The sequence below is a fragment of the Microtus oregoni genome, unplaced genomic scaffold (assembly GCF_018167655.1).
Source record: "Microtus oregoni isolate MIOR12 unplaced genomic scaffold, Mior012 000003F_ref0000135, whole genome shotgun sequence".
NCBI classification, from domain to species: domain Eukaryota; kingdom Metazoa; phylum Chordata; class Mammalia; order Rodentia; family Cricetidae; genus Microtus; species Microtus oregoni.
Window position 1 is genome coordinate 32,172,653 of NW_024543062.1, and position 53,171 is coordinate 32,225,823.

Sequence of the window (53,171 nt, forward strand, 5' to 3'; positions counted from 1 at the left end):
TATAATGAAGAGCCCTGCACAGGGCCTGGGAACCCGAGCAGAAGCTATCTCTTAGTGCTAGGTATGGAGAGAGGACAAGGAGAAGCCACGATGAGCAAAACTGACACGGCTTTTTCACTGTGGCTTCCAGGGAGACAGGCAAACATCAAGCAGGGGTGGGGCTGGGTGCTCTGAAATGGTGGGGAAGGGGTACAGTGAACTGGGAAGGCTTGAAGAGACACGTGAGATAGAGTATGATGAGTCAGAAGCAGTTGCTGGGCCGGGCGGTGGTGGCGCACGCCTTTAATCCCAGCACTCGGGAGGCAGAGGCAGGCGGATCTCTGTGAGTTCGAGACCAGCCTGGTCTACAAGAGCTAGTTCCAGGACAGGCTCCAAAACCACAGAGAAACCCTGTCTCGAAAAACAAAAAACAAAAAAAAAAAAAAAAAAAAGAAGCAGTTGCTGATTAAAAGAAAATAAAAAAGTACCCAAGGCAGAAGGAAGACTAGCTGCAGACCACAGAGATAAAACTGGCCCTCCACCTATTCTTGTCAATAAAGTTTTATTGAAACACAGTCCATACATTTGTTTACATACCATAGCTGTTCTTATGACTTAACAGATCCACAAAACAGGGAAGATTTACTATCTGGTCCTTTTCAGAAGAAAGCTCTCTTGTGGGTAACGAGTTACCCTCTGGAAGTTCATTCTGTAATGCCTAAAGAGACTGCCACACCCTTCAGAAACTCCTCCACAGAGATCCGGAAAACAGCAGGATTAGTGCCATTTGTGGCCATGGGAAGGAGAAACAGTTGGTAGCTCTAAGAAGTGGTAAGACATGTAGGAAACTGACCCCATGGACCCCAGAAAAAGAAAGAAGTCAAGAATACAGAATGTCCATAAAGTTCTTGCCGCCTTCAAGAGCTCTCTTTCCTAATTATAAAGTAAACAGGGCTGAGGCTATAGCTCAGAGGTCTAGCGCACGCGAGGGCCACGGGCATATTCAATAATACCTAAACATAAAGGATGACAAAGGAACACGGCATCATCATGAGCATTTAAAACTTTCTATAAGAAGTAGAGAGTGGCAAAGGAGATGGTGCCCATCCCGCTTCTCAGGGACACCCATGTGAGCTCAGAGCACCCACACATTTAAGCTTTGCCAACCACACATGTCGGTGCCTTGCCATTCCCTTGAGGAGCAGGACATGCTTTGTGGACACATGATAAGGGCATGGAGCCAGTGCCTGCGTCTCACAAGTAGGGGCTCACTCTGTAGACCAGGCTGCTCTCAAACTCATAGGCTTCCTCCTGTCTCCCTTTACAGTGCTGGGATTAAAGGCATGCATCACCAGGCCTGGCCCTGTTTATTGACATAGAGCCTTGATCCCTGGCCCTGGCTGGCCTGGATCTCCACTCATAGTTCAGGCTGAACTTGAACTTACTGTAATCCTCCTGTCTCGGCCTGCAGAGTGCTAGAATTGCAAGTGTGTGCCACCACATTCAGCTCCTCAAATCTCCTATACAAATAATCATTGCTGTGCTCTGTGAGAGATTTTGAATCTTTCCAGGCTCCATTTCTGAAAAGCAGAACGTGGCTGGAGCATGGGCCCGCTGTCCCAGCTATGTGGGAAGTAGGGCCATGAGTTCAAGGATTGCCTACACCACAGAATGAGTTCAAAGCCAGTCTTGGGAATTTAGCAAGCCCCTGCCTCAACAAAAGTCTGGGAGGGAGAGTGCTTACCTCCTTGATAACAGGTACCTGTGCGCTTTGCCCTCAGGTAAGCTGAGACATAAGAAAAAACATTTTGGAAAGTTTACTCCAACAATGATGCATTAATTATGATGCTCAGGGCTTGACAAGATGGCCAAAGGCACTTGTCAACAAGCCTCACGACCTGAGTTCAATCCCCAAGACCCATATAGTAGGGGAAAAGGAGAAAACTGACTCTTTAAAGTTGCCCTTTAGCCAAGTGGTGATGGCACATGCCTTTAATCCTAGCACTCTGGAGGCAGAGGCAGGCGGATCTCTGTAAGTTCAAGGCCAGTCTGGTCTACAGAGCTAGTTCCCAGACAGCCAAAGCTACAGAAAAACCCTGTCTCGAACCCCCTCCCCAAAAAGGTTACCCTTTGACCTGTTCTCTCCCTCCCTCCCTCCCTCCCTCCCTCCCTCTCTCTTTCTCTCTCTCTCTCTCTCTCTCTCTCTCTCTCTCTCTCACACACACACACACACACACACACAGTAATGAAAATTAGTAAATCAAGAAGCTTCAAGCCAGTGAGGTTCAGGAGTCCTGCTGAGGGTACTCAAAAGACTCAAAAGGAAAACAGAGATCTGATTGGTTTGGAAGATTCTTAGTTTTTGATTATAACTGCATTGGCTACTTCTGATTGGCTGAGTGCGAGTTCAGTCTGTCTTTAGGTAGTTCCAAGAAGTGACTGAAACTTTGCTTATGTCTGTTTGCAAATCAAGCAGGCCTGTCTGTCTATAACCACCTAGCTGTACGCTCATGACCCTTCAGTCTGTCTCCTTCTAAATCTGCTTTAACAAGCAGAGATGTGATTTTTAGTGCCTGCTTTGTACTCCACCAAGGGACAGATCTTTCTGGTGTGGGACTTCTGTTTCCCCAAATGTTCTCTCATGTTGAGGTCCTTGAGGGTCCATTCCTAGAGTCACCAAACTGCTCACTGTGGATGCTGGTCTCGCAGGTGTCAGGTGCAGGAGGATGTGGTTTCACGGTCTCCACACAGAAAGCATGAACTGGACTCCACTTGGCAGCGTGTGCACCTCTAGAAAGCATGTCTTCTGCTCAGTGGGCCTTGATAGGGCTCAAAGGCTGCTGCCTTTGTCTCCCGCCACGTAAACTGGCTGGGGCGGAGCTGGATGGCAGGGCACTTTCCGGGACAGAACGGTCACGATTCCTTTCCATGTCGCTACATCACAGCCTAGATGTGAGTCCTGTTGCTACAGCTTATCTGTCTACTCTGGTGGGCTCAGCTGTGGACCTTAGCGTTGGCTTCCTCAGGCTGTTGAAAGATCCTGTCCCGATTCACCATGGAGTCTCAGGTCTGTCTGTCTGTCTGCCTGCCTTGTTTTATGTGTTTGCTTTACTTTAAACATTATTTTGTTTTATATATTTATTTTGTGTGTGTATATGTGCATATACATGTAGTAGGAAACCACTTGACCCAGACTCCCAAAAGAACCACACAGAAACTGTATTAATTAAGTCACTGCTTGGCCCATTAGCTCTAGCTTCTTATTGGCTAACTCTTACATCTTAATTTAACCCATTTCTATTAATCTGTGTATCGCCATGAGGCTGTGGCTTACCAGATAAAGTTCTGGTGGAGCTACATGGCTTCTCTCTGACTCCGCCTCCTTTCTCCCAGCATTCAGTTTAGCCCCCACCCCCACCCCGCGCCTAGCTCTACTCTACCCTATCAAGCCAAGCCAGTTTCTTTATTTGCCAGTGGTATTCACAGCATACAGAGGGGAATCCCACATCATACATATTCATGCCATGGTGTGTGTGTGAGAGAGAGAGAGAGAGAGACAGACAGACAGAAATCACCTTTCAGGAGTCTGTTCTACGAGGTAGATTCCAGTTCTTGAGCTCAGGTTATTGGGGTTTTGTTGATTGCCTTGGGTGGGCTACTCAGTCTAGGGGTTGTAACCCACCCTGCAATCAGTTATTCCAGGGTCACGGAGAGGCACTACCTGGAAGATATGGGCTAGGAAAGCGGAATGAGGCTAAGCGAGAATTCTTGTCAAAGCCTCCCTTTATTAGAGACGGGGTACAACTTTTATAGGGTAAAGAGTTGGGGGGTGGGCGCAGGGGCCTGGGCTCTTGCCACGTGGTTCATGTTGGTCACATGGTCCGAGTTGGTCACGTAGGCAGGAGGTTGTCTTCGGTCAGGTCACTGTAGGCCAAGAAGTCACTGAGTTGACACATCTAGATCCCTAGATAGTTTGGAATGTGGGGTGGGTTCCGCTAACAGATAGCTCTCATTAACAGCCAATTTGGGTGTGGGGTAGGCTCTGTCAATAGAACTATTCCTAACACAATTAAGGGTGTGGGGTTCTCTGCAGACTCCCCAGGGTGATGGTTCCTGTAATGATTTTAGGAGGAAATTGGCTCCTGACAGGGTTTGGTGGCAGGCAACTTTATAAATGGTCCTATTTTGTTTTTTTGAGATGAGCTATGGGACCCTGGTTGGCCTGCTATTCATTATATTATCCGGGCTGGGCTCAGCCTCTCAAGTGCTGGGATGACAGGCATGAACTACCATACCTGCCTCTTATCTTATTTTATTGGGCTGGGTCTTCTCATTTTGTAGCTCAGGCTGACCGCAAACCCTTGTTCTTATTGTCAGCTTTTGAGTGCTGGGGTTATAGGCTATAACACCTTGTCCTGCTGGCTTTCATTTTTAAACAATCTACGTGCGAGGCATTGTATGCTTTTCTCTATATGGTTCTCGAGCCTGGCCCTGTCAAACCGCAGGACAGACCCTGGAGCTTAATCCCCTCCTCTTCTTCCTGATCTGTCAGCCTGTCTACCCGTCACTCCTGATGTCACTGTCACTTCTGCCTGACTCTACAACCCACCTTGGAGTGACACGTTTACTTCAGGCATGAGGTCATGGTAATTGTTTACTGTCTGGCCTCACCATCCTATTGAGAAGAAAAGCATCCTATTGCCGAGGAGGAGGATCCTGAGGCCAAGCAGAGCTATAGAGGTGGAGGTCCACACGCACACATATACACATACACACACATGCACATACACACACAAACACATGTGCTCACACACACGCACGCATACACATACACATACACACATATACAAATACACACATATACACATACACGTACACATAAACACACTCACATGCACGTACACACATGCACACATACAAACACATGTACTCACATGCATACACACGCAGGCACACACACACTCACACAGCATGAAAGCTATTCTCTGCACCAGCCCCAGAGAGATGGGTACTTTGTGGTTCCCACCCCTCTGCCTCCCATTTTCTGCCTTGAATGGAATTGAGACCTGTCTTCCTTTTCAGCCTCCCAAGGCAGGGTTCTTTCTGACCAGCACTCTTTCTCCGAAGTCTCACCCAGAGGTCCCCTCACCTGTAAGTTCCCATACCTTCCTTGTATTTCCAAGAGTGCTATCAGGCCAAGCAGGTCACTGTCACACTGCCCACCCAACTTGAATCAGATTTGTCACCAAAACTGTCACAAACAAGGGGGTGTGGGGTGTCACGTGACCAGCCTGAGTAACCACATTCTCACTTCCTTCTTCCACACCCTGCCGTTGGGGGTTGTCCGATTGGGACTGCAAGTGTCTGGCAGTGTGGGCTGGGGCCTTGTCATTGAGGCAGAGTTGCTTCTGGGCCCCGAGGCAGCTGCCCCATGCTTTGCTGAGCAGGTAAGTACTGATTTGCAAAACTGGGGAGTGGCTGGTGGCCCAAGGGATAAGAAGCTTGCCTTTCCATTGCTAGCACACAGGGCAGAACCAGGAGCCCTTCTGAGTGGCACTGAGGCTCTGGACCGTGGTCTCCATAGAGACTGGATCTTCTCCAGCCTTAGCTGTGGGTCTCCCCTGATACTCGCTCTCTGGGTGCCAGGCTATGGCTGCTGCCTTATAGTCACTGAATGGAGGTTCAGAGAAGTCTGGGCCCTCTCCCTAGAAACGATCCTACCCCTCTTTTCATGAGTGGGAAACTTAAGGCCAGTGCTAAGACTGAGCCTAGAGGAGTCCAGAAAAGACAAGAGTGCGGTCTGTCTTGAGGTTGTTAAAGCATGAGAATATTCTTTGGAATTCTCTCTCCTCTCTCTTTCAAATTAGATGTGGTTTCCGTTGGTTCATTAGGCTGACCTGGAACTCTGTGCAGCCCAGGCTATCCTCTGGCCTTGGCCTAGTGCTGGGGTTGCGGGCATACACCGCCATACCAGCCTTCTTTGATTATTTTAAATTTTTATTTGCATATTACTTTGTGTGGGGGGGTGTGCCTATGAACTTGTGTGCACGAACAGCCCAGGAGTGTCATCGGCATGTGTGGAGGTCAGACAATAGCTTGAGGAAGTTGGTTCTCTCCTTGCCCTGTGGGTTCTGGGAATTGGACCCAGGTCAGTGGACGTTCCTAGCAGGCCCTTTTGCCCTTGGAGTCATCTAACCCACCCAGATCTTTTTTGCTTTTTTTTTTTTTTAAATCAGATTGAGAAAACAAAACTTGTTCATGGGAAATTGTTTTTAAATTAGTCTAAATTTTAAAAAATGTTATGTGTATGGGTATTTTGATTGCATGTATGTCTGCACATCATATGTTTACGGTGCCTTCATAGGCCAGAAGACAATGTTGGATCCCTTGGAAGCCTCTGTGTGGGTGCTGGAGATCAAACCGGGTGCTCTGGAAAAGCAGCTAGTGCTCTCTAATCCTGCTGAGCCATCTCTCCAGGCTCAGTGTTTTGAGACAATCTTGTCTAGTCCAGGCTGGCCTCAAATCTCCTACATAGCCACGGAGTATCTTAAATTCTGTACCTCCAGTTTCAAGTGCTGTGATTACAGGCATGTTCCTCTACCACACCCGGTTCCTTGATGCTGGAATCAAAACCAGAGCTTCAGGCAAGTTAGGCAAGTGTATTGCCCACTGGAGACTGGCAGGGGCTGAAGACCAAGCAGAGCCCAGCCCCCACACCTACAGATCTGTGTTGTGCTTTGCTGAATGATGTTGGGTTTGAGTCCAGGCCTTTTGTCAAGCTTGGCCAGTGCTTTACCACTGAGCATCCTCAGCCCTTCACCTCTAGATAGAAATTGGTTCCTTTGTCTGACAACGCGGTTTTTTGCTGGCCTCATTTTTACTTCTTTTCCTGGAACTAGGTTCTATCTACAAGGGTCTGACCTCTCGGTGGCCAAGGGTGAGGGAGGTAGCTCTTCTGGGTGCCTCTGGTGGTACCACACCCTGTGAGGATGTTCCTTCTCACCATATTGGCCAGCAGCCAGAGAACTGAAACTGAGGAAGAAAGGGACTGGGTCACCCTGCCAAGTTCTCCAGAAAATCTGGGTTGGATCCCTGTTGGGTCACCGGAGGGGCTTTGGTGCTTTGGGGTCACCTGAGTGTTCCGATGGATGGTGCTGCTGTTTATAGGTGGGGAAACCAGGCTCTGAGGGAGAGATGACAGCCACACGTGATGTCATGGTCAAGAAGGCCTATGGCTGCAGGACCCTGGACCTGTGGTGACCATATCTGTCAGTCCCCTTTGCTGCAGGAAGTGATGCACTGGACAGACAGATTGGCCGGCTAGGACATGTGCTGTTTGTGCCACTTGAGAAAGCCAGGGGAAGCTCTCTTTGAACTTGCGCTAAATCTCACAGCTAATCTGTAGCTGGCCAGTGCCCTGGGGTTCCAACAAGTCGTGCTTAGTTCCTGGGGTTAAGGAGCCCCCACGTTATCTAAAGTTATGCTTGTGGCCTTGCAAGGGCCCACAGGATATTAATTAGACACACAGGGTGTTTACTAGTAAAGAGTCACAGGAGCAGGAGTGAAGGCGCACGCCCTTAATTTCAGCATTTTCTGGAAGCAGAGGCAGGCAGACCTCTATGAGTTTGCAGCCTGGGCCACATAGTCTCAGAATGAATGAATGAATGAATGAATGATAGGGGCTGAGTGTCAAGGCACACAGCTATAATCTCAGTACTCAGGAGGCAGAGGCAGGAGACTCAGTAATTCAAGGTCATTTTTGGCTACAGAGTTGTAGGTCAGCCTGGGCTACATGAGACTGCTTCAGAACAAACAAAAAGTTTATAGGGTGGGAATGGGAATTACAAAAAAAAAGGGAGCGGGGTCCAAGCTAGGCAGTGGTGGCGCACACCTTTAGTCCCAGTTCTCAGGAGGCAGAGGCAGGCAGATCTCTGTGAGTTTGAGGCCAGCCTGGTCTACAAGAGCTAGTTCCAGGACAGGCTCCAAAGCTACAGAGAAACCTTGTTTTGAAAATTTTAAAAAAAAGAAAAGAAAAAAGAGCCCTTGATTGGTGGGATGTGCCAGTTTACAAATATACTGCGAAGAGACTGAGACCGCATGTCTGCAGTTCTGGGGTCTGGAATGGCCCTGTTTAGGGATGTCGTGCCTGTTGGTTCTGAGACCTCAGAGTCTCTTGCCCTCCGTAAGCTTGTGGGCTGGTGAGGTGGCACAGGGCAGATTATCACAGTGCCCATGAGCCAAGAGAGACCCCAGCTGTGCCCGCCCATTGCTGAACCCTGGGCATGTGTCACTGTCTCCACGTGGCTGCAGTGTTGAGCTTCTGGAGTTCATGGGTTAACTTGAGTGGAGTTTTAGGAGACAAACTTCAGGAAGGTTTACAAAATGGAAGATGCTGGACCAAACCTGAGATGATCTGGATGGCTCCAAGCAAAGATGGTTTGGGACTCGCTCTGCAGAGGCACTGCCTAGCTTCCAGGCCCTGCTCCTGGTCAGGGTGACTCTAGATGCCCGGAGGCCCTCAGAACAATGGTTCCCATCCTTTAATGGGCCAGGCGAGACCTAGAGCAGGGCCCAGCACACATGCAGGTCGTACTCAGTGTGCATGACTCACGAGCCTGGAGTCGATGAGATGGAGGCCGCATCTAGGTCCTGCTATAGTGACCGACTGTTGGGCTTCTCGGTTCTCTAAGGAAGCAGAGGCCAGTTCCAGGCTGCTCCCAAGCTGGGGATTTCCCAGGACCCAGCAATGGTTAACAGGGAGCCCCTTACCCTAAATGCAAAATTCAAAATTATGACAATGCATGGTTTCAGTCCCACCACTTAGGAGGAAGAGGTGGTTGGATCTCTGTGAGTTTAAGACCAGCCTGGTCTACATAGTGAGCTTCCAGACTAGCCAGGGCCACATGGTGGGACCCCGTTTGAAAATGATGATAATGATGATGTTAATTAAGCTGGCTTTTATTGAGCATTTACTGGGTTCTAAACATCCCACGGGGACACCCCATCCTCACTATCCTCAGCAGCCCCGTGAGCCGTGGAATCTCTTGCCTCTTCACACAACTGTCCTCACCCTTGACCTGATTTGTGACGCTTTGCCCTCATTGTGGTGTGAAAGTTCACCCTTCTGGGCCACACCTTTAATCCTGGCACTAGGGGAGGCAGGCAGATCTCTGTGAGTTTGAGGGCAGCCTGGTCTACAAGAGCTAGTTCCATGACAGGCTCCAAAGTTACCGAGAAACCTTGCCTCGAAAAACAAAAGAATAAAAAAAAACAAAAACAAAAAGGAAATTCTCCATTGTGGAGGACAGGACCCACACTTTAAGTTTTGAATCTTATCTACCCTGGGCTATTAAACACTGCAGGCTGGAGTTAGCAACATTGTTGCCAACTGCAGGCTAAGGTCAGCCTTTCCAACACTTTTCACGTGGGCCTGGCTACTCCGCAATGTTTTTCAGGTCAAGCGTGCTCACATGTTCATCTACCATGGATTTATAGGCCCTAAACCCCATGGTAAACTGAGGCGCGCCTACGTTGCAGATCTGATATCCATGGCTCAGAGAGGTGAATTGAATTGCCCAAGGTCACACAGCTTTGCCTGGGACAGACCTATGATGGACTGTTATCTGACTCTCCTATAAACCCCTCTTGGGACCTGGGGTACCTGTGCCTCAGTCTCCCCTGATTGTTGGTGTAGGCTTTGTCTTTCTTGGAGTCTGAAGCTCTAAGATGATGTTCAGGGACTCAAAATGGGAGGGTCCAAGCTTCTCAGAGGACTGAGGCCGCTCAAAGCCCACCCTTCATAAACTCCAGGGCCTAGGGAGGTAGCTACTGGTTTGGAAGTGAAGGACAGGAAATAGGCAGGCGAGTATCGAGACAAATTGGATGTGGCTTCACCTTAAAGTTCAGCCAAGCCCACTCTTGCTATCCCTCATCTGTGTCATGGGGGTCCTGGGAGCTGGGCTTCCCTGGAAGAAGACAGGGGAGTTCATCCAGAGAAGAGCCCACCGCAGTGGCAGCGTAATGGGGTTGATGAACGTCGCTTTCCCCGTAGAACATGCCTGGACCTCAGGAGACGTCACCAGTGATGCAGCTGGTGCTGGGCCCACCTATTTCGGACATGGCTTCCATCGGAGCTGTGGGATCCTATCCTTGCAGAGGGCAGATGTCCCAGGTCCTGGTGTTCCAGGACCAGGCCTGTAAGAGTACACAGATGGCAGGGACTGGCCTGGAGTGGCTGGTGGCCCTGCTTAGTAGAGACTGAGGGACTTCTGTGATGTCTGACTTGTGGGTCAAACTGGTTACTCTGGACAGGCCCAGGGACAGAGCTTCGGGCTCTCCCAAGGAGCCTCATCTTTTTCTGTGCTGAGCAAATGTTCTGCCACTGAGGGGCACCCTCAACCAGGAGGTACGACCCCAGCTCTTGTTTATTTACCTTTCCATCTGAGCTTGTGTTTTTCTGCCTCTACCAATCAAATGCTGGGGTTACAGCTACACATCAGCAGGCCTGCCCATATTTTAAAAAGAAATTATATTAATTTATGTATTTACTTCTTTATATGAGACAGTCTTGCTGTGTTGCCCAGGCTGGTGTTAGACTCTGGGCTCCAGAGATCCTTTGGAATAGCTGGGATGCCCAGAGCTTCCACCTGCTCACTCCCGCCCAGCACCTGCCCACAGCAGGGAAGGGCTCTTGTTCCCTGACTGCCCACAGCGCAGCCTTCTCATCTTCTTGGCCCCTTTGAGCCTGAGCCTCTGTGTCCCCACAGAAGGTTTCCCCTATTTCTTCCTTTCAGGAGCCAGCATCTGTGGCCTTCCATTGGACATCTTTGAACCAATGTCACTCGTTTTACATACAGTGGCAGCTGAGTGTCAGAGGCGGTGTCAGAGGCATATAGCTGCTGAAGGGGGAATGTGGGCCAGCCCTGCCTTCACCCCAGGTCGCCTCTGTGTGCCTGGGATTGTGGGTAGAAAGTAGCCTGGCTCCTTTCTGATTGGCCCTTACCTGCAGATAGGACCCCTGACTTTCAGTCCCTCTGGTACCCCATAAGCTGCCTTGCCCCCAGGAACTGAAGGGTTAACCTCCCACCCCCACTGTTTCAGGAAGTGGTTGAGTCTCTGCCTTCCAGGAACCAAGGGGAGGTAGTGGGTGTTAGGCTGTGTTGGTATCTGTGTCATGGTGATGACACGTACCTTGTACCTCGGCACCGGGGCTTCTTCCTGCATTGCTCTCCCCACAGAAAAGTGGCACCGAGGCAAGGCAGGCCGTGTCTTTTTCCTCTAAGAAGGAACCCTGCTCAGAGGCAAGCGTCTGTCTCAAAGTCACAGCGTCTAAGAGGCAGTGTTTGCACCGCCTCCCATCCGACACCATTGTCTGCTGTTCCTTTCTAAAGGACCTTCACAGTGCCTTTGAGGCGGGTCTTGCCATCCCTGTTGTCTAAGCAAGGTCACAAAGGGCAATGCTGAGAGAGACCAACCAAGGGGAGAGATGGCTCAGTGGTTAAGAACACTTGCTGCTTTTCCAGAGGACCTGAGTTCGGTTCCCAGCACCCATGTCTGGCATCTCACAACCACTTGTAACTTCAGCTCCAGAGGATCGGATGCCTCTAGTCCCTGCAGACACCTGCACTCAGGTGCACAGACCCCCACACAGATACATCATATGAATAATTTAAAATGCCAAGGGTTTTTTTAAAAACCCTTTTTAAAAGGTTTTGTTTTGTTTTTGATTTTCTTTTTGTCTTCTTTTGGTTTTTAGGACAGGGTTTCTCTGTGTAACAGCCCTGGCTATCCTGAAACTCACTCTGTAGACCAGGCTGACCTCAAACTCACAGAGATCCACCTGCCTTTGCCTCCCAAGTACTGGGATTAAAAGTATGTGCCACCACCGCCCAGCAGGGTTTGTTTTGTTTTGAGACTGTAATTACATCATTTCCTCTGTTGCTTTTCTCAAGCCAAATCCCCCCTCCCCCATGCCTCTCCTTGTTCTATTTCAAACTCATGGCCTCTTTTTTCATTAATTGTTGTTTCTGGATAAGGTTGCTTTGTGTGTCTTTTCAGAAACGACTACTGGGCGGTGGATAACCAGTCAGGGTGCTCTTTCCTGGGGACACAATTTCCATTCTCCTTCCTTAGTTGGCTCTAGTTCTTGCCTGGGGGCTGAGGTCCTCCCCTCCACTTTGGCATGTCTATTGATGTTGTCCTTTTTCAGTTCAAATAGGTCACTTTTTTAGTAAAAGACACAAAGACCTGAGGAGAGGCAAAAAATTGTGTGTGGGCAGGGAGGAGACAGATAGATAGATGGGAGGCGGGGGTGGGGGCAGGGGCGGGGGCAGGGAGGAGACAGATAGATGGGGCGGGGGCGGGGGTGAAGGAGAAGCATTAGGGACCAGCAAGCTGCTGTTCTCAGACCAGGGTGGGCTCTTCCACTCAGCCGCTGTTTTGTGAGGGCCACGCCCACTGGTCCATGTGTAACTTTTTCTTTTGAAGTTGTTATTATCTAAAATAGAAACAGTGTGCAGGTGAGAGGTCAGCTGTCAAGGCATCTGCTGGCAAGACTGGCAGCTGTTTGCATCCCTGAACCCATGAGGAGAGAACAGACCCCCATCTGCACACATGGCTTGTGTGTGCGCACAAATACACACACACACACACACACACACACACACACACGTGCGCGCATGCGCTCTGAGGCAGGGCAGGCAGATCTATGAGTTCAAGGCCAGGCTGGTCTACAGAGTGAGTTCCAGGACAGACAGGGATACACAGAGAAACACCATCTTGGGGGGAAAAAAGCAGAACAAAACAAAAACAAAACAACAAAGAAAGAGAATCCCAAACAAAACTACAAAAAAAGGAGATGAAAATCCATTCACTTGCTCTACCTCAATGGATTGTTTTGCCCGCAGATCAATTGTTTTCATTCTTTTTGTTTATTTACTTTTGTTTTTGGAGGCAGGGGTCTTGCTACTGACCTTGGCTGGCTTGGAATTTGCTATATAGGTCATGCTAGTCTTGACCCCACAGTGATCCACCTACCTCTGCCTGCAGAGTGCTGGGACAGAAGGAGCCACCGTGCCTGCTCATTTTTTATTTCCTATTTTCAGGTTTCGGGACTGAATCTGGAGACTCACACATGCTCTCAGCAGGTTCCCAGTGCTGACTTGGCTTTCACAGCCCCTCACCTTCCTCTTTTTTTTTTTTTTTCATGTTTAAAACAGGATCTGCCTCCTGGGTGTTGTGGTTACAGGCACGTGCCGCCATCCCCAGACCCTTTGGGCTTCTTCTTAATTTTGTTTTTATTTGTTTTGAAACAGAATCTCATTAAGCCACGCAGGCTGGCCTTGATCTCACTACGTAGATAGACCTACTTCAAATTTGCAGTCCCCCGCCTCAGTCTCTCAATACTGGGATTATAGTCTTGAGCCTAGTAGAAATAAAACATTTTAGGACTGGAGGGACAGCTCAGTGGCTAAGAGCACTGACTGCTCACCCAGAGAACCAGGGTTTGATTCCCAGCTCCCATGTGGCAGCCTATAGCTATATCTCCAGTTCCAGAGGATCCTGTGGCCTCCTCAGACACTGCACACATATGGTGGGTGCATAGACATGCAAGAAGGCAAAACATTCATACAAACAAAATGAAAATACATAGATTATATAATATGTTATATATATATATATAAATTAATATAATTATATATTAACCACTAAGCATTGTATAGCTCATAGCTATAATCTCAGCGCTCAGGAGGTTGAGGCAGGAGGAGAAAGAAAACAAAATTTAACCAAAAATGCCAGAGAGGTTAGTGACCCGTCTCTGATGGTTGGATGGCATTGCTTGTGTGGATGAGCACAGTGCTTGTCAATGCAGCCAGGTCCCACCTCAAGAGATGCCTGGCCGGGCGGTGGTGGCGCACGCCTTTAATCCCAGCACTCGGGAGGCAGAGGCAGGTGGATCTCTGTGAGTTCGAGGCCAGCCTGGTCTACAAGAGCTAGTTCCAGGACAGGCACCAAAGCTACAGAGAAACCCTGTCTCAAAAAACCAAAAAAAAAAAAAAAAAAAGAGATACCTGATGCCACAGTGCCTGCCCCAGACCAGACCAGCTTTGCCTGTGAGGTCTTCAGCAGGCACAGGGTGATGCCATCCCCGCCTCTCTGCCCCTGTCTCCCCAGGTACCATGCTTCCACGCTTCCTGCTGTTGCTGAGCCTCTTGGGCCCTAGCGACAGCCTCCAGTCGTGGGACATCCAGGAGCACGGAACCAAGGTAGCCTCAGGCCCTGTGCCTCTTCGGGAACGGAGACAAGCAACTGGAGATGATGATTTGGGGGAGTATTATTATTTCCTGGAAGGCACAGAACCCCCAGAAATGCTGATCAATGTCACCAGTGCGGTGGCTGCAAACCCTGAGTCTCCGACCGTGTTGGCCATGCTGGAGCAGAGAGTTTCTGTGGGGGCCGGAACCTCTGAGTCAACTACTGCCGAGGTTACCGCCACCGGCCCTGCTGGTCCAGACTCAGGAGGACTGGCTGTTGAAATAGTGAGTACAGAATCAGCCACAGAGTGGAGGCCAAGCACAGTGGAGATGACCATCCAACCAGCAGCCACGGAGGCAGAGACCTCACAGCCAGCACCCACGGAGGCAGAGACCTCACAGCCAGCACCCACGGAGGCAGAGACCTCACAGCCAGCACCCACGGAGGCAGAGACCTCACAGCCAGCACCCACGGAGGCAGAGACCTCACAGCCAGCACCCACGGAGGCAGAGACCTCACAGCCAGCACCCACGGAGGCAGAGACCTCACAGCCAGCACCCACGGAGGCAGAGACCTCACAGCCAGCACCCACGGAGGCAGAGACCTCACAGCCAGCACCCACGGAGGCAGAGACCTCACAGCCAGCACCCACGGAGGCAGAGACCTCGCAGCTTCCCGGGAGTCAGGTTGTAAAAAGTCTGTTCACAGAGGCCACAGCCACAGAAGCACCTTCTACAGAACCCACTGCCACAGAGACCATGCCCACGGAGTCCACTGCCAGGGAAACCATGTCCACTGACTCTACCATCTTCCTTGGCTCATCTGTGACTCGTAAGGACAATGACGTGGCAACTGGCCACTTGAATGACAATGGCTTGAAGAATGGGCTGTTTGTGACTCCTAGGAGCTCTCTGGCCACAATGACCCCAGGGATCTCGGACCTCATTCCCGTGAAGCAATGCCTGCTGGTCATCCTCATCTTAGCCTCTCTGGCCACCATCTTCCTGGTGTGCACGGTGGTGCTGGCAGTCCGCCTTTCCCGTAAGAACCACATGTACCCGGTGCGGAACTACTCCCCCACTGAGATGATCTGCATCTCATCCTTACTGCCTGAGGGGGGTGAAGGGGCCCCTGTCACAGCCAATGGGGACTTGCCCAAGGTCCAGGACCCGAAGACAGAGCCCAGTGAGGACCGCGATGGGGATGACCTCACCCTGCGCAGCTTCCTCCCTTAGCCTCCCTGGCTACCTGAGCAAGGCCCTTGCTGTACCTCCACCCACTGTTCGCCAAGGCCACAGAGCTGGGCTTCCTAGGTGGACTTTATCCATAGGGATCTTTAGGGAAGGGGCCTGGACCCACCCCAATCAGGGCCCAGAGCCTCCAAAGTCCTGCATCTTCTGCTTCATTCATGGAATCCAGTGGCCTCCAAGCCAAGGACCATGGTAGCAGCTGCTGCTCCTAGATGCCTCTCTCCGACCTGTCTGCTGCTTTTTCTGTTGCCCCAGCCACAATGCCTCCCAGTGCTGTTCATCTTCCTGCAGGTCACTGAAGTCCTGGCTGCACATCCCCAAGAAAGAATGAATTCCCTTACCCCACTCCCAAACCTTCCTCTCAGTTGCCATGGTTGCTGATAAGAAAGGATCTCTGGGAAGGCTGCCCTCTGGCCATGTCTGTTTCTCTACCCGCAGTGAGGGGCAGCTCTTGGCCTTCCCAGGCACCTGTCTGAGGATCCCAGGACCAGGCTTGGGTCTTGTGAACCCCTGAGCTTCTGTCTGGTGACAGTGGCCTCCCATGGTGGCACAGCACAGGCACTCAATAAATGTGTATGACAAATGGTGGCTGAGTCCTTTGTGGGCCCAGGCTGCCACCTCCAGGCAGGGTTCCTGAAGGGCTCTCAGGCCAATCTCTGTCTTCCTCTCAGACAATAGAGATTTTTAGTGCCTCCTTGGGTGACTGCAGGGGACAGCACAATGTAATTGCACATGTCTATGCTCCCAGCACTAGAGAGCTGAGGGGCTGGAGGTCAAGGGCATCCTTGACGTTGTAGCAAGCTTGAGAGCAGCCTGGGGTCCCTGAGACCCTGTCTCTGGCTGGCTGGCTCAGCAGGTAGGGGCGCTTGCAGCCACGCCTGGTGTCGTAAGCTTGACTGGGGCCTACATGGTGGAAGGAGAAAACTGCTCCCCAGAAATTGTCCTCGGACCTCCACACACAATAAACAAACAAAACTGAGCAAATAAACCAACCAGAGAGCTTCATTGAATACACCCTTACCAAGTTTGTCCACATGATCCTGCCCAGAAACCTCTCCCTCCACAGGGTGCCCATCCCCACTAAGGTCTTCTAGCGGATCCTCACGCACTGGCATAGCCCCTGCCATCCAAGACCCTTTCCAGGCTGTCCCTTACCTCCCACCCCTCCCCATGGGCTGTTGCCGAGAGCTTGGGATTAACCAATTTCTTTTCAAGGCTAAGATGGTGAGTATTTCGGCTGTGGGTATCACACCATCTCTACTGCAGCTCCCTACATCGGTTCTCTAAACCATGATGGTGTCGTGTGTGGTGATGATGATGTCACTGTGCTCTGTTATAGGGAGTTGGCTCAGTAGGGAAACCACGTGTCTTAATAACGTGAATTTAATCCCCAGAACCCCCCACCACACACACACAAAAACCAGGCTTGGTGATTCACACTCTGAACCCCAGGCTTGGGGCAGCAGAAACGGGTTGTTCTCTGATCAGCTAATCTGTCCCCCTTGAAAACTCCAGGCCAATAAGAGACAATCTCAAAAGGAAGATAGATAGCTCCAGAAGAACGACGGCTGAGACTGTCCTCTGGCCTCCATGTGCACATGCATACGTGTACACACACATACACTTACACACTCACATACACACACCTACACACATATACCTATACATACCTACACACTCACACCTGTACACACCTACACACATATACCTACACATACCTAACCTACACATATCTACACACTCACACACCTACACACACCTACACACTCACACACCTACACACCTACACACTCACACACCTACACACACCTACATACTCACACATACACATACCTACACACTCACACATACACACACCTACACACATATAAACCTACACTCACATATACACCTACACACACATATACACCTACACATATACCCCCCCACACACACACACAGCAAGCCAACTTGGGTTCTGTAAGTTTGAGCCCTAATTGCAGGGCAGGGTGACACAGGGTCACAAATTTGCTGACTTTCTGATCTTGGCACTAGAGCCTATGTTCTGAAACCCCCCAACTCTAGCAAGTCAGGAGGGCTGCCTGTACATGGGTCACATGAACGGTGGACATGCCCTGCCTCACTCCAACCCCACATGGACCCCTGAGCTCTCACTCTTGACCCACCCCCACGGCCTTTCTTCCCATCATTTCCATAGACAAAAGACAGCTGTTGGGAACACAGCACCAGGGAGGAGGGAAAACACTGTCAGGGACGAAGAGACCTTGACCCACCTGCTCAGGATGTGACCTGCATGCAAGAGGAGGCTGCATCTTGGGAGAGTGGAATAGGAAAGCCATTAGGAGAGCCACAGGGAAAACAGGAAGGAACATGGCAGGGGATGGGCCCCTCGGGGAGAGTAGGGACTGTGGAGAGATGGCCCAGTATCTGGAGGTGCTTCCCTCTGGGCCGCTAGAGGAGGTCAGCTGGTGGGCTGGGCCGGTTGGGGTTCATCTCCCCTGGGTCAAAAAGAGTAGGAAGGAGGATTCGCAGATCCAGCGACGACAGGACTTGAGCTACAGTTCCCTGGGGCCTTCCTGAGGATGCTGTGAAAACGCAGCTGTGGTTTTCTTGCTTGGAATGGGGTTCACCCTGGATGGGAGGAACAGCCACCAGGGGGCGCTGGTCACCTGCTTCTGAAGGGCGATGGTGCGATGAGGGGCTGGACAGCCTCGGGTTATGAGTGTGGATATATACTCTGGTATAGTTGCTGATCAGCTGATTCTCAAAACTTGATACCTGGCCCTTGGGCAAATTCCAGGTGTCCCTTGCACACACTGCCCTGCCCTGTCTCTGTATGCCCCTGATCATACAGAACCTGACTCAGCCAAGGCATCCAGTCGTGATCCACACACGTCTGCAGGATCTCCTGAACCCCTCAAACAGCCTTGCCATTTCACAGAGGAGGAAATGAAGGCTCAGAGACGTGAACTTCCAGCTCCCATTACACAGAGGATGTGGGACTGGAACCCAGGTCCTGCAGCCAGGCTCTTAGCTCTATAGATGATGTCTATAGTGTCACTTAGCTCTATAGTGATTCTATAGACATCAGTCTATTCTCCTCACCACAGTGGGGTTCTGGGGGAATCCTGTGCCCCAAAGTCTCACTCTGCTGACCTTTCTGTCATCTGGAAGTCCCCCTTGTCACCCCCTTGCTCCTTGGAGCAGAGGAAAGGTGACAGAGCAGAACTAGCCCCTCTCTGTAGATATCAGGATGATGCAGTGGGAGGCCCTGCCCGCCTAACCTTTGTCTCTATTGCCTCATTTAGGTCCTAAGGGGACTGCATAATAGGGGGCAGAAATCACAGTGCTGCTGCGGGGAAGGAAGGAGGGGGGCAGGACTGCAGCTTAGAAACCCAGAGCAAACAGGTTGCATTTTGTCAAAGAGCCAGGAGAGGCAGGAAGGGGTCAGGCAGGGAGGAGATTCGGGTCAGGCAGGAAGTGGTGGGCAGGTAGTTGGTAGGCTAAGTTTATGCCCAGTCTCTGCCTCCTCCCTGTGTCAGGTGCTGCCCTCTCCCACCCATCACATGGGTGTTTCTCTTGACAGCAGATCTGGGCAAGAGCTGCAAGAGCTCAGGCTTTTCCTGTCTGCACAAGTCACAAGGTGCCAGAGTGTGCGAGTGTGAGCACGGGTGTGTGTATGAGGGAAGAGAACAAGGCAAAGGGGGGCATCTAGAAGAGGAAGAGCTCTTGCAGGGGTAGGGGCGATTGAGGATGTGGGTGAAGGAGTGGTTGAGACACACCTTGGGATGCTGGAATTAGTGGCAACAGAAGGAAAAGCGAGCTAAGACCTCAGGGTTCTGACATGGGCAGCCATCCTGAAGAGGGGCTGTGGGTAAAGGGCTGGGATGAGGAAGGGAGGGGTCCCTAGTGGGGTTTTAGCTTTGTGGGGTGTGAAGGCCCTTCAGGTGCTTCCCAAGACAAACGCTGTTTGACATCATCAGCTATCAGGGGAAAGCTTAGGGAAACCCCATGAGGGCCACAGCACAGCAAGGCTGAAAGTGAAAAGGACAGCAACATGCAGCTGGTTGGGGAGAGGCCGAGGTGCAGCATAGCTGGTAGAGTTATTATTCATGGCAGCACTCAACTACTGATGAGGATGGGGAGGGGTTGGGGCACTTGCCATGGTTGATGGGGTCCCAGATGCTGCATCTGCTTTGGAGACCAGTTGAACAGATTCCCATATATTTCACCACAGTCACTGTGCACAAGAATGCAAACACATGCTGGTCTGAAGCCATTCACAGGCTGGTAGCTGCCTTGGTCCGACAGCCAGGTTCAGCTGGTGAAGGGTATGTCCATGCGGTGGAATAGCACTCAGCATAAACAAGAGCAGATACCAGCATGCCTACTCACTGAATGGCAGAAGCCAGGCACAGAGGGTGTGTGTAGAGTGTGGATTTGAAGGACATAGTGTCCAGGAAGGGGCCGTAGAGACAGCTTGGCGGTTAAGAGCACCAGCTGCTCTTCCAGAGAGTCTGCGTTTCTTTCCGGATACATGGGAGCTCACAACCACTTGCAATTCCAGCTCCATGGGATCCAATACCCTCTTCTGGTCTTCCTGAGCACTGCATGCATACACATATGCCTATACAGAAACATATTCATCCGCATGTGTAATCTAAAAAATCTAAAACGATTTTTAAAGTTCAGAAGGGCTAGGGAAAGGACTCTGTAAGTAAAGTATTTATCAACAACGCTCAAGGATCTGAGTTTAGATCCCTGAAACCCACATGTTCTATGGTGAGGTGGGCTGTAGAGACAAAAATTCATGGGATAATCTTTTTGTACACTGTTAGGATGTGTCGTTGCCTTCTGATTGGCTTAATAAAGAACTGAATGGCCAATAGCTACACAGGAAGAGGTTAGGTGGGACTTCCTGGAGAAGGAGGAACTCAGGGGGATGAATCTAGCCTGCGAGAGATGTCAGGAAGACAGGGAGGGACCCAGGAAAACAGAATGAACAGAAGGTAAAAAGCCATGTGGCAGTGAAAGACCCTCGACGAGGACCTTTTTTCAGGAGGAGACCTCCCCAACTCCAAGGAACAGGCCGAGACTGCACGGATGCAAATCGCAAGAAGTTTATTGAGTAGACACAGGTACCTGTGGGCGGCAAGATCTCTTGGAAGACTTGTGCGCCTGCCAACTGGAGGGCGGGCTTTTTATAGGGAAGAGCAAAAAGCAAGTTTACAGAAGCAAAAGCGTGGTTATCGGAATGAGGCGGGGGGCATGAATGGTTTCCTCTCTCAGCATGGATGTCTGGCAACAGTCATCCCGTTCCTATCTTATAGATATCCTGTTTTGCAGTCAACCTGCTTTGTTGATGTCCTATCTTATTGATATCCTGCCTTGCAGTCTTCCTATCTCATAGACATCCTGCTCTCTCAAGCACATGAGATGTTCTTAAGCAAACAGGACATTCCCCCGGGAGCATGCTAGCTGCAGGTTTTGAGGAGGGGGTCTGTAGGGTCTTTCAGCAGAATATAGATTAGTATAAACAGGTTAATTTGAGTTGCAAGAGCTAGTTGGGAACAAGCCTAAGCTAAAGGCCAAGCTCCCATAATTGAGGATAAGTCCCAACAAGTACTACAACAGAAGAATCTCCAACACTCATGGGCTCAGCTCTCTGACTGAAGCTGTTTCTGAGCTCTGGATGGATCTGGCCACTGTGCCAACCTCCTGTGCTTGTCCCCACTCTTCTTCTGGAAAATGCCATCTCCCCCATCCTCACTCTGGTGCTGGACGTGAAGATGAGCCTGGGTGCTCAGCAGACCCTCCACCTGCAGGGTGGCTGCCTCTGTGTCTGCTCATGTCAACCAAAGACCACTGTTTTCCTGTTTACCCTCAGGTGGATCACCCCAAGATTCACAGGTTCTCTTTTCTCCAGTTTAGGAAGGGGGCAGACATCGGCCTGAGACCGGCTGGGTGTTTGCAGCCTGGGTGGTCCCAAGGCTCAGGAGACATTGGGCATAGGATGCCCTCCCCCCCGACAAACAACCTCCGCAGATTCCCTACCCAGGGTGCATCCTTCTGGGGAGATTATTCTATCTCACATGTCTGTCACCGTGGGGAAGTCAAGTGGCAGGGACACAGAACTGCTGGTCACATCACATCCAGTCAAGAGCTGGGAGAGGGAGCGAGCACTCATGTGATCTTGCTCGGCTCACTTCTCCAGCCTTGTGCAGTTCAAAATCCCCTGCCCAAGGAGTGATGATGCCCACAAAGGAGGCTTCTCCCTGTTCGAGTCAATCCCCTGTCAAAGTGCCCACTTTGCCAACAAGCCAAACCTAAACACTGCCTCACTGAGACTTCCTTCCAGGCTGGAAATCAGAGACCTGGACTTAATCTCTCTGTGTCTCTGTCTCTCTCTCTTTCTCCCCCACCCCACCCCTTTCAAAGCATAATTTTTGTGTTGTTTTGGTTTTTGTTTTTGACCATATGTGGGCAGGACAGACATCAGGAAGCAGAGATGTGTGAAACTCTGAGTTCAAGGCCAGTCTGATCTACACAGCAAATTCCAGGACAGTCTGATGTACACAGCAAATTCCACGACAGTCTGATCTACACAGCAAATTCCAGGACAGTCTGATCTACACAGCAAATTCCAGGACAGTCTGATCTACACAGCAAATTCCACGACAGTCTGATCTACACAGCAAATTCCAGGACAGTCTGATGTACACAGCAAATTCCAGGACAGTCTGATGTACACAGCAAATTCCAGGACAGTCTGATCTACACAGCAAATTCCAGGACAGTCTGATCTACACAGCAAATTCCAAGACAACCAGAGCTACATAATGGAGATCCTGTCTCAAAAAATAAAAATACACAAAATAAACAAATAAAAATAAATAAAATAAAAGTACAAAAAGTTTTTTTTCTAAAAAAAACACACAATATTATATAAAGTATAAAAAACCTTTTCTGGGAGCTGGAGAGATGGCTCAGAGGTTAAGAGCACTGGCTGCTCTTCCAGAGGTCCTGAGTTCAATTCCCAGCAACCACATGGTGGCTCACAACCATCTGTAAATGAGATCTGGCGCCCTCTTCTGTCCCACAGGGATACATGCAGACAGAACACTGTATACATAATAAATAAATAAATAAACTAAAAAAAAAACACCTTTTTCTGAGTTTAATTAGCTCAGGATATTTTATTTTGAAAGAATTTAAAATCTTAGGTGGATGTGGGTTTATGTGTGTACAGGTGTCTGCAGAGGCCAGAGCATGTCAGATCCCCTGGGCTGGAGTGGTAGGGAATTGTGAGCAGCTTGACATAGGTGCCCGGCTCAAACTCCGTCCAGCTCCTAAAGATCTGAGATCAACCATGACCACAGACTAGCCCTCTGAGCAGTGACCGGGAACCCCCTAAATTTCTAAAGCGCTAAGTCAGGTTCTGGTCTGACTTCTCTTCAGCAGCAAGATTACTCTCCCAGAGAACTTTGAATTGGCAGCAAAGGTGGAAAAAAGTCAAGACTGTGGTGCCATCTGGCCAGTGGGGAAGTGGCCTGGGTGGGGGGAGAAGTGGGGCAGGGGAAGCAGAGAGGCCACCTTAGTCCACCTCTCTGGGCTAAACTGAAGAAGCCTTGGAGCAAGCCACCACGCTCTCAGCCCCGCACTTGCTCATCTGGGAGTTTGTGTTAGGGGCCGGAAGCAGGTCTGAGGGCCTGATGCTTGCACAGCAGGCAGTGGCTCAGAGTTCCCACCTGGCAGCAGGAGACTGCAGCTGTGTAGAGGGAAGGCCAGGAGGGGCGGTAAGGTGTGAGCCTCTGCCAGGAGGGGCGGTAAGGTGTGAGCCTCTGCCAGGAGGGGTGGTAAGGTGTGAACCTCTGCCTGGAGCGAAGCAGGAGCTGCTGAGGTTTCGGTGTGTTGAAAAGGACCCCGAGATCCATGTGTTTATAGAATTAAGAAGTGGAGCTTTCGGCTTTTGAGAGGTAATTGGAGTCCAATGAGGTCATGAGAGTGGAGTGCCATGGCAACCTCAGTGGTATGGCATTGTAAGAGGAAGATAAACTCTTCTACAGAGTTCTGGCTGTCCTGAAACTCACTACATAGACCAGGCTAGCTTCAAAATCAGAGTCTTCCTGCCTCTGCCTGCCCAGTGCTGGGATTAAAGGCGTGTACCAATGTGCCTGGCTTTTCCTTTGAGCTTTTCTTTTTTTTTAAAAAAAAAGAAATTATTTTATATGCATTAGCAAGAAGGTGTCAGATCCCCTGGAGTTATAGACAGTTGTTAACTTCCATGTGGGTGCTGGTAATTGAACCTGGTCCTTTGGAAGAACAGCCAGTGCTCTTAACCGCAGTCATTTCTCCAGCCTCCACTCTTTCGAGCTTTTAAGACCACCATCTGCTCATGTCACACGCAGTCCTCTGGTGTACAATATTAAAGATGTTTTAATTTGTTTATGTTGTCGAATATTTAATGATGCACAGATGTGCTGCATTCTTTTGTGTTGCAATTGTTTAACTCTGTGAAGCTGTGATACTTTGCCTGTCTAAAATGCCCGCTTGGTCTAATAAAGAGAGCTGAATGGCCAATAGGTAGGCAGGAGAAAGAGTAGGCTGGCTGGCAGGAGGAGAAATCTGGGAAGAGAAGGAGCAAAAGGGAAAGAAGGAGAACGAGGAGGACTCCAGGGGCCAGCCACCAAGCTACACAGCAAGCCATGGAGTAAGAAGTAAAGAAAGGCCCTGTGGTGGTGATGCACACCTTTAATCCCAGTACTCAGGAGGCAGAGGCAGGTGGGTCTCTGAGTTCAAGACCAGCCTGGTCTACAAAGCAGTGAGTTTCAGTACAGTCAGGACTGTTTCACAGAGAAACCCTGTCTCGAAAAACAAAACAAACAAACAAACAAAAAAAAAAAACAAAAAAAAAGAAAGAAAGGAAGAAAGAAAGATATATAGACTAGAGACAAAAGGTGCATGGGATCTCTGTGAGTTTGAAGTCAGCCTTGTTTACAAGAGCTAGTTCCAGGACAGTCTCCAAAGCTACAGATAAACCCTGTTTCGAAAAACAAAAACAAACAAAAAGTAGATGGTATAATTTAAATTAAGAAAAACTAGCTAGAAATAAGCCGAGCTAAGGCCAGGCATTCATAAGAAAGAATAAGACTGCCGGGCGGTGGTGGCGCACGCCTTTAATCCCAGCACTTGGGAGGCAGAGGCAGGCGGATCTCTGTGAGTTCGAGACCAGCCTGGTCTACAAGAGCTAGTTCCAGGACAGGCTCCAAAACCACAGAGAAACCCTGTCTCGAAAAACCAAAAAAAAAAAAAAAAAAAGAAAGAAAGAGTGTGTGTGTGTGTGTGTATTTGAGAGCCGGGTGGTGGGCCCCTAAAAAGTAAAGAGCAAAAGCGACCAACTAAAAAATGACCAACTACAGTTCCCAGGCATAGATGGGGCATGGGGCATGTTTGTGGGCAGGAAGAGAGACTCAATTTTTCTGCCAAAGCACCTGGCACAGAGTGGGTGCCCGGGAAACATTTGAACGCCCTAGCCGCTGGAAGTGAGGTGAGGCGGCTCAGGTTCTCCCAGTAGAGTATTCCCCAAGCCTCTGCAAGTGATGTTCTGAAGAACAACATGGAACCCGGTTGTGGTGGTCCATGTCTGTCATCCCAGCACTCAGGAAGCTGAGGCTGGAGGATAGCTTCAAGTTTAAGGGTAACCTGGGCTGTATAGCAAACACTACACCAGCCTGAGCCACAGAATAACACCTGAACAACTGACTAGGGGCCAGTGAGCTGATTCCTGGGCAAAGGCACTTGACGCACAAGCCTGACAATTTAAGTTTGATCTCCCAGAAGCTCACAGGAGGGCAAGGCAAGAGTGACTCCACAGAGCTGCCCTCTGAACTTCACATGTATGCCATAGCATGTGTGTGCCATACACACACGTACACACGCATGCACACAATTTAAAAAGACGTAGGGGGAAATGTCCATGATATCTATGTTAAATGAAGTCTGGATCCATTTTCTTAAGATTTCTATGGTCAGAAAAAACTGCTAGTGTGAAGATGTTGGGGACCAGCCGCCCATGCAGTGGAAGCACCGTCCCTGGTACCCCTGCCCACACAGGAAGTTGTGGCAGCAGCAGCTCCCAGGGGATGTTTGGCCATCCTGTAGGTTTCTGGTTGTCACAGTAGGTGGGTATAACAGCCTTATAAGGGTGGATCTCAACAGGATACAATGTCCCCCTACAGGACCATCCCCAGTGTCCATGGTGCCTAAGGGAGGACTTGGCTCTGAGGCTCCTCACATAGCAGGAGACACCCACACCCCAGAGCTTCCTTCCCAGGGGTTTCTGGAAGTTCCGATTGACTTCTGGGTCCCCATGACTTGTTTGCAGAGCGGCCTCTTGGTGCCACCACCTCTGCTTGTGGCTATGGGCTGTAGAACCCCACATGTGACCAAGGTTAGTGGGAAATGAGAGTTACTCTAGGTTCAGAACCCCACTCGTGACCAAGGTTAGTGGGAGGTGAGAGCTACTGTGGGCTCAGAACCCCACGCACCAGTTGCTGGCTTGGTCACGCTTTCACTCCCTAGGGAGGCTCACTCTGGACACATGGTTGTCTGGCCTTGGCTCCAGCCTCTGTGTCCCGCAGAGACACAATTCAGATGATGTCCCCCAAGAGTTCAGCAGTCCCTGTGGGAACACTGAAGGCAAGGCTCATGAGTATGACTTGCTCACTTACCAATGGGAGTTTCGGGGCCCCACTCTACCCTTGTTAATTTTTCCATACACATACGGATCTCTGTATGACTGGCGTTTTTGGATTCCTTAGGTCTCAGTTTGAAGTCCGTCTGTCCAGGTAAGCCACTCTTGCTGTCAGAGTTCACCACCGCAGCCCCTTTCCCCATCCAGGCACTGCGGATGGGTGCTATGTGAGGCTTAGCTCACCCTCCCTGTCACTGTATATGGCACACAGTGGGGATTCAGAAAACACCCACGGATCAAGGAAATAGTAAGAGAAGCTTTGCAAAGGCTAAAGGCACGGCTGAAAATGGAAGCCTCCAAAGGTCTAAAGTCAGTAGCTGGTTTGAACCGCGGCTCTGATGCTTGCTCATGGGGTGTGTATTATAGCACAACTCTCTTGCCTCTGAGCCTCATTCCCTCTCCTTGAAGGGGAGAGAAGAGCCGTTGGTGCCAATCTGTGCCCATCGGTGAGTAAGTCTCCAGCTGTGAGGCAGCAGGACCATCCTGGGGCACCATGGGGGCCTTACAACCCTCTCGGACTGTCTGCCTCTGTGGTTTGAGGGACCCAGACCCCGCCCTGCTGAGTGCTGTCTTTTGGCCTAAAATTAACTCACAAATTCCTTGGCTGCCTGGCCTGAACTTCTAAGTGACAATTCAAACCAGATGTTTTCAGCTGTTGGGCCCATCCCCCCAACCCCGGCTGACCCACACTGCTAGCCTCTACCTAGGCTCGAGAGGTTAAGCCCAGGCTTGAGGGTCTGTCTGCTGCTTCAGCTGCCTAGACCCTGGGGCTTAGTGGCCAGTGGGGGTGGGGGTGGGGGCTGTGTGCGCAGCTGCCCAAGAATAGCCATTTTTGTAAAGATACGATGGTGGGGGGAGGCTCACTGTGTGATTAAAGAGGGGTGGGGGGCTGAGGGTTCCTTGCTTTGTGAAATACAGCTGGGTGACTCTACCCAGATTCTGTGACCATCACCCTTAGTTCCCCCTGCGGCCCCTGTTGCCATGAGGGTGCTCATCTGGGTGCCAAGAGCTCTAGGACTTCCCACAGAATCCTTGCTGACAACAGAGGGCAAAGGCCCTGACTGGTTGACCACTCAATGCATGGTGTCCCTGCCAAGCCCCAGACCCTAAGGGCAGGTAGTGTGCTCCTGGTGCTATTGGTGACATCAGTTGATCCCACCCTAAGAGCCTGGTTCCACCTGGCAGGTAGTCCTGATGTCCTGGAAGACCGCCACCCCCCATGCAGCTGTCCCTGGGTAACCTCTGGTCTGGGGCAGAGGCTGACCGGAGTAGCTACCTGCAGGAAGATGAGGCAGGGCTTCTGGAGCCAGCTGAGAAGGAACTGTGCGGTCAGATGGAAGGAACGGAGCAGGGACCAGAGGCCTGCATAGCCAGCCATCAGGCGGTTGGCACAGAGCCTGCCTAGAGATGGGACCCTGAAAACTTCTTTCTCTGGGTTCTTGAGAAAAGAGTGGGTGCACAGAGGCTTGATGGATGAAGGATGTGGCCAGGTTTTACATACATGCACAACACGGCATTGTCAACATGGAGACCAAACCCCTTCAAATGTTCCCAGAGCCCCAGGCCTGGCCCACTGCCTTCTGACTTCATGTCCTCCCTTGCCTTCTTCATCCACTCTGTTCCGGTGACATCTCCTGCTTCTTACTCCTGGATGGTGCCGGGTGACCAAACCCCAGAATCTTTGTATCACTCTTCCTCCGCCTGGACCTTTCCAGAACATGTTCCGGACCTGCTGTCACCTCCCTTCAGATTTTTGCTGGAATGTTACCTTCCCCCTGCTCTGCCAGCCCTGTACCACCAAGGCACCATCTCGGCATCTTCAAAATGGTCCATAACCTCTGACCGGAAAGTAGGTTTCACAGAGACAGGGCTGAGTGGCACCTGGAAAATGTCCAGAACTTTCCATGGGGGGGGGGTGTGAAGAAGGGAAGGGAAGGGAAGGGAAGGGAAAGGAAAGGAAAGGAAAGGAAAGGAAGAGAAGGGGGGAAGGGATGGGGAGGGGGAGGAAAGGGGAGGGGGAGGAAAGGGAAGGGGGAGGGGAAGAGGAAGGGGAAAGGGAGGGAAGGGGAGGGGGAGGAAAGGGAAGGGGGAGGGGAAGAGGAAGGGGAAAGGGAGGGAAGGGGAGGGGGAGGAAAGGGAAGGGGAGGGGAAGAGGAAGGGGAAAGGAAGGGAAGGGGAGGGGGAGGGGAGGGAAGGGAAGGGGAGGGGAGGGGAGTGAAATCTGGAGGAACTAGAGGGCTATAGTGAGCAGGAGAAATGGAGGAGATGTCCTGCAACTGGGAACTTCAGGGGCCTCCCTGCTCTTAGATGTACAGGATCCCCCCCCCCACCCCAGTGCAGAGCAGGGAGGTCTGTGATGGCCTGGAAGCCCCCAGTATGGAGCTGGTCAAGCTGAAGTCTGAGGCAAAGCCAGCAGTCCCAGCTGCACTGCCCACACCACCAGGGTCCCTGTGAGTCTCATGAGAAGATTCCTTCCACTTGGAGAATGTAAATGTTTGCAAGACAGCCACAGCTGGCTGGCCACCCGGCCACAGGAAGCTCTGGGACCCTGTCCCTGGCCTGTAGCACGTACCCCCCGTGGAGGGATGTGGGTTTTTAAGCATACTTTGAACTGACTCATAACCTGGACAGGACAGGCAGATCTCCAGTGTCCAGCTGTGCCTTCCCGCACCGGGTGTCCCTTGAATGGGACCCAGACCTGAAGGCCACAGTGTCCAGGACTACCCTGTTCCTCAAGTCCCTTGCCAGCCAGAACCCCCCAAGAGTTACTCTTCTGATGTCTCAACCCACAGCCGAGTCTGACTTTGTTGTTTTGAGGGTTTGGGGTGTGTATTTATTCATTTATTTGTTTGTTTGAGACAGGGTCTCGTGTAGCCCGGGTTGGTCTTGAACTCAGTATGTGCCCAAGAATGTCTTTGAACTCCTGATCCTCTTGCTTCCATCTTGTATAATCACAGACATGTGCTGTCATGCCTGGTTTCTGCATTGCCGCAGGTGGAAGTCGGGGCAACAGGTGTTTAGCTCTGTCAACTGGACACAGCCTAGAGTCACCTGACAGGGTGGGGGGATTGTCTTGTTGACGGATGGAGAAGAGCTCAGGCCACGGTGGGCAGCACTGCCCTGGGCAGGTAGCCCTGGACATATGAGAAAGCTGGTCGAGCACAGTCCTGAAAACAAGCCAGGCAGCTGTGTTCTGCTTGACTTCTTGCCCTGACTTCCCTTCATGATGGGCTGTGACCATAGACGGTGACCAGCCTCTTCTCCCCTAAGTTGCTCCTGGTGTTTGTCACAACAACAAGAAGCTAGTCTAGCTACCTGCGTCTCCAGCTTGTCGTCACCAAGCTTGATGGTCACCTTGGTTAGACTGACAAATGTCTGATGAAACTCCATGGGTACTCCTCCAGGGTGCTCCTCCAGGCGCTCCTCCAGGTGCTCCTCCAGGTGCTCCTCCAGGTGCTCCTCCAGGTGCTCCTCCAGGGTGCTCCTCCAGGGCGCTCCTCCAGGTGCTCCTCCACGGGTACTCCTCATGGGTACTCCTCCATGGGTACTCCTCCAGGGCGCTCCTTCAGGTGCTCCTCCAGGGTACTCCTCCAGGGTGCTCCTCCAGGGTACTCCTCCAGGGTGCTCCTCCAGGTGCTCCTCCACGGGTACTCCTCCAGGGTACTCCTCCAGGGCGCTCCTCCAGGGTGCTCCTCCAGGTGCTCCTCCAGGTGCTCCTCCAGGTGCTCCTCCAGGTACTCCTCCATGGGTACTCCTCCAGGGTGTTCCTCCAGGGTGCTCCTCCAGGGTGCTCCTCCAGGTGCTCCTCCAGGTGCTCCTCCAGGTGCTCCTCCAGGTGCTCCTCCAGGGCGCTCCTCCAGGGTGCTCCTCCAGGGCGCTCTTCCAGGTGCTCCTCCAGGTGCTCCTCCACGGGTACTCCTCATGGGTGCTCCTCCAGGTGCTCCTCCAGGTGCTCCTCCAGGGCGCTCCTCCAGGTGCTCCTTCAGGTGCTCCTCCAGGGTGCTCCTCCAGGTGCTCCTCCACGGGTACTCCTCCAGGGTACTCCTCCAGGGCGCTCCTTCAGGTGCTCCTCCAGGGTACTCCTCCAGGGTGCTCCTCCAGGGTACTCCTCCAGGGTGCTCCTCCAGGTGCTCCTCCACGGGTACTCCTCATGGGTACTCCTCCATGGGTACTCCTCCAGGGTACTCTTCCAGGGTACTCCTCCATGGGTACTCCTCATGGGTACTCCTCATGGGTACTCCTCCAGGGTACTCTTCCAGGGTGCTCCTCCATGGGTACTCCTCATGGGTACTCCTCATGGGTACTCCTCATGGGTACTCCTCCAGGGTACTCTTCCAGGGTACTCCTCCATGGGCACTCCTCCACGGGTACTCCTCCACGGGTACTCCTCCAGGGTACTCCTCCAGGGCGCTCCTCCAGGTGCTCCTCCACGGGTACTCCTCATGGGTACTCCTCCATGGGTACTCCTCCAGGGTACTCCTCCAGGGTACTCCTCCACGGGTACTCCTCCATGGGCACTCCTCCATGGGTACTCCTCCATGGGTACTCCTCCACGGGTACTCCTCCAGGGTACTCCGCCACAGGCCTGGGCTGTGATGGAGCTGCAGCCCAGGCCTCTCTGGCCACATGAAAGACATAGCTATTTTTGCTTGGAAGGCAGGCCCAGCATTGTGTAATTAGATGTGGTCCTGGACCCATGATGGGCTGGAGCTGGGGACTGTGGCGGGCTGGCATTGCCCAGAGCCCAGCAGGAAGACTCAGCAGAGACACAAGCTAGGGGCGTTCCCAGCCCTCCGGAGCTCCCCTGGCCAGGGCTGCTGAGTGGGGCAGTGTGGTAGCTAATTGTAAGGGGTTCAGGGCAGGGTCTCTGAAGTGTTTCCAGGCAGAGCGAAACCCTGGCCCTGCTCTGGGACTCTGAAATTAGGGGTTGCAAGTGAACAGCCCACCCTGTGCTCCACACCACAGGCCTGCCCACGCCCCGTAGATGCCATCGCAGGGCTCCACACGTGCCCCAGAAACTGCGGGACGTGCTGTGAGACACTGCAGAAGGATGGAACTTCTTTCATAGCGTTGGCTGACCGATGCCTGAAGGTGCAGGATCAGACGGCACAGGCGTCCTTCAGGCAGTTGGCCCCATTTATTGAGCCCCATTGTGTTTCCGGTATTGTCCTAGATCAGAACCCACAGGTTCTCAACCTGTTGGTCACACCCCCCTCAGGGCCCCCATCTGATATCCTGCATATCAGATCTTTACATTACAATTCATAACAGTAGGAAAATTACAGTTATGAAGCAGCAACAAAATAATTTTATGGTTGGAGTTCACCATTGCATGCGAAACTATATTAAAAGGTTGCAGCTTTAGGAAGGTTGACAACCACGGCTCTAGATGCTAGAGTCAGGATAGGGCCCCAAACAAGCAAAGTCCTCGGTCCCCAGAGATGTGGCCTAACAGTATTTAGGGACTGCCTCAGTGGCACTGTGCTCCTGGGCCTTCGCACTGGGAACACTAGTCCAGCTGCTGGGAACTCTCCCACCTTCATGCCTTCCTAAGTACCTTCTCTCCATTCACTACCTACAGTGGAAGCCTGGGACAGAGTTGACTGCCTAGTGCATGGAGCCCTGAGTGATCCCTCCCAGCTCAGCCCAGGTGCAGGCAGGGGTCCCCCTGTGGTTCCTTTGTTTGTTGCAATTCTCCTACCTCTTTTGTGAACTTGTTTGCCTATTACTGACTCCAAAAACCCGACTGTGAGCTGGATGCCAGAGTCTTGGGGCGTACCTGCACAGTGAGTGAAATTTGGAACGTCTCTAGGTGGGAGCCTGAGGACTGGCAGTCCGTGACTAGCATTGAACCCAAACCGGAGTTGAGCTGTGGCCCAGGGAAAGTGCTGGGGTTTGTGGTGGCTGGGGGCTGGGCTCTTTTGTCTCTGCTCCTGAGTGGCATTTGCTGAGCATCTACAGGTTATGGGTGGAGGTGCACGGTGAGGAATAGTATACTTGTGTGTACCTTTGTATGTGCTGTGTGAACACATGCGTGTGTGTGTGTGTGTGTGTGTGTGTGTGTGTGTGTGGTCCCACATTCCCTAGGAGAGGGCTGTGCTGTGGGTATGGTCCAGTCTGAGGTGGAAACTGATCTGGTGCTGATAGTTTGGAAGATCTGGAAATAGAAACTGGTGCCTCAGAAGGGGCCTTGCGTCCAGCCTTCTACTACCCTGGCCTTGCCACTCCACTGTGAGCCTCAGGTTCCTGTTCTGGAGCTTCCCTCTCTCACACCTCCAGAACCTGTGGGCACCAGACTCTGCAAGGCAGGCCTCTCTCAAGTGGCAAGGTGTGGCCGCCCAGCATCTTTGGGCCCTGTGTCCTTGGGTCAGCAGAGATGACAACATTCGCACTGAGCAGGTGCAGACTTTCCCTTAACATCGTGCCCTTGACAGCTGAGTAGAGCAAGGGCCTGTTCCTTACTGCAGAAGACTCAGTCACCTGGAGGCAGCTCAGGCCCAGCAGGCATGCAAACCTGAGTCCCATGCTGTCTGTGCTGGGGGCTGAAAGCCCTGCACTCTGGAGGTAGAGGCAGGAGGATCAGAAGCTCAAGAATGTACTCGGTCACATGTCAAATCTGAGCCAGCCTGGAGTCCAGGAGACTCTTGTCTCAGAAGAAAAGAGGGGAAATGAAAAGGAAGAGAAGTCACCAAGGCACACTGAGATAGATGAGTTAAGGGACACCGGGGTGGGGGCGGGGCAGCAAGTCTGGTTTTGCACAGGCACTATGCAGAGTTGCGTGAGGAACTTGAGCACGCATGGACTCTGGCGTCTGAGTCTGGAACCAGCCCCGGTCAGCACCAGGGCGGACCCTGTCTCCCTGGAGCAGAAGACAGGCGTGCGTAGACCCTGATCTAGGACCTACATTGTCTATACCCTGTGACTGTGTCACGACAGCCTCCGTGGTAAAGAGTATTACTTACGTGAGCAAGGGACCTTAGTTGGTCACCCCAAGGAGACTTTCATTTGGGGAAAGAAAGAGGGTCAAGACACTGGGCTCACTGCTTGAAGATTCTGCGTAGCTGCTGGACACGGAGGAGGAGGATGCTTGAAGCCACGTCATGCGGGAAGCTCCCAGATCCCTGATGAGGCTGGGGATCTGGCCCTCCAGTGAGAACCAGAGTCCTGACAGAAGTGCTAACTCTGTTGGGAACAGCGCTTGCTCCCTGGGAAGTGGCCCTGGGGAGGTCTGGCTGCCCCTGAAACTGCTGTCTAGTCTAAGGTTAGGCACGGCCAGGGCCGCCCTCACCCCTTCACTGCCGCGAGTGCCTTGACAGGCCCCCTTTTGCTCAGCAGGCTTACAGGTGGGGTTCCAGCCTCCCTGCATGGCTTCCCCGTAGGCCCTCTCTTGCCATGGAACCCCTTCTGGTTTACAGAAGGCAAGGCGCACCTCATGATGAATCTTGGTGCAGGTAGTTCTGGGAGCCCACGAGTTCCTGGAGGGGGGTGTGTGTTGCTGAGTCTGTGTCCCATCTGGGATCTGCTCAGCACTGACAGAAATAAGTGTGTGTGTGAGTGAGTGGGTGTATGAGTGCATGCGTGCGTGAGTGAATGAATGAGTGAGTGGGTGTATGAGTGTGAGAGTGGGTGAGAGCATGCGTGAGTGAGTGAATGAATGAGTGGGTGAGTGGGTGAGTGAGTGGGTGTGAGAGTGGGTGAGTGAGTGAGTGCCTGAGTGAGTGTGTGCGGGAGTGAATTCAGTGCTCCAGGGACCACTGGGTTCCCCTGTGAAGATGCCCATAGTGTTTTAGGGCCGGTTAGCTGCAGTCCTCAGGACCTCACTGCACCATTTGACTTCCCCCCTCTTCTTTCCGCTTCTGTGGAATGGGCTCTTAACTTCTGCCCAAGCTGCCCTGCTGGGGCTTTGTGGGGTAGAATGCCAGTACTTCAGGGAGATCCCTCTCATCCCCAAGAATGGGGAAACCAAGACTTGGGGAGGAAGGGCTGGGACAGTGCCTGAACTCAGAGCCAACAGGCTTCCCTGAAACACCCCCATTCCCACTCTGCACCCTAAGTCTGGAAATCCTGAGTCAGAGCTGGAATGGGCCATGGAGAGTTTTCCTGCCCACTTCCAAGGGCCTCAGAGCCTCCTGACTTCCCTCAGGGAATGTGGTGGGGAGATGAGAAAAACCTCAGCTGGACGTTCTGGGGAAGCGCTCCTGGAAGCCCCTCGGTCTGTCAGTCTGTCTGAGTCTGCCCAGGGGACCTGAGGTCAGGAGGAAGCAAGCTGGGAGTGTGAGGAGGGTGGGACTGCGTGTGGCCCGGCATAGACCCGCCCTACACTGTCCCCACCCCAAGCTCTCTTAATGAAATCAAGCTGGTCCTCCAGCCCAGTGGGGAGGAGGAAAGAGGAGGGCCTGGAGGCCGAGGCGGGCAGGCACCAGCCAGAGCAGCTGGCGGCAGACAGCAGACTGTCTGGCTCTAGTGGGCCAGGCTCCTCTACCTGGCAGGCCTTCCTTCACCGGAAGCCGGTAAGTCCCAGCCTGCCGCTCTGGAAGTCTGAGATGGGCTGGAGTTTGGAACTGCAGACTCCTAGAGAACTTTGCCTGAATTCCTGAATGTGGGGAGAACAATCTGAGTATGTGTTTGAGGCTGTGAGTACCCTGTGGTAAAGTGTGTGTGCATGGGTGCTGGGGTCACCAAAACTGTGCATGTGTGTGGTGGGAATGTCAGGGTGTCATTTCCAAGGCCACGGAGCTGCTGGTGGGAACTTGTCTCGCGTGCGGCTGTAGGCTGTGCCTGGGATGTCCGATACCACCCATTAGTGTGTGTGTGAGAGAGCTGGAGGCTGTGGGAGCTTGCTGGAGTGTCTCGGAGCTGTGTTGTGGGCTCTGACTGTTGCTCCGACGCTGCTGCTGGCAGTGCGAGTGTGTAAGCTTGTGTGTGGGCTCCGAGACTTCAGCCCTCCTCTGGGCCGCTTTTCAAGGGGTCCCTGTCCTTGGCAGCCCCAGGGAAATGGGCTTGGATATAATGCTTCTTCCAGAACCCCCTCCCCCAAGTCTAATTGAAGCCAGGTTTCCATGGCCTGCCTCTCCATCCCTGGCCCCCACTTTCTGGGTGGGGGTGGAACAGAGGCTCTGGCTAGGCAGTCTCAGGTCCTGGGGTACCCAGTCCTTAGGGGTAAACTTCCTCATCTGCCTATTCTAACCATCTCGATTTCAAGCAGCAGCTCCTAAGAGAGAGGGTCCTGGAGTGTCCCCTGCATCCCCTTGCTGACATATATGTGCCAGGCACTTCTGTGACTTGTCCCCGTCGCACAGATGTGGAAGCTGGAGCTCTGGGAGTGGACGCATTCAGCCCCAGATGCAGCTGCTCTGAGCCACCTCTCCAAAGGGCTCTGCTGGGCAATGAGTTTCCTCTGGGCTGGAAACAGGTTTACCGGCCTGAGATCCTGAGTCTTGTTTAGGATGGATCCAGGAGGCCGAGTAGGCCTTGTCCTCCCAGAAGGCAGCCAAAGGTGCCTGACATGTCTAGCGGTCATCTCAGGCCTCTTCAGGCCAGTTCTTCCACTCCACAGAGAGGAAACTGAGGCCCAGAGAGTTTAGAGGAACCACTCAGGGTCACATGGCTATCTCCTGCAAGATTTGGCTAGTTCCTTGCAGGTCTGAGTCCCCACACTTGGCCGCCTTTCTTGGGAGAGCCTTGAGGGACTGAGGAAGGTCGGGGGCTCCGGGAGTTAGGGTCTTCCTTTTTTGAGGTGGGAGCAGTTTCTGCTGCTCTCTCTGGATCCCTTTGGCTGATCTGGGGTGCCAGCAGGAGGCCAATGTTCTCTTGTCTGGGGCATTGCTGTCTACACGCTTGTGTCCATGCACACATGTATGCATGTGTGTCTTGCTCTCCTGTTGGGGCTGTTGGGGGCCAGAGCAAGTGAGGACAGCCATGGGTCTGCTGAGGGGAAAATGCTGGCTTATCCTGCCTGGTGCATTCCGTTCCTGAATTCCAGCTTTTCTGTGGGATCAAGCCTGTCCCGTCACCTCTAGAATGTTCTCTCACACACTCCCAGCAGCTCTCTGAGTCTCAGCCTGGAGTCACCCCACTGCTGCCCATTTGAAGATAGGGAAAGTAAGGCAGATTTAGCTGGCAGATTTAGACATGATGGCGGCCAGGTTGATGAAGCCGGCCCAGTGACTTTCCAGCTGATGTATCAGGACAGTCAGTTTGCCTGGGGACTTCTGTGGTGCTCAGGCACTGTAGTCACGATGGCCTGTCCCTCTGGAGCAACAGTCCTCACTTGCCACAACCGTATTATTAGACAACATCTTAATATGTAGCCCAGGATGTTTTTAAATTTGCCATGCTGTCTCCCAAGTACTGACCCAGTGTTGGGGTATAGATCAGCGGCAGAGCCCTTGCCCACTTGCAAAGGGCCCTTGGTTCAGTCCTCAGCACCACCCCAGAAGGGGGATGGTGTAGAAAGGGGAGCAGGTCAGTAAAATGCTTGTCAAAAAAATGAGTTGAAGCCCAATGCCCCGATAAAAAGGTAGGCATAGTGATGTGCACCCCAAATCTCAGCCTTGGAAAGGTGGAGACAGGGGCCAGCCTAGCCAACTTGGTGACACCTCGTTCTCAGAGAGAAACCTCCTGGGCATAATGCTGCAGATTGTTGTCTGGCCTCCACATGCATGCACACGCAATCACATACATGCATGCACACGCAATCACATACATGCACACCCTAAGAGAATAACACATTCCCGGCAGAGGACTCAAAACCTAGCCCGGTCACGCATCATCTGTATGTCCTTGGACATGTCACCATCTACTCTGAACCTGAATGTATCCGTTGTAGGCATGGACCTCGGAAGAGGACTGATAGAAACTATAAGAGTTAAATAATAAAAGCAAACAGCGTAACTATTCCCCACAGTCTTGTGGTGGTGTCAGCCACCCAGAGCTGACTGAAAAGACAGGAGGCTGAGAGGGGCTCCATGCAATGACTTGATTTGGGCTCCTTTGGGTGGGGGTGGGGACACCCTGATGCCAGTTTCCTGTGATACCCAGGGCTCAGTGCACATAACTGGAAGACTTCAGGCTACTGGGACAGTCAGTCACTAAATGACCAGCCTCCTGAGTCCCTGCCACACAAGGGGCAGGTAATGCCACCTGTCTCACCAAGCAGGAGCACGGCCATGGTGCAGCTCAGGAACTTGCTGTGTGGTCTGTTGCCTGCTCTGGGCCTCTGCCTCTGTCTCCCCATCTCAGTCCTCCAAGGGAGACCCCCTGAGACAGGGCCCCGAAACTTTCTCTGTCTTAGACTCCTAGCCCTAGCCAGCCAGGGGACCAGAGCGCTCCGCCGGGCTAGCAACAGTCTGAACCCTAGCTCTCATTCTCCTGACTGCGAGAGTTAGTGTAAACTTGGGCAATGAGGAATTTATTAATTAGCCTGGCTGTCTGGGCCAGATGGGGCCTGGGGGGTTCATGCCAGGAGCAGCCTTCCAGGGGGGAGGGGAGCATCTGGTTTCCATTTAGTGGCCGCGGTGGGGAGGGGCCGCGGCACTAGAGAGGAGTTGCAGTGCTAGCTAGCTTTGTCTCCCCAGGAACTGTGGTTCCCCTGGAACCTCTTACTTTTTTTGGAGGCTCACAGAGGAGTCCAGGCCTCTGAGGATTGGGGGGCTGGGAATACAAATGCCCTGATCCCCTTCCTGGCAGCCAGGCTTCCTCCATGTGTGAGGGTGCACATGTATGTGATGTGTGTGTATGTGTGTACCTGGTAGCTTCAAAGCCTAGAATCTTCTGGAAAAGAAAGTGAATTGAATGAAAAAGCCTATGCTAGAGCTACCAAGGTCCTAGGGTAATGGGGTCCTGGGGACACTTCCTGTGCAGAGGTGTCCCTCAGACATCTGATCTCCCACCCCACCCCCATCTGCCAGAGTCCTCAGGACATTGCTTCCTTTATGCCTGACAGCTCTTCCTGGATAAGTCACGTGATCCCCTGAGCCTCAGTTTCCCCTGAGCCTTGTCTTTTGCCAACTGGAAATGGGCACAATCATAGCCCCTTCTCCCACTGGGGAGCTCTCAGGCTTCCATGACAAATTTCTTTTCTTTCTTGCTTGCTTTTTTTTTTTTTTTTTTCCCAAGACAGGGTTTCTCTATATAACATTCATGGCTGTCCTGGAATTCACTCTGTAGACCAGGCTGGCCTTGAACTCACAGAGGTCCTCCTGCCTCTGCCTCCCAAGTGCTAAAGGCATGCATCACCACAGCCCTACCAATGACAAATTTCTATTTGTGCTAGGAGATGGCTCAGGTGGTGACTCTGGAAGACCTGAGTCGTATCTCTAGCACCCGTGTCAAAAGCCAGCATGGTGGCACATGCCTGTGATACCCACGGTAGGGATGGGGACACAGGAGGATTCTTGGAGCCTGCCTATCCTAATACATGAGCACTAGGTTCCAGTAAGAGGCACTAAAGTGGAGGGTGCTGAGGGGAAAGACGACGAGGTCATCTTCTGGCTTTGCACCCATCTTCAACTGGTGTCCCATGTCCAGTAAACCATGAGAGCGTAAGCTGGTATGTGGATCCAGTCACATGGGTGCAGAAGCATCTATTGGGCACTTAGTGTATACGCGGGTGCAAGACAGAGGATGCCAAGGTGAGCAAGATGTCCTCAGGAGCATCAGAAGGAAGCAGGGCAGGTGGTATTCCATGTACAACAGCCTGGGAGTGTGTTCACATTGCTGCATGGTGAGGGTTCAGCTAAGTGACTGCTGGACCGTGTTCTGGGCTCTGTTGTCCTTGGGAGTCAGCGAGCTACTCCTGAGACCTGAGACCCTGGAGGCACAGGAGACTTGGCCTAATTTCTCTCTTACCGCTTCTCTGCAGGTTCTGACGTTAACATGGACTCCAGCCTCCTCTTGTCTCTGCTGCTACTTCTGAGGCCTGTGCCTGTAGTGGCCTACTCTGTGTCCCTCCCAGCTACCTTCCTGGAGGATGTGGGGGGCAGTGGAGAAGCTGAGGGTTCCTCAGCCTCTTCCCCCAGCCTGCCGCCACCCCGGACTCCAACCTTCAGCCCCACATCAGGGAGACCCCAGCCCACAGCTCTGGAGGGCCCTGTGCCCCCGACTAACCTCCTGGATGGGATCATGGACTTCTTCCGCCAGTACGTGATGCTCATTGCGGTGGTGGGCTCTCTGGCCTTCCTGCTCATGTTCATTGTCTGTGCCGCGCTCATCACCCACCAGAAGCACAAGGCCACAGCCTATTACCCATCCTCCTTCCCCGAGAAAAAGTATGTGAACCAGAGTGACCGGGCTGGGGGGCCCCCTGCCTTCAGTGAGGTCCCTGACAGGGCACCTGACAGCCGGCAGGAAGAGGCCCTGGGCTCCTCCCAGCAGCTCCAGGCTGACATTCTGGCCGCTACCCAGAACCTCCGGTCTCCAGCCAGAGTGGTGTCAGGCAGTGGGGAGGGAACAAAGCCGGTGAAGGCTGAGGTGCCCAGCAGCCAGGAGGAGGTCCAAGAAGCCCCAGTGTGCAGGGCCACCACAGAGAAGCTGGGGGTCTCAGAAGAGTCAGGCTCGGCAGAGGCTATAGGGGCTTCTAAAGCCAGTGAGGGTCAAGGGGGACAGGAAGGGTCTTTCTTGGCAGCAGAGGAATCCCAGGGACCAGCCGGGCCCCCTGAAAGTTCCTGTGCTTGCGGCAGCGTCTCCCCCAGTGTCTGACCGGCCCCAGAACTGCTGAGTCTGGCTGTTGGGTCCTCGAGGATCACCTCCTTGGTCAAGAAAGGCCTTCTGCTTTGACTGCTTCTTGACAACCCTCCTTGGCCATTGCTGACCAATCCTGACCCTGAATGGGCAGAGCTGATGACCTCTGATGCACCCGAGGACGCACCTGGCCAAGTTCCAGTGCCTTTAATGCCTCTTGCCCTCCTGGGGGCTTCACCCTAAAGCACCACTTCTCTACAAGAGGAATGACAGACACACCCCAGATGGAGCTGCAACCAGGTAGTCCCCACAAGGAGCCACACAGCAGAAGAGGAAGAGGCCAGAGGCCCCTGGTGAGGCAGCAAACACTGCCGGTTCCATCTGGCTGGGACGACAAGCAGGGCTGCTGGATTTGAACGCGTCAAGTGAATGGCCTTGTCATGGACCTTAGCTGCCTTTGCGCCACAGGGGAAAAACAAAGTACAGCCTGTGTCCAGTTGCGCCAGGAACTGTTGCGGGTTGCCTTCTCATCTCTCCATCCCCAGAATGTCGGTGTCACTCTTCCTGTGCTCAGTGGACTTGATTAGTTAGGAAGCTCCTTGCAGGGACCCCCGCCTCATCACAGAGTTCCCCTAGGCACTCCGTGGATCCGCAAACTCAAAGTCACGTGAGCTGAGGATCCGCTGTGCCCTCTCTGAGCTGATGCACCTACTCTAAGGGTTCCTATTGGTCTGGCTTCGCTTCTCTTTCCCCCATGCGTTAGTATTAGGGCAGTGACGATGGCTGTAAAGTCCAGCCTCACGACACTCACTCTGGGAAATACCATTCTCGGTTTCCTCTGGAGCACCCCATTGGACGATCTGGTTCAGAGCTGGAATGTGAGATGCAGGGAGTCCAGTTCTCTCAAGTGTCAATCAACCCTGATTTGAGAGTGGGCAACTCATCTTGCTATTGATGCCTGGATGAGGGGGATGAGCAGAGCTCTCCTCTGCCGGGGCCCTGAAGCAACTGGGAAGCCAAGGGACGTTTGGGACAAGTGTTGCTCTGGATTCTGACACCCAGCCTGGAGTAGGGGCTTGGCCCACTCTTTGCTCACACAGTGGTCTGGCAGCCTGAGCCCACACCATTCCTCAGTCCTCGACAGTGTGGAGGTTTTGTCCTGTTGGGGGCTTTGGGGGGTTCCCCACACCTCCAGTTCAGGACTCCTCAGCTCTTCAGGTGTGGAGATATAACACATAATAAACCTTGATCTGGCTCAAGTCTCTGGACTGTCCATGGCTGCAGTCAGGGGTGTTCATGGGCTGTAGGAAGCATAAGGGGAGGGCATCAGCCAGGTTCAAGAGCTGAGAATGGGGGCGGCAAAGAGAAAGATGGTGCCCGCAGGTGTCAGGGCCCATAGACCTGAGGATCCCTGGAGGTAGTGTGTCAAACACACGACACACTGCTGCCTGGGTCTGCTGTGGGGCCACACCACAGCCACTTCCTCTTTGCACTGTGGGACAGGGCAGTGGTGAGGGCACAGCTGCCCATTCTCCGTAGGTGGGGTGAGTGTTAACGGGGCCTCAGGGACAATGACACCCACCCAGCCTTCAACTTCCCCAGTTCTAGCTTCTTTCTTCCCTTTGATGGTGAGTTCCTGTGTTGGTAAGCTCCTACTTGGGCCCAGGAAGTGCTTTCTGGAATCCAGATGTGGCAGGATTTGGGAACATGTGCCAGGTTCCCAGGATGGTAGTGGCAGGGAGGCTGTCTCCTACAGCCCTGATCCTTCAAGGATCCCACGTCCAGTCTGAAAGGCCCATGCTTAGGCTTCTGGGAACACAATGGCCTCTGTGTTGTGCGGTTGGGAAGGACCCTCCTCTCAGCCCAGCCCAGCTTCCTCCGTGAACTCCAGCAGAGCTGTGTCTGTTCACTTAAACACCTCCCATTCTAGTGTGCTGTGTGGCTCTGGCCAAGTGCCTCAGTTTCTCTGGGTGCTGGGCTCTCTCCTTGCTGCTGAGTTCTGACTGTGGCTGGAAGTACAGAAGCTGCCTGGGGTCATGCCAAGACAACACTGGAAAGCAGTTCTCGGTGCAGCACCTCCCACTAGTTCCAGGAGAACTCTCCAAAGAATACGGGGCACATGGCCTTAATGGTAGTATTCTCTGATCCCGGAGGGCGAGGGGTGAAGGAAGCAGCCCGAGAGCCTCCAGTGCTGTTCCTCACGTCACGACTCTCTCCCACCCTCCTGTACTGCACACCATGCTAACTCCACCTCAGCCTTCAGCTCCTGGCCTAGACCCTATCCTACCCCTTCCACACCTCCGGGGCTCAGCGATGGCAGTAGCCCCTGATGAACCCAGGTACCGGCCTACTCTGAGGACCTTGAAGTGAGCACTGGTATAACTTCCACAACCCAAAGAAGGAAATGGGGCCCGCAGTGGTGCAATCAGTTAGTTGCCCAGGTTACACAGCCAGGGGTTCAGCTCAGTGGACAGGATCCTGAGTGTTCTGTGAGGGATGGTGGAGGGAGGGAGGAGTGACGAATGGATGGGTAGGCGAGTGAATTTCTCCACCTCTGCAGGGATCTACCCAGAAGGGCTCTTTAGTGAACACACCCAGGAATCCATAGAGGGAGATCTTGAGTTGTAGGCAGAAACCACAAGGGATAGAACCGGACTTGAAGGTCAAGGGAGACAGCCACAGTGTCCCCCAGGGGAACCAAGGTCTGAACAGGCCATCCTTTTATAACTTGGCCATCTGCCTGCAGCCAGGCCTGCTCCACTGTGTGTGCATGTGTGTGCATGCGGTCGTGTGTGTGAGTGTGTGCTTGTGAGTGTATGCATGCATGCACACATGCTGTGCGTGTGCAGGTGAGTGTACGTATGTGTGTCTGTGTGCATGTGGTCATGTGTGTGAGTGTGTGCTTATGAGTGGGTACGTGCATGCGCACATGCTTGTGTGTGTGCATGTGTATGTGCTTGTGTGTGTGTGTGTGTGTGTGTGGTGCTGGTGCCCCATGCTGGGGGAGGGGCTGAAGAGCCACAGAAAGAAGCAGGCACTTCTTCCTCACCCTGGGGGTAAGCCCCAGGGACAGGGCTGGGTCACACTCAGGTGAGAACAGAGGTAAGCAAAATGTGGCCCTTTACAAAACTTTTTTATCCCAGTCATAGTGGTTTAATGTCAGCTCCATTGTCAGTCATGTGACCTCGGGCACACCCCACCTCTCTGGGTGTCTGTTGCTGTGTGAAGAGGAGTGTTTCTATCCCAGGGTCGGGGCTGAGGTGTAGGTCAGTGTCAGGAGTGAGTCCCCTAGCTCTGCTTCTGCAGAAAAGGATGAAACAAAGCTCACTGAGAGCTGCACCAGCCCAACTCCCAGCCTCTTCCAGATGAGAGGTACAAAGTCCAAGAGAAGAGAGTGTGGGGCTCCATCTCCACCTCAGGGCTGCTCCGGCACTCCGCCTGGTGCTGCGGGCACAGTTGGCGCTCTGCACGCTCCTGTGTCAGGAGGAGGAAGACAAACACCAGGACCCATATAACCACATCTCACCCTCACCAGAGACCAGCAGCTCAGAGAGGGCAGCACTTGCTGGCAGTCACACAGCCCTGCAGAACTGCATTCGAACCCAGGGCTGACTGCAGCTTGGGCAGGAGTTCTCAGAACTGGGAGGGCTGACTGCCTTATTTTATAGTATTCATTTTATTTTATTTTAAAATGTGATTTACTTTATTTTGGCAGGATTTTGCTATGTGGTCCAGGCTGGCCTTGAATTCCTGCCTCATCATTGGGTGTTAGGATTGCAGGAATGGGCTACAGCTGGCTAGAACACGTCAGTGGTAAGGTCAAAGCCAGCTGGTGTGGGGAAATACACAGGAGTGCCATTTCTTCCATCTCCTCTTCTGCGTTCCTCCCCTAGGTGCTGGCCGCTGACGTTGGGGGGAAGGGGGCAGCCTCTGGTCTCATCATGGCTCCTCTCTCTGTCCTTTGTGTTTCTGGGTCTCTGAGAGAATGCAGGCAGCCTCCCGCCCCCCTCCCCATGGCTATTTAGCAAGCACCTACCACTAGGGACACGTGTTTGCAGAGTGAGGCTGTGTGGCAGCAGAGGACGTGGCAGCAATGGGCACTGTCGGCTGCTGATTGTCAAAGCCTCTGCAAGCGCCTGACCCCTGACCTCCACGGTCATGTTCATGACTTTACTGAGGTGTAACTAACCCATGGGTTAGTTAGTGTGCCTGGAAGCACAACCTGGTGAGGGCACACAAGTCCTCATGAAACTGTCACCACAGACCAGATCGTGAACACACCTGTCATCCACAAACCCTTTTCTCCCCTCAACCCTTCCCTTCCTGACAGCCCAGGTTAGCCTCAAGCTCACTACATAGCTGAGGATGGCCTTGAACCCCTGATCCTCCTGCCTTAGCCTCCTGAGTACCTTGACGACAGGACCCACACCTGACTTTCCAGACATTACTCTGGACTCCTCCAAGATCCTTCCTACTCCACTTCCTGTGCCTCCTCATCCAGCCCCCACACTCCCCTGCAGGACCCTAAGCCTCAGAACTAACTCCATCCCTTTTGGTGTCTGGATGTTTATATAGCTGGACTTGTATGGTGTCCGTTCTTTTGGCCGGCTTCTCCTCCTCACAGAGATATGTTGGACCTTTCTGTCAGTGTGATGCGGCGGCATTCACTGTCTCTCTCCATCGCGCCGACATGCCAGGCTGTGTCCATCCAACCATGTGCTGCTGGGCAGCTTGCTTGTTTCCAGTGTGAAGTTACCTGAAGGAAAGCTTGTGTTGTCTCTTCCCAGCCTTCCCAGTGCATGGCGGGAAGAACGGAGACTCATAAACTGATCATCACTTCTAGATGGGATGAAAAGGGCATCTTACCAGTGTTACTGGAAAGACGGGCAAAGATGGGCTAGGGCCTGTGAGAGAGCTTGCTGCTAAGCCTGGAGATCTGGGTTAATCCTGAGACCCTCATGGTGGAAGGAGAGGACTGACTCCTACACACAGGCTGTCCTTGGACCTCCACACAGGCGCACCGTGGTCTATTCAAACATACATGCACAGAGAGACACAGACACAAAAGTGGAGGGGGATAAGTTGGGATAAAGGGGATAAGTTCGGTAGGAGCGGAGGGGATGAGAGGAGGTAGTGTGGTTTGGAGGGGTGAGAGGAGGTGGTGGGGTCTGGAGGGGTGAGAGGAGGTGGTGGGGTGTGTAGGGGTGAGAGGAGGTGGTGGGGTCTGGAGGGGTGAGAGGAGGCGGTGGGGTGTGTAGGGGCGAGGGGTGAGGATGGTAGAAGTGTACTATGTACAAGTATGAAATTGTCTAGAGTGATTAACTACTAAAAGCTCACGTTTCCGTATCTGCCTAGTCCAAGTGTCCGTGTGGCTCTAGTGATGCCCATGTGAAGGCGGCGTGCTTCCTGAACGTTCTTACTGCGCCTTCTTCCAGCACAGAAAGTAATGTGCTGAATTACTCTACAGCACCGCGAAACCCATCCCTAGGGTCTGAACGAAAGAGGAAAATGAGACTTAGATCAAGTCCAAGATCATGTGGCCACATGGAGCTTTGAACACGGGACGATGGTGAGGATGTGGGGCAGACATGACTTCAGGGAGCCTCTAGTTCAGTGGACTTGGAGTCACCTGGGAGACACACCTGTGGGCCCCCCTGTGAGGGTTTCCAGAGAAGTTTAAGCGAGTAAGACTCACCCCGAAGACAGCACATCTTGTAGACCATGGTCTCGGTTGGAGCGAGAAGGGCGGCTGAGGGCCAGCATTCATCACTTCCTGACAGAGTGGCGTGAGCTGCCTCAGTGCCACCACAGAGCCATCCGGGCAATGAGTGACTGCATCCTTCAAACTGTGAGCAGGCGAAAGCCTTCCTTAAGCTGCATTTGCTGGGCATTCTGTCACGTGAACTGACCACAAGAGCTGGGGACTGGAGCGACGGCACAGTGGTTGAGAGTGCTCTTGGGACTGGGTTTGTCTCCCAGCACCCACCTGGGGGCCCATATCCATCTGTAGCTCCAGTTCCAGGAGATTCAGTGTTCTCTTCTGGTCCACAAGGGCTCCTGCACGCATGGGTGCACATAATCTCAGCCACACACAAATACACAGTGTGTAAATAAATACCTATTTTCTTTCTTTTTTGGTAATTTTTTTAAAGGCAGGATTGAATTATGTAGTGTTGGCTGCCCTAGATTCAATATGTAGACCAGCATAGCCTCAGACTCACAGAAATTCACAAATCCTTGCCTCCCAAATGCTGGGGTTAAAAGTGTGTGCTATCATATCTGAGTAATAAATACATTTTAAAAAGAATCACCTGAACTGTGTGGTGGTGGTGCATACCTTTAATTCCAGCACTCAGGAGGCAGAGGCAGGTGGATCTCTGAGAGTCTGAGGTCAGCCTGATCTACAAGAGCAAGGTCCAGCACAGGCTTGATAGCTACAGTGAAACCCTGTGGTGGTGGTGGTGGTGGTGATGGTGGTGGTGGTGGTGGTGGTGGTGGTGGTGGTGGTGGTGACAAAAACCAAAACATACAAACAAACAAACATCACCTGGGGCTGGAGAGATGGCTCAGAGGTTAAAAGCACAGGCTGCTCTTCCAGAGAACCTGAGTTCAATTCTCAGCATCCACATGGTGGCTCACAACCACCTGTAATAAGATCTGGTGCCCTCTTCTGTCATGCAAGCAGAATACTGAATATATATATATATATATATATATATATATATATATATATATTAAAGAATCACCTGGGGTCCCTCTGTAGCTGTTTTGGGATCGATCAGGTTGGAAACCGTGACCTAAAGCAGCACTGTGTTTTCTCTCATGTATGTGGATATTTTGTCTGGATGCATGTGTGTACACCGTATATATGACTGGTGTGGGTGGAGGCTGAAAGAGGGTGTCGGAGCCTTTAGAACTGGAGTTATAGTTTATGTATATAAAATATATATAATATGAATATATATTTATATTTTATGCTATGTGGAATTGAACCAAGGTCCTTTGGAAAAACAACCAGTGTTGCCAGGTGGTGGTGGTGCATGCATCTAATCCTAGCACTTGGGAGGCAGAGGCAGGCAGATCTCTATGAGTTCGAGGCCAGCTGCTCCAGGACAGGCTCCAAAGCTACAGAGAAACCCTATCTCAAAAAAATCAAACCAAACCACACCAAAACGATAAACAAAAACAAAAAAACCCACCAGTGCTCTCAGCTGCTGAGCCACCCCCAGCCCCTGTTCTTTCTGGTCTATTTGGCCACATGAGGCCCAGCTGGGAGCCAGGCAGATCTTGCTCTTCTGCCCTGGAGAAAGGATGAGGCTTGGGCGACGTGGAACAGGGATTTGCCTCTTTTTCAGGAGGTTTAATTTCAGGATTTCTCTGACTGCTCAGAAATAGCAAGGGGTGGGGGAACTTGGCGCCGCTCTGGGCCCTGGAGACCCTTTCCAGCTGTTCCTCCCTGAGTGGGGGTTTGTGGGAGCACTTTATGGCAGCAGCTGCAGAGTGAAAAATAGCCAAGCTTATAAACCAGCCTTTCCAGAAACACTGGTGCCAGAGGCATCTGTGACATCTGTCCCTCCCTGAATGGACCCCCGGGTGTCTCCCTCAGGTTTGAGGAGCTGCGTTCAATCAGGGAACTGGGAGGGGCAAGGGGTTGACCTAGGTGGCAGAAGGCAGGAGAAGAGGTAGCAGGACCCCTGGCCTCTGCTGTTTTCAGGCCTCCTCCATCCAGTGATGTGGGCTCATGAGTATGAGGGACAGGCGCTTGGCACAATGACAGGAGCACAGGGCTGGGATCTCAAGTCTGTCTTCCAGTTGTGTGTCTGAGCAAGCCACAAGCCTCTGGGCTTAAGTGGGCTTGTCTGAAATAGGAGCCATGGTGATGGTCTAGGCAGGAACTGAGTTCTTCCTGGGACCAGGCCCCCTGTGGATGCTGGACTGTGAAGGGAGGGGGAGGAGGGGGCAGAAGGGGAGGAGGAGAAGAAAAAGGAGGGGGAAAGATATGGAGGAGGGGGAGGAGGCCTCTCTTCTTTGAGATGAGTTTCAAGGCTCTGCAGCCTGATCTGGGAGACTCCTAGAGTCAACTAGACTCCTGCAACTGCACTTTTTTGAGCAGCCAAAGGGTCCCGAGGGTTGGGAGACCAGAGCTGAGACTGTCCTCAGAGGACGAGGGATGAGAGACTGGATCTCTGATCCCCCTCACATCCCTGGGTTCATATGGGGTGTCTAGTGAGGTCAAAGGTCACATCTCAGCTGTTTCTCGTCTCCCCTTGGGGATGAGGTGACCGTGGCCAGGGCTTGAATGTCGTCTGGGTCAGCACGGAGGGGGGAGGCTCTGTCTTCCCTCCATGTTTAAATCCCAGTTTAGAATTTCCACCCCTTTTTAGGTGTCACTGTGCCCTGGGGATGGCCACCAATGCTTGTTTTTGTTTGTTTTGAGACTGGGTGCAGTTCAGGGTAGCCTCAAACTCTAGATCCTCCTGCCTCTGCCCCCCAAGTGCTGGGATAATGGGTGTGAGCGCCGAAACAGAGCACTTTCTGGTGCATTGGGCCCTCATGGAGCTGAGGGGGCACCGAGGTCATTCACCTTCTGCTGAGGAAAGACCCTGAGGTTCTGAGAGGTTAAGTGACCGCCCAAAGTCATACAACCAGAGTGTGTCTGAGCCAAGCTTTGAACTCCTGGATGGCTGAACTCTATAGTCAGTTTCCTGCACTTACTACAATGCAGTGAGTGGGTGGGTGGGTGGGTGGATAGGTGGGTGGATGGGTGGATAGTGGGTGGGTGGGTGGGTGGATGGATGGGTGGGTGGATGGATGGATGGATGGGTGGGTAGGTGGAAGGTGGGTGGGAGGGTGAGTGGATGGATGGGTGGGTGGGTAGATTGTCGGGTGGGCAGACAAATGGGCGGACAGGCAGGTGGATGGGTAAGTGACTGGGTGCTTTGGGGGAAGGAACCCAAGGTAAATGAGCTCAGACATCCTCAGGATCTTGGACAGCCTGTGGCAACTTCTCCAATGCTGGGTGTTGCATCCCTTGTGGCTTGCGAGAGAGTCTGCAAGGGCTCTGGACTGTAGCTAGTCTCTTGTCAGGCCCTTCCTGTCTGCTGCTGCGGGCCCTTAATCTCTGGAGACACTCATGCGGCAGAGTCCTGGCGGCTGAACACCTTGCATCAGCACCCAGGACCTGTTGGCCTTCCTCTTGAGGAAGGGAACTTGCTGAGTTGCCGACTCCAGGCGGCCAGCGAGTGACCAAGCCCTGCCTGCCTCTTGGACCCTGGGTGCAGCATGTGGGTGGATACTGAGAGTCCAGGGATCTGGGGCCCAGATGGCCACCCTGAGATAGGCTTGTGATGGAAATGGGGTCCAACCCCGGGAGGAAAGGCTGGCCTCTGTGCCTTGCTGGGCTCTGCCGCCTGGATCAAGTCACTTGCTCTCTCTGGGCCTCAGCTGCGACTGACATAGTGGAGAGGGGAGAATGAGGCTTGGGCTGGACTGCTAAATCCCAAGTGCCCTCCCCAAACCCATTTATTTCCATGAGAGCCTGTTGTGAGGTTGGAGGTGAGGGCCGCCAGAGCCATTCTCCCGTAAGCAACATCACTTAGCCTCGCCACAAGATCTCAGAATAAATTGACTCCTCCTTCTGGAATTCCCCGCAGAGGGATGTAGCCCCTTCCCTGCCATCTTCAACCGCCCCCTCCTTCCTAAGCTCCTTTTGCCCTCTCTCCACTGTCCACCAACCCTGCACTCTGAGGAAGTCCTTCCTGCTATCTAACACAAGTTGAGCTCCTTAAACCAAAAGTCTAATTTCCTCAGGGCCTCGCCTATGCAGAGCTGTGCTGGAGACCTGGGCTTGGGCTTTTGCCTTCTCCCGTGACTCCCAGCACATCTTGCTTTGGTCTCATTCTTCGCACGGTCTGGCTTTGAGCAGACTACTGGGGGATCATCACCCCTCCTGGAAGGTCCTGTGGTGAGCAGTGAGTGTGGATCAGGAAGGCTTTTCTAGAACTTGCCTATGGAAGTATCCCTGAAACCACAGCAGGTGGAGCAGGGGACGGCTGTGCTAGTGTTTAGAATCAGTGAGAACAGGGACCTGGGAGCAGCAGAGAAAGGCTAGCTCCTCTCCTGCACCAAGCCTAGGATGACATTGTACATCCTCCTTCCTTCACCCAGTGAGTGTGGGGGTTACAGACGTGTACCACACACACCTGGTTTTATGCAATGCTGGGGATGGAACCCAGGACTTCACACATGCTAGGCAAGAACCTTCCAACTGAGCTACAGCCCCAGCCCTGGAAATTGATTCCTTTTTTTTTCCTTTTTGAAACAGGGTTTCACTGTTGCAGCCCTTATTATCTTAGAACTCGCTCTGTAGACCAGGCTGGCCTTGAGCTCATAGAGATCTGCCTGCCTCTGCCTCTCAAGTGCTGGGGTTAAGGTGAGTGCCACCACTGCCCGCCGTGGTTGAGTTCGTTTTATGACAAGGGAATCAGAGGGATTTTCCTGAGGCAGCACCTCAGATGTGGAACAGGGCATCCCCCACCCCTCCAGAGCACATGGACGATGCTGTGGTACTGGGGCCATAGTGACTACCTGTCTGATGGGGGAGACTTCAGACCTCCCCTGCCCTGGGCTCCTGGTGACCATGGGTGGGTATGCTTCTTGGGGTGTGTGTGGAGGTCTGTGACAGCCAAGCTATGGGCCTTTGTGGTGACTATGATAATGGAGAAGGTGGATGTGATGGTGGTGGAGGTGATGATGGAGAAGTGATGATGGGGGAGGTGATCATTGGGGAGGTGATGATGGTGGATGGGGGAGGTAATGATGGGGAGGGAGGTGATGATGGGGAGGTGATGATGGTGGAGGTGATGATGGGGAGATGATGATGGTGGAGGTGATGATGGTGGATGGGGGAGGTAATGATGGGGAGGTGATGATGGGGAGATAGTGATGGGGGAGGTGATGATGAGGAGGTGATGATGGGGAGGTGATGATGGGGGAGGTGATGATGAGGGAGGTGATGATGGGAAGGTGATGATGGGGGAGGTGATGATGGGGAGGTGATGATGGGGGAGGTGATGATGGGGAGGTGATGATGGGGGAGGTGATGATGGGGGAGGTGATGGTGGAGGTGAGGATGGGGAAAGTGATGATGGGGAGGATGATGGGGGAGGTGATGATGGAGAGGTGAGAATGGGGAGGTGAGGATGGTGGAGGTGATGATGAGGGAAGTGATCGTTGGGAAGGTGGTAATGGTGGATGGTAATGATGGGGAGGTGATGATGGTGGAGGTGATGATGGGGGAGTTGATGATGGAGAGGTGATGATAGGGGAAGTGATGATGGGGGAGGATGATGGGGGAGGTGATGATGGGGAGGTGATGGCGAAGGAGATGACAGCAGAGGGGGATGATGGCAGTGGTGGTGGAGGAAGAGATAGTAGGGGTACAGGTGATGGTGTGGTAGAATGGATGATGGTAGAGGTGATACTGGCGATCCCATTGTTTGTGCAGTTGGTGAGTGACAGGCAGAGGCGAAGGCCATGATGGCCTTCACAGAGGCGATGCAGAGTGTAGTCTTTGAATCTGCTGTTCCTGAGAACCTGTTAATATTTTGGTAATGGTAAGACGTATGCTGTCTCTCCTAGCAAATGGCTTTTTCAAAGGTAAGGAAACCCCTTTCTAGTTTTACATCGCTAAGATTTTTTTTTTTAAAAAAATTATTTTGTGTGCATCACTGTTTAGCTATGGTGTCAGGTCCTCTGGGACTGGAGTTGCAGACAACTATGAACTGCCTGTGGGTGCTGGGAACCCCTCAGCCGTCTCTCCAGCCCCTGATTACTAAGTCTTTGTGTCACCGATGATCACTGTCTGGTTAGGGCCAGTATTCCTGTGATGAGACACCACGACCAAAGCTACTTGGGGAGGAAAGGTTTTATTTCACTCACAGTTCCCTTCATCATCAGAAGCAGTGAGGGTGGGAACTCAAGCAGGGAAGGAGCCTGGAGGCTGGAGCTGATGCAGAGGCCATGGAGGGTGCTACTTACTGCCTTACTCAGCCTGCTTTTTTTTATAGAACCCAGGACCAGCAGCTCAGGGATGGCACCGCCCACCATAGGCTGGGCCCTTCCTGTCAATCACTAACTAGGAAAATGCCCTACAGCTAGATCTTATGAGGGAGCCGTCTTCCCAGTTGAGGCTCCCTCCTTTCGTGTGACTCCAGCTTGTGTCAAATTGACATGAAAGGAGCCAGGACAGCCACTGAAGTCTAGCAAATGCTTTCCAGCCTGATTGGAACACGAAGTTTTCCTTCACCGTAGGAGGCTGGGTGGACCTGTCCCTGGCAAACTGAATGAGCTGGCTCTGTGAGCACCTACCCTCCTCCTGCTGTCTAGCCTAATGTCTCCCCGAAGTGCTGACCCTGCAGGGCTAGGAGCTGTGCCTGCAGGCAGGCAGAGCCATCCCTGGAACAGCATCCCTGCACTCCTGCTGGCTCAGCGCTTTCTCCAGCACACTTCTGCTGCTGTTTCCGGCTGGTGGGATCCCAGGGGGACCCGACTTCCCCTGAGTTGTTCCAGACAGAGACATCCTGAGGCTGGGTAAAAATGCCAGTGGCAGACAGGCAGGAGGGGGTCTTGATGCCCTGCCTTCTTCTTACCCACCCCTGCAGCTGGAGGGCTTGGGAATGGCTTCTGAGGTTGGGGTGAGGGGAGGAGGGGCTGTCTAGGCAGTGGTGGATGAATCATGATCTGGCCTGTACTGGTTATTGGCTAAAATGAGGACTTTTCCAAGTCTGTGGAGTCTCTTTGCTTGAGCTGGAAGGAAATATGGTTCATGGGATCCAGTTACCTCATGCACTGAAAGTAAGCAGAGAAAGTTGCCCGGGAGGACCCGACAAGCTCTGCCTCCTGGTTTTCCAGGGCCCTTGCTGGAGGAAGGTGAGCCAAGGGTGATGCTTCAGAGGTGATCTCTCGAAAGTGACCAGGCCTGTGTCACCTTAATGGTGGCTACAGGAGCCTGTCTGGAAGGTGGCACTTAGGTGAGACCCATTTGAAGGGTCAGCAACCTTGGGGAGCTCTTGGAAAGATGGTTCCTGAACTGGGGACGGCAGGTACAAAGATCCTGAGGTACGAATGAACTGGGTGAGGCAAGCCCAATGTCCCAAGCAAACTGTGAGAGAGAGGGAGGGGGAGTTGTTTCATGAAAGGATGAAGTGCATTGCTCCTGAGTCCTTCCTTGCAGTGTGGTAAGGAACCACCTTTGG

General features: G+C 52.6%; 2 protein-coding genes and 1 long non-coding RNA gene across 3 annotated transcripts in view; all 3 read left to right on the top strand.

Annotated features, from left to right (window-relative positions):
* Window positions 1-5,321: 5,321 nt before the first annotated feature.
* On the top strand, window positions 5,322-16,457 carry Selplg (selectin P ligand). The gene is made up of 2 exons (XM_041646455.1): window positions 5,322-5,426; window positions 14,152-16,457. The coding sequence occupies exon 2, from the start codon at window positions 14,157-14,159 to the stop codon at window positions 15,465-15,467; it is 1,311 nt and encodes a 436-aa protein (XP_041502389.1). The 5' UTR covers window positions 5,322-5,426; window positions 14,152-14,156; the 3' UTR covers window positions 15,468-16,457.
* Window positions 16,458-34,610: 18,153 nt separating this feature from the next.
* Window positions 34,611-41,164, top strand: Tmem119 (transmembrane protein 119). Its single transcript, XM_041648541.1, has 2 exons — window positions 34,611-34,745; window positions 39,098-41,164. Exon 2 carries the CDS (start codon window positions 39,112-39,114, stop codon window positions 39,931-39,933), a length of 822 nt encoding a protein of 273 aa, XP_041504475.1. The 5' UTR covers window positions 34,611-34,745; window positions 39,098-39,111; the 3' UTR covers window positions 39,934-41,164.
* An 11,547-nt stretch (window positions 41,165-52,711) lies between these two features.
* The window catches only part of LOC121445179, a 2,874-nt gene continuing 2,414 nt past the window's right edge, over window positions 52,712-53,171 (top strand). Inside the window, exon 1 of the long non-coding RNA XR_005973897.1 lies at window positions 52,712-52,845. This is a non-coding gene — a long non-coding RNA (uncharacterized LOC121445179). The remainder of the gene's footprint in view (window positions 52,846-53,171) is intronic.

Excerpts from the sequence above, each read along its gene's own strand:
- Selplg (XM_041646455.1), top strand. The coding sequence starts at position 14,157 with ATGCTTCCACGCTTCCTGCTGTTGCTGAGCCTCTTGGGCCCTAGCGAC.
- Tmem119 (XM_041648541.1), top strand. The coding sequence starts at position 39,112 with ATGGACTCCAGCCTCCTCTTGTCTCTGCTGCTACTTCTGAGGCCTGTG.